This window comes from Musa acuminata, chromosome BXJ1-4 (genome assembly GCF_036884655.1).
Source record: "Musa acuminata AAA Group cultivar baxijiao chromosome BXJ1-4, Cavendish_Baxijiao_AAA, whole genome shotgun sequence".
NCBI lineage: Eukaryota > Viridiplantae > Streptophyta > Magnoliopsida > Zingiberales > Musaceae > Musa > Musa acuminata.
This window is the reverse complement of record NC_088330.1, coordinates 20,877,903-20,949,991: the sequence shown is the minus strand read 5'-3', so window position 1 is coordinate 20,949,991 and position 72,089 is coordinate 20,877,903. Positions and strand designations below refer to the sequence as shown.

At 38.5% G+C, this 72,089-nt stretch overlaps 3 protein-coding genes across 3 annotated transcripts; 2 read left to right on the top strand and 1 right to left on the bottom strand.

Moving 5' to 3' along the window:
• The first annotated feature begins 27,898 nt into the window (after window positions 1–27,898).
• On the top strand, window positions 27,899–30,621 carry LOC103973451 (receptor-like cytosolic serine/threonine-protein kinase RBK2). Its single transcript, XM_009388016.3, has 9 exons — window positions 27,899–28,327; window positions 28,400–28,497; window positions 28,567–28,959; window positions 29,158–29,409; window positions 29,480–29,634; window positions 29,708–29,787; window positions 29,883–30,018; window positions 30,099–30,248; window positions 30,322–30,621. The coding sequence occupies exons 1-9, from the start codon at window positions 28,287–28,289 to the stop codon at window positions 30,493–30,495; spliced, it is 1,479 nt and encodes a 492-aa protein (XP_009386291.2). The 5' UTR covers window positions 27,899–28,286; the 3' UTR covers window positions 30,496–30,621.
• Window positions 30,622–30,924: 303 nt separating this feature from the next.
• Window positions 30,925–37,921, top strand: LOC135650245 (phenylalanine--tRNA ligase, chloroplastic/mitochondrial-like). The gene is made up of 10 exons (XM_065169512.1): window positions 30,925–31,271; window positions 31,360–31,553; window positions 34,908–35,114; window positions 35,193–35,310; window positions 35,442–35,518; window positions 35,723–35,902; window positions 36,832–36,876; window positions 37,220–37,324; window positions 37,500–37,613; window positions 37,699–37,921. The coding sequence occupies exons 1-10, from the start codon at window positions 31,022–31,024 to the stop codon at window positions 37,747–37,749; spliced, it is 1,341 nt and encodes a 446-aa protein (XP_065025584.1). The 5' UTR covers window positions 30,925–31,021; the 3' UTR covers window positions 37,750–37,921.
• Window positions 37,922–39,489: 1,568 nt separating this feature from the next.
• On the bottom strand, window positions 39,490–49,085 carry LOC103973448 (bifunctional 3-dehydroquinate dehydratase/shikimate dehydrogenase, chloroplastic). The gene is made up of 11 exons (XM_009388013.3): window positions 48,772–49,085; window positions 47,788–47,893; window positions 47,136–47,354; window positions 45,741–46,087; window positions 42,098–42,161; window positions 41,862–41,970; window positions 41,598–41,744; window positions 40,786–40,934; window positions 40,134–40,296; window positions 39,984–40,031; window positions 39,490–39,813 (listed from the first exon to the last, which is right to left on the bottom strand). Exons 1-10 carry the CDS (start codon window positions 48,957–48,959, stop codon window positions 39,988–39,990), a joined length of 1,536 nt encoding a protein of 511 aa, XP_009386288.2. The 5' UTR covers window positions 48,960–49,085; the 3' UTR covers window positions 39,490–39,813; window positions 39,984–39,987.
• Between the last annotated feature and the right edge of the window lie 23,004 nt (window positions 49,086–72,089).

Here is a 72,089-nt window from a genome sequence, read left to right as displayed (position 1 = left end):
AACTTGAAGCCTATAAATACCGCTCTCATCCCTAGTTAAAGTACACAAGCACAGAGAGTTTAAAAGTGAAGAAACGCTGCTACAATTGTTAGGATCGGGGTCGGCACTAAGAGGGGGGGTGAATTAGTGCAGCGGTAAAATCACGTCTTCAAAAACTTTTGTACGATAAAATCTATTTACGTTGAAAACTGATTTCAGAAACTTAACTTGAAACACATGTTCATAAATATATAGAAGGCGGTAAGCTATTAAAGAGGTTTACAATAAAGATAAATTGCTTGAAGTAAAATGCAAACCAGATTTTAGAGTGGTTCAGTCGTCGTGACCTACATCCACTTCGTCGATTCCTCTTCCGTCGAGGCCACCGACATCCACTATCAATCTTCCTTTATAGGCGAAGATCAACCTCCTTCTTACACCCTTCTTCTCTTTTTATCGGGTTTAGGAGACAACCCTTACAAGCACTCAATCTCCTCTCTAAACATAAATCTAAGTTTAAGCTAGAGGAGGGATTTCTCAAGTGATTTCTATAGCATTTCTTCACTTTTAAACTCTCTGTGCTTGTATGCTTTAACGAGGGATGAGAGAGGTATTTATAGGCTTCAAGTTGATTCAAACTTGGAGCCTAAAACTTTCCCACCCCGGGTTCCCCAAGCACGGGCGGTACCACCGCCCAGGTCTGGCGGTACCACCACTTGAGGGGCAGTGCTGGGCAGTACCATTGCCCAAACTAGTGGTACCACCGCCTGGCACCCTGCCAGGGGTGGTACAACTGCCTAGACTAGTGGTACCACCGCCTGACATAGTCTCGAAGATTGTGCCATAATGGTGAGACTTCTTGGGGCGCTGTTTGGGCCTCTTATTGGGCCCAACATAATCCTTACATGGGCCTAGCTGGCCCCTAATTGGGTTGGCCTAAATCCAAACCCAATTACGTGCTAACTACGAAATCTAAGACATAATCTGAGCTAAACAAGTCCGTAAGTCTATTCTTCCAGCGAGCTTGCGGCGATCTTCCGATAAACTTCCGACAATCTCTCGGCAATGTTCCGACGGACTCTCAGCAAGCTCTTGGACTTCACAATGATCTTCTTGGCAAGTTTCGATGAGCTTCTCTAGCAAGCTCCAAGACTTCTCGACTGGTTTCGCCAGAACTTCCGACGAACATCTGAACTTCCGATGAACTCTCGAACTCCCAACGAAATCGCGTCCTTGACTCCGGGACTTCATTTTACTACATGCCTTGCTATCATAGTTAATCCTGCACATGTAAAACGTACTTCGATCTAGACAATTAATACTAAGTATTAATCAAGTTGTCCGGCATATCATTGGTCCCTCGACGCTTCGTCCGATTCTTCGACGCATCGTCCTCTCTTGCGGCCTATTGCCCAATTGGCCAGTTGACTCCGTAACTCCGATATCCTTAGTGCAATATCTGCTCTTCTTGGCCTGATGCCCAAATCCACGGCCCGAAGCCTTCTGTCGATATGTAGACCGATCCACCGATCCGACATCCAATCTTCTGACATATTTTCCTCCTACCCAACATGATTCTTCCTGCTTTAATTATCTCATCCTGGTCGAAACATCCTGCGTCACTCAAAATATAGATTAAAACATAAACACTTATCAATTGGTTTTATCATCAAAATCCGAGATTCAACAATCTTCCCCTTTTTGATGATGACAACCAATTGATGACGGAGTTAAAACAAACTCCCGGTGTTTAAACAAACTCCCCCTATCAATATGCCATATTGATAGAACATTGAATTCAAGCTGAATTCAAGTCCTTGCAAATATTCATCATGAATATTTGCAACACTTCATTATGCATAATATGATCATACTTCTATCAATAAAAAGGAGAAGTACCAACTATCAAATGTTTGGAAATACAAGTTCAAACATTGCATCATAAATCTCCAGTTTTATAATCATGCAAGCTAGCAAAAATTTTGAGCTTTGCAAGTTTATAAATTTTGCTAGATATGCAAGTTCAGCATGTTTATTTTGTAATGTTCAAGCTAGCAAGTGTTTGAAAAAGAAAGCAAGTTTTGTAACATACAAGCTAACAATAATTTAGAGTTGTGCAAGTTTGCAAATTTACTTTTCTTTACGATGTGCAAGATAATATATTTTTTCATCTTCTTGAGATTTCAAGCTAGCAATTCTTGGTGAGTTCAAGTTAGCAGTTTTTTCTCTTTTGAGAAGCGCAATTATTTTTGCTTCCTTTGCAAAAACACAAGCTAACAAAATGTTACATTATTTTATAACATGGAAGCTAACAATTTGAGATGTTCAAGAAGCAAGTTCTTTCTTCTCTTTTAAGAAGTACAATTTTTTGTTTTTTTCTTGAATTGTGCGAGCTAGCATCTTTTATCTCCCCCTTTGTCATTGTCAAAAAGAAGGGAAGACCCTTTATATAAATTTTTAGATTATGACAAAGATAAGTATCAATCTTATTTGTGCATCATTATATATTCAAATTAAAACTTGCACAATTTCAAAACCATACATTTCATTTTTTATGCATGATACCGAAAAATAAATCAATCATTATTATGAGCATATCATACATGATACTAAAATATTAAAATTTTGAAGCATTTATCAACATTTTGATCATGATACCAAACATTCATCATTTAAAGCATTCATGATACGTCATTTTGGTAACAAATTATAGCATTTCAAATCATGATAGTATTAATTTTGTCAAATTATATCCTACCATGCATGATCAAAACTTCTCCCCATTTTATCATTGTAAACAAGAAAGAAGAGGGGAAGAACATGATGGTGTAAAATATTTCAATCATTCAAGGCATACGAGCCATAAATACAAAAACTCATGTCACCAAGGATAAGACCAATTAAATACCAAAAGACATGATTCATATAGTAAATCTCTTCTTTAAATAAAGTATCAAGAAAAATTTGTAGGTGTATAAAGAAGAGATCTTGATAAAAAAAAATCTCAAGTAATAAATCCAAGAACTCACAAGAAAAAAATCAAGATTCATTTAGAAAATCTCCTCTTAAGAAGATAACAAGTATAATCATAGGAGAATGATTAATAAAAAATGTTGATTCGTAACAAATCTTTCAAGTTATAATCAATTCATGAATACCAAAAAAACATTCATGACTCATTTGGATTTTTTTTCTCTTTTGTAAATGACAAAAGAAAACATGGGAGTTCAAAAAATAAGATCTTGATTCATAAACAATTTCAAGTTATAAATCACGAGAAATCAAGATCATGATTTCGATAAAAAATTTTCAAATTTAAATCATCAAAATTATTTTCAAAGTCCAAGAGATTCGTAAAAATGATACAAATGTATTCATTAATCTCCTTTATGGATAAATCGATAAAGTAGAGAAATTTTCCAAGAGAAAGCTTTCCTCTTTTTAGTTTGTTTCATACAAGCATGCCTTTATCTTTTTTATGCCAATATATATATATATATATATATATATATATATATATATATATATATATATATATATATATATCATTAATCGTTTAGGATCGAAAAATAAATTTCATCATAAAAATCATAAAGATCAATAAACCATAAATTACTTAAAAATCATCATGCATAATTTTGAAATTTATTAAGCATGATCATTATGCATGACATCAAAACATGGTTTCAAAATATTTAATATTTTCGTTACATAATTACATCATTATGCATCATCGAGATTGATTTCATAAAGCATTTTCGTTTTTAGGTGAATCAACTTTTCATGCTTAGTTTTCCATACAAAAGCCATTCATCATCATTAAGCATGATATCAAACTTCTTAATATTTTCATTAAGACATCAAGCATGGTTTCACTCAAATTCGGAAATCATCAAGATACACATTATTTATTCTTGAAAAAACATACATATGATCATTAGATTTAAATCCAACATTTTGTTTATTTAACATAACACATGCAATTTTCATGATTATTTTTAAAATTACTAGCATGATAAACATGATTCCTAATATTTTTACATTTTCATATCATTATTAAACATGTAATTTTCAAGAAAAATAATTTTTTAACTAAATAAATTTTAAAAAAAAGTATCATGAAAAGCATCATGTAATTTTAAAATAAATTAAGGGGGTTTCGATTCCTCATCGTTGAAAGTCGTTAAGGCGTAGTTTGCCACCTCGCCTTTGTTGATTTTCTCCTCGTCTTCGGAGAAGCTCGATTCATCCTAATTTATGTTCTTCTTCTTGTGTTCAAAGCAAGTAGTTCCGTTCTTTTTGCTTTTTAATTTTTGTTTCATGAACTTTTTAAATTTCATTTGTGGTTCAAGTTCACCATCACTTAAGCTTATGCTCGAGTGGTCTTCAATTGTTCTATGTCTCAAATCCTTCCTATTCTTTGGAAGGTGGTTCTTAAGTTCTTCGCGTGTATTGCACGTCATTTCATATATGATCAATGAACCAATTAGTTCTTCAATCAAAAAATGGTTCAAGTACTTTGATTCTTGTATTGCCATTATTTTCGAATCCCAATTTTTTGAAAGCGATGGTAAAATCTTGTTAATGAGTTCAAAATCTAAAAAACTTCTACTAAGTGCTTTTAAACCATTGAAGACATCTATAAAACGAGTGTACATGTCTCTAATGGTTTCGCTTGGTTTCATTCGAAAAAGTTTAAAATTATATATTAAAAAATTGATTTTTGAATATTTTAATCTACTTGTGCCTTCGTGAATAGTTTCAAGAATATGCCAAATGTCGAAAGCCGTTTCACATATAGAAACCCGATTAAACTCGTTTTTGTCTAAGGCGCAAAATAAGGCATTCATTGTTAGGATCGAGAGCACTAAGAGGGGGGGGGGGTGAATTAGTGCAGCGGAAATCTTTCAGCGATTAAAAACGAAAGCTGCGTTCGTTCGATAAAAACTATTTTGATGCAAAAGCCAATTCTAAGATTACTTATGATTAAGTGCAGTTTATGTCTAAACACAGTTTGCGTCTAAGCGCAATTTATGCAGTTTGCAGTTTGCGTCTAAATGTAGATTGCGTCTAAGCGCAGATTGCATCTAAGCGCAGTTTGCGTCTAAGCTCAGATTGCGTTTAAGCGCAGTTTGCGTCTAAGCGCAGTTTACGTCTAAACTCAGATTGCGTCTAAGCGCAGTTTGCGTCTAAGCGCAGTTTGCGTCTAAGCGCAGATTGCGTTTAAGCGCAGTTTGCGTCTAAGCGCAGTTTACGTCTAAGATAAGATTGCGTCTGAGCGCAGTGCAGTTTGCGTCTTAACACAGTTTTACGTCTAAACACAGTTTTACGTCTAAACGTAGTTTTACGTCTAAACGCAGTTTGCGTCTAAACGCAGTTTTACGTCTAAACGTAGTTTTACGTCTAAACGCAGAATCAAGACGTAAATGTAAACTGCAAAGAAACTTGTTCGCAGAAATCAGTTTGCAGTTATAAACAGAATCAAGACGTAAATGTAAACTGCAAAGAAACTCGTTCGCAGAAATCAGTTTGCAGTTATAAACAGAATCAAGACGTAAACGTAAACCGCAATGTAGAGATCGTACGAAAACACCGATTTATGTCTGAATGCAGATTTGAAAAGAACAGAACTTAGAAACTTGTTCGTAAAAGCGCAGAGAGTAGTAGCTATGTAGGAGGTTTGCAGTAATGATAAAGTGCTCAAAATGAAAGCAAACCAGAGATTTAGAGTGGTTCGGTCAGTCTTGACCTACTCCACTTTTGGCTTCCTCCACCGACGAGGTCACCGACGTCAACTAGAAGCCTTCCTTCAATAGGCGAAGGCCAACTACCCTCTTACAGATTCACTCCTTTTGACGGGCTTAGGAGACAACCCTTACAGAAGTTTTCTCTCCTCTCTTTACAACTCAAACTTGAAGAATAGAAAGAGGAGAACTAGCAGTTTTGAGCTCTAAGAAACACAGAAAGATAGCAAGATTTCGAGTGTGTGTTCTGTGCTTTCAGTGCTGAATGGGTGGGGTATTTATAGGCCCCAACCCAATTCAAATTTGGAGTTCAAAACGATCAAATCCCAGAATTCCGGGATCAGGCGGTTGCACCTCCTGACTGGAGAGGTTGCACCGCCTAGCAGAGCTCGAAGACTGAGCCCAAGCGGTGCCACCTCTTGACTGAGGCGGTTGCACCTCTCTGCCAGAGCTCGAAGACCGAGCTCAGGCGGTGCCACCTCTCTGTCAGGGAGGTTGCACCTCCCGGTCTTGCTCGAAGACTAAGCTCAGGCGGTGCCACCTCCTGGCTGGGGAGGTTGCACTGCCCAGTCTCGCTGGGAGGTTTAGCCCAGGCGGTGCCACCTCCTGGCTGGGGCGGTGCCACCACTTTCACTATTTCAGCTCACTTGGTTTGGCTCCAAACTTGGCCCAAACCAGTCCGAACTTGGGCCTAATTGGCCCCTACTTGGGTTATAGGATTAACACCTAATCCTAATCCTAACCCTAATTAATGTGCTAACTATGATTTTAAAGACATTTTCTAAGCTATTACAAAGTTCGCAAGTCAAGACTTCTTCTGGCGAGCTTCCGGCAAACTTCCGGCGGTCTTCCGATGAACTCTCGGAAACCATTCTGCGGACTCCCGGCAAGCTCCTAGACTTCACGATTCGTTCTTAGCGAGTTCCAACGAGCTTCTTCGGCAAGCTCCGATCTTTCTCGGCGAGCTCCGCGAACTCCCAACGAACCTTCCGGCGAGCTTCCAAAAAACCCTTCGGCAAGCTCCCAACTCATTCTCGGCTAGTTCCGGTAGCATTCCCGACGAACCTTCGGACTTCCGTCGAACTCTCGAACTCGCAACAAATCCTTCGCGCTTGACTCCGACACTTTGTTTCGCTTTATGTCTTCATCGTTATCATAGTTAATCCTGCACAATTAAAACAAAACTTCGATCGAGACAATTAATCCTAAGCAATTAACCAAGTTGTCCGGCATGTCATTGGTCCCTCGACGCTTCGTCTGATTCTTCGGCGCATCGTCCTTTCCTGCAGCCTATTGCCCAATCGGCCAGTTGACTCCGCAACTCCGATATCCTTGGCACAATACCCGCTCTTCTTGGCCTGATGCCCGAGTTCACGACCCGAAGCCTTCTGTCGATACGTCGACTGATCCACCGGCCCGACATCCAATCTTCTGACATGTTCCTCCGGCACAACATGATTTTCCTGCTTTAATTGTCTCATCCTGATCAAAGCATCCTGCGTCACTCAAAACGCATATTAAATCATAAACATATATCAAGTAGTTTCATTATCAAAATACGAGATTCAACAATCTCCCCCTTTTTGATGATGACAACTACTTGATGACGGAGTTAAACTTAACTCCCGGAGTTTAAACAAACTCCCCCTATCAATATGCCATATTGATAGAACCTTGAATTCAAACTGAATTCAAGTCATTGCAATATTCATCATGAATACTTGCAATACGTCAACATGAACATATGCATAAACTTATGCATCACATGTCATGTCATCAACATACTTTCATCAACATACTTCTCCCCCTTTGTCATCAACAAAAAGGAGAAGTATCACAATCAAGTGTTTGTGATATTGGTTCAACTCATTGCATGAAAATCATATTATCAAGTTTTATCATCATGCAATTTTGAAGCCGGAAAATTTAGCAAATGTTACATCATGCTTAGAACATTCAAGCTATCAAGTTTTAGATATGCAAGTTTTACAGCATACAAGATAGCACTTTTATAACATGCAAGCTAGCAATGTTGCAACATTTTAGAGCTTGCAAGCTAGCAATTTAGAGATGTTCAAGAAGGCAACTCTTGCTTCTTGAAATATGCAAGTTGCAAGCTAGCAAATTTTTACGATATGCAAGTTTTGCTTCTTGAGATAGGCAAGATAGCACTTTTGCAATTTTTGTTTGGCAAGCTTGTGATGTTCAAGATAACAAGCTCTTTCTTCTCTTTTGAGAAGTGTCATTTTTGCTTTCGTTGCAAAGTGCAAGCTAGCAAAATGCCAAACTAGCAAGAGATAATGTTTTACATGAGGCAAGCAAACAATTTGGCAAGTGTTACATTTGCATCTTCTCTTTAGATGTGCAAGAAAATAAACAAGTTTTTGCATTTTCTTGACATTTCAAGCTAGCTGTTCAAGATAGTAACTTTTGCCTTTTTCTTGAATTGTGCTAGCAATCTATCTCCCCCTTAGTCATTGTCAAATAGAAGGGAAAACCCTTTCTGTCAATTTCTAAATCATGACAAAGGTGAGTAATCATTCTTATTTCAAAATTCCATAATTGAGATAAACCTTGAATTCAAATCAAGGCAATTTTAATCAAGGTTCATATCATATGCAATACATTACGTAGAAAGCATAAGTATTGCATGCATCCTTTTAGCAACAAATCGTAGCATTTCATCACAACATATAAGCACAAAAGCCTAGCAAGATTCTTAGGTTCAATCATGGCAATTCAACACTTGCTTCATATGCAAGATTGCACTTGCTTTTCTTTGCATGTTCTAACTAGCAAAAGCTTTCTCCCCTTTGTTTTTGTCGAAAAGAAGGGAGAAATCAATGGTCAAAAATTTTTAATTATTATACAGGCCATATTACAAAATCTTGTCATGATATCAAGAAAGTTCAAAAAGGACATGATCCATTCAACAAATCCTTTTAATAGGGCAAAGGAATTATATAACCAAGAATCATGATTAAAATATTTCAATATCATAGATCAAGTCATGATTCGTGATTCATCATAAAGCAAATTAATTTTCAGTCATCACATAAGGCATTTATAGAATTTTTGAACCATAGAAGAATGATTAATTTAAGCATGTAATGTTTCAATCAAAATCAAGTCATGAATACCAATACTTTCATATTGTGAGTATCAATTCATGAATACCAAAAGATATTATTTGTGATTTCAATTTTGCAAGATCATGATTATGATTTAGACATAACTTATTCAAATCAAATCGTCAACTTTGAAACTCATAATCAAGTCATTAAAATTAATTTCGAGATTCACAAAATATCATGAAATCAAAAGACAAGTTGCATTTCATTTGAAGAACTCCTTTTTGATAAATGTAGGGAGCATAATGAACGATCTTGATTTATAAAGAGCTTCATGTTATAATTATCAAGATCATGATTTTAATAATTATTCTCTTTAGCAAAGAATCACAAAAGCACTTTATTTTTGCATAAGAAATCTCATTGTATTATGATTTATAAATTCTTTTTCTGCACATGAATCATAGGAGATATGTATGTGAAACAAATCTTTGCAAGCAAAGACACTATCATTCATATTTCAAGATGGAATTTATAAGCAGGAATCATTTCATCAAATCCATTTTAGAAAAATATTTTTCATAAGTGTATGAGAAAATCCGATTGTTATGATACCAATTGTTAAGTGAATCCGAAAATGAAATTAGTACTTTCATGCATTCGGATAAGATTTTGCTATAGATTTTCAAGTTCAATTATGAAGATAAAACATGCTCATGATCATAAAAATTTATGTATCCAAAACATATAATTTCCAACATTTATAGTGTAAAATCATCATGGCAATTAAGTGTTTTGAACATTGAATCAAGAATGTCCAAAAAATAATCTTAACACGTTCATGCATTCAAGCACATTTTTGCCATAGTTTTTCAAATATACTCATGAGAATAACACATGCTTATCATCGGCTTAAAATCTCATGCATAAAATTGTTAATCGAAATATTTAATTTCATCATTATGCATTTCTTCAAATCAAACATGATCTTTAATCAAAATCGAGAAATAACAATGGAAATCAACGTAATGCACATTATTACTTCTTAACCATGATTTCATATTTTCAATCAAGATCATTTTATTTGTTTATCATAAAATATGCAATATTATCATTTTCGAAATTACTTACTATGATCATAATATTTTTTTTTTTTTTACATGTAATTTTTAAGAAAATTAATTCTAAACTAAAAGAGAAAAATACATCATGAAAGCATCAAGTAATTTCAAAATAAATTAGGGGGATTTCGATTACCTCATCATTGTAGGCTGTTAAGGCGTAGTTTGCCGCCTTGCTTTTGTTGACTTTCTCTTCTTCGGAGGAGCTCGATTCATCCCAATTTTTGTTCTTCTTCTTGCGTTTAAAGCAAGTAGTTCGATTCTTTTTGCTTTTTAATTTTCGTTTCATTTGTAGTTTAAGTTCACCATCACTTGAGCTTATGCTCGAGTGGTCTTCAAATGTTCTATGTCCCAAATCCTTCCTGTTCTTTGGAAGGTTGTTTTGTTCATCATTGTCCTCATTATGTGCATAGTGCACCATTTCATATGTGATCAATGAACCAATTAGTTCTTCAAGTGGAAATTGGTTCAAGTTTTTCGATTCTTGAATAGCAGTTACTTTTGAATCCCAAGTTTTAGAAAGTGAGCGCAAAACTTTGTTAACGAGTTCAAAATCCGAAAAGCTTTTACCAAGTGATTTTAAACCATTGACGACATCCGTAAAACGGGTGTACATGTCAACAATGGTTTCGCTTGGTTTCATATGAAAAAGCTCGAAATCATGCAGTAAAATATTAACTTTCGAGTCTTTGACTCTACTAGTTCCCTCGTGCGTGATTTCAAGAGCGCGCCAAATATCGAAAGTCGTTTCACACAAAGAAACCCGATTGAACTCATTTTTGTCCAAAGCGTAAAATAAGGCATTCATAGCCTTTGCGTTTAAAGAAAAATACTTCTTCTCTAAATCCGACCATTCGTTCATCGGTTTAGAGGGAAGTTGAAAACTATTTTCAACGATATTCCATAAATCCAGATTTAGAGAAATCAAGAAAACTCTCATTCGAGTTTTCCAATAAGTATAGTCCAATCCGTTAAAGAACGGTGGACGAAAGACCGAAAAGCCCTCTTGAAGAGCCATTTCTCTCGGGTGTAAATCCGAAATGAGAAATACCCCGCTCTGATACCAATTGTTAGGATCGAGAGCACTAAGAGGGGGGGGGGGTGAATTAGTGCAGCGGAAATCTTTCAGCGATTAAAAACGAAAGCTGCGTTCGTTCGATAAAAACTATTTTGATGCAAAAGCCAATTCTAAGATTACTTATGATTAAGTGCAGTTTATGTCTAAACACAGTTTGCGTCTAAGCGCAATTTATGCAGTTTGCAGTTTGCGTCTAAATGTAGATTGCGTCTAAGCGCAGTTTGCATCTAAGCGCAGTTTGCGTCTAAGCTCAGATTGCGTTTAAGCACAGTTTGCGTCTAAGCGCAGTTTACATCTAAACTCAGATTACGTCTAAGCGCAGTTTGCGTCTAAGCGCAGTTTGCGTCTAAGCGCAGATTGCGTTTAAGCGCAGTTTGCATCTAAGCGCAGTTTACGTCTAAGATCAGATTACGTCTGAGCGCAGTGCAGTTTGCGTCTTAACACAGTTTTACGTCTAAACACAGTTTTACGTCTAAACGTAGTTTTACGTCTAAACGCAGTTTGCGTCTAAACGCAGTTTTACGTCTAAACGTAGTTTTATGTCTAAACGCAGAATCAAGACGTAAACGTAAACTGCAAAGAAACTTGTTCGCAGAAATCAGTTTGCAGTTATAAACAGAATCAAGACGTAAACGTAAACTGCAAAGAAACTCGTTCGCAGAAATCAGTTTGCAGTTATAAACAGAATCAAGACGTAAACGTAAACCGCAATGTAGAGATCGTACGAAAACACCGATTTACGTCTGAATGCAGATTTGAAAAGAACAGAACTTAGAAACTTGTTCGTAAAAGCGCAGAGAGCAGTAGCTATGTAGGAGGTTTGCAGTAATGATAAAGTGCTCAAAATGAAAGCAAACCAGAGATTTAGAGTGGTTCGGTCAGTCTTGACCTACTCCACTTTTGGCTTCCTCCACCGACGAGGTCACCGACGTCAACTAGAAGCCTTCCTTCAATAGGCGAAGGCCAACTACCCTCTTACAGATTCACTCCTTTTGATGAGCTTAGGAGACAACCCTTACAGAAGTTTTCTCTCCTCTCTTTACAACTCAAACTTGAAGAATAGAAAGAGGAGAACTAGCAGTTTTGAGCTCTAAGAAACACAGAAAGATAGCAAGATTTCGAGTGTGTGTTCTGTGCTTTCAGTGTTGAATGGGTGGGGTATTTATAGGCCCCAACCCAATTCAAATTTGGAGCTCAAAACGATCAAATCCCGAAATTCCGGGATCAGGCGGTTGCACCTCCTGACTGGAGAGGTTGCACCGCCTGGCAGAGCTCGAAGACTGAGCCCAGGCGGTGCCACCTCTTGACTGAGGCGGTTGCACCTCTCTGCCAGAGCTCGAAGACCGAGCTCAGGCGGTGCCACCTCTCTGTCAGGGAGGTTGCACCGCCCAGTCTTGCTCGAAGACTGAGCTCAAGCGGTGCCACCTCCTGGCTGGGGAGGTTGCACCGCCCAGTCTTGCTGGGAGGCTTAGCCCAGGCGGTGCCACCTCCTGGCTGGGGCGGTGCCACCTCTTTCACTATTTCAGCTCACTTGGTTTGGCTTCAAACTTGGCCCAAACCAGTCCGAACTTGGGCCTAATTGGCCCCTACTTGGGTTATAGGATTAACACCTAATCCTAACCCTAATTAATGTGCTAACTATGATTTTAAAGACATTTTCTAAGCTATTACAAAGTTTGCAAGTCAAGACTTCTTCTGGCGAGCTTCCGGCAAACTTCCGGCGGTCTTCCGATGAACTCTCGGAAACCATTCTGCGGACTCCCGGCAAGCTCCTAGACTTCACGATTTGTTCTTAGCGAGTTCCAACGAGCTTCTTCGGCAAGCTCCGATCTTTCTCGGCGAGCTCCGCGAACTCCCAACGAACCTTCCGGCGAGCTTCCGAAAAACCCTTCGGCAAGCTCCCAACTCATTCTCGGCTAGTTCCGGTAGCATTCCCGACGAACCTTCGGACTTCCGTCGAACTCTCGAACTCGCAACAAATCCTTCGCGCTTGACTCCGACACTTTGTTTCGCTTTATGTCTTCATCGTTATCATAGTTAATCCTGCACAATTAAAACAAAACTTCGATCGAGACAATTAATCCTAAGCAATTAACCAAGTTGTCCGGCATGTCATTGGTCCCTCGACGCTTCGTCTGATTCTTCGGCGCATCGTCCTTTTTTGTAGCCTATTGCCCAATCGGTCAGTTGACTCCGCAACTCCGATATCCTTGGCACAATACCCGCTCTTCTTGGCCTGATGCCCGAGTTCACGACCCGAAGCCTTATGTCGATACGTCGACCGATCCACCAGCCCGACGTCCAATCTTCTGACATGTTCCTCCGGCACAACATGATTTTCCTGCTTTAATTGTCTCATCCTGATCAAAGCATCCTGCGTCACTCAAAACGCATATTAAATCATAAACATATATCAAGTAGTTTCATTATCAAAATACGAGATTCAACATTCATAGCCTTTGCATTTAGAGAAAACGTCTTCTTCTCCAAATCATTTCAATTGTTCATTAGAAGAGAAGACATTTCAAATCCATTTTTGACTATGTACCATAAATCAAAATTTAATGAAAGCAAGAAAACTCACATTTGAGTTTTCCAATAAGTGTAGTCCGTCCCAATGAAAAAGGAAGGACGAATAAGAGAGTGACCCTCTTGAAAGCCGAAAAGAGTCATTTCTCTTGGGTATTAATCCAAGTGAGAAATAATGAGACTCTGATACCAATTGTTAGGATCGGGGTCGGCACTAAGAGGGGGGGTGAATTAGTGCAGCAGTAAAATCACATCTTCAAAAACTTTCCTACGATAAAATATGTTTACGTTGAAAACCGATTTTGAAAACTTAACTTGAAACATGTGTTCGTAAATGTATAGAAGGCAGTAAGCTATTAAAGAGGTTTGCAATAAAGATAAATTGCTCAAAGTAAAATACAAACCAGATTTTAGAGTGGTTCAGTCGTCGTGACCTACTTCCACTTCATCGATTCCTCTTCCGTCGAGGCCACTAGTATCCACTATCGATCTTCCTTTATAGGCAAAGATCAACCTCCTTCTTACACCCCTCTTCTCCTTTTATCGGGTTTATGAGACAACTCTTACAAGCACTCACTCTCATCTCTAAACAGAAATCTAAGTTTAAGCTAGAGGAGGGATTTCTCAAGTGATTTCTATAGCGTTTCTTCACTTTTAAACTCTTTGTGCTTGTATACTTTAACAAGGGATGAGAGGGGTATTTATAGGCTTCAAATTGATTCAAACTTGGAGCATAAAACTTTTCCATCCTGGGTTCCCCGGGCATGGGCGGTACCACCGCCTGCGTTAGGCGGTACCACTACCTAGTGTCAGTCTGACAATAACACTGCCTTGGGCAGTACCACCACCCAGGTCTAGCGGTACCACCACCTAGGGGGCAGTGCTGGGTGGTACCACTTCCTAGACTGGTGGTACCATCGCCTAGCACCCTACCAAGGGCGGGACAACCGCCCAGACTAGCGGTACCACCGCTTGACATAGTCTCGAAGACTATGCCACGACGGTGAGACTTCATGGGGTATTGTTTGGTTCTCGTATTGGTCCTAACATAGTCCTTACATGGGCTTAGGTGGCCCCTAATTGGGTTAGCCCAAATCCAAACTCAATTACATGCTAACTACAAAATCTAAGACATAATTTGAGCTAAACAAGCCTGTAAGTCTATTCTTCCAGTGAGCTTCTAGCGATCATCCGGTGAACTTCCGATGATCTCTCGGCAATGTTCTGGCGGACTCCCGGCAAGCTCCTGGACTTCACGATGATCTTCTTGGCAAGTTCCGACAAGCTTCTCTAGCAAGCTTCAAGACTTCTCGGCTGGTTCCGCCAAAACTTTCGACGAACATCCGGACTTCCGATGAACTCTCGAACTCCCAACGAAATCACGTCCATGACTCCGGGACTTCATTTTGCTACATCCTTTGCTATTATAGTTAATCATGCACATGTAAAATATACTTCGATCTAGACAATTAATACTAAGCATTAATCAAGTCATCCGGCATGTCATTGGTCCCTCGACGCTTCGTCTGATTCTTTGGCGCATCGTCCTCTCTTGCGGCCTATTGCCCAATCGGCCAGTTGACTCTGCAACTCCAATATCCTTGGCACAATATCCACTATTCTTGGCCCGATACCCGAATCCCTAGCCCGAAGCCTTCTGTCGATACCTCGACCGATCCACCGGTTTGACGTCTAATCTTCTGACATGTTTTCCTCCGACCCAACATAATTCTTCCTGCTTTAATTGTCTCATCCTGATCGAAGCATCCTACGTCACTCAAAACGTAGATTAAAACATAAATACTTATCAATTGGTTTCATCATCAAAATCCAAGTTTTAACAGCAATCTCTTTAGAAAATCCCTCCTCCACTCTAAGTTTAGAATTCTATAAGAGAAGAGTGAGTGCTTGTAAGGATTGTCTCCTAAACCTATAAAAAGAAGAAGAGGGGTGTAAGAAGGTGGTTGATCTTCGCCTATAAAGGAAGATCGATAGTGCATGCCGGTGGCCTCGACGGATGAGGAATCGGTGGAGTGGATGTAGGTCACGACGACCGAACCACTATAAAATTAGCATGTTCTCTTATTTGCATTTACTTCCTACCATTTACATACTGCAAACTGAATCTTTACTTGCCTACTGCATTCACTTTATAAACGTACGCTTTCAAAGTTAAGTTTTCGAAATTAGTTTTTATCGGAATCGGTTTTAATCGAAATGAAAAATTTTGAAGACGTGATTTTACCGCTGTACTAATTCACCCCCCTCCTAGTGCCGACCCCGATCCTAACATAGGTGAAGACCAACCACCTTTTACAACTCAATTCTCCTTTTACCAGATTTAGGAGATAACCCTTACACCCCTACTCACTCCTCTCTCGAACTATTCTAACACTTAGAACTTTGAGTGGAGTTCACACAAGATTACAATAGCGTTTCTTTCTTTTTCACTCTCAAGTCTTGTGTGTATCTTAACTAGGGATGAGAGGGGTATTTATAAGCTTCAAGTTGATTCAAACTTGGAGCCTAAAAATTGTTGAATCTCGTATTTTGATGATGAAACTACTTGATATATGTTTATGATTTAATCTGTGTTTTAAGTGACGCAGGATGCTTCGATCAGGATGAGACAATTAAAGCAGGAAAATCATGTTGTGCCAGAAGAACATGTCAGAAGATTGGACGTCGGGCCGGTGGATCGGTCGACGTATCGACAGAAAGCTTCAGGCCGTGGACTCGGGCATCGGGCCAAGAAGAGCGGGTATTGTGCCAAGGATATCGGAGTTGCGGAGTCAACTGGTCGATTGGGCAATAGGCTGCAGGAGAGGACGATGCGCCGAATAATCGGACGAAGCGTCGAGGGACCAATGACATGCCGGACAACTTGGTTAATTGCTTAGGATTAATTGTCTCAATCGAAGTTTTGTTTTAAGTGTGCAGGATTAACTACGATGGAAGAAAGACATGCAGCAGGAGTTGCGCCGTCGTCAAGACAATGATCACATTGGGAGTTCGAGAGTTCGACGGAAGTTCGGACAGTTGTCGGACGTTCTGCGGGAACAAATCCGAGAAGTCAATGAGTTTGCCAAAGAAGCTTGTCGGAACTTGCCAAGTGGATCGTCGCAAGTCCAGGAGTTTGTCGGAAGTCCGCAGGAGCATCACCGAGGGTTCATCGGATGATCGACGGAAGTTCGCCGGAAGCTCGCCGGAAGAAGCGATTGACGCACCGGAGCAAGTTACAGTAAATGTCTTAGGGAATATCGTAGTTAGCACAATGATTAAGTTGGAAATGGGAGGTGATCCCATTAACTTAATCTTGGGGCAATTGGGCCCTTGAAAAACCCAAATTGTGCCGAATGGATCAACCCATTCGGACCCTGATTTCTGCTGGGAGGTGTAACCGCCCAAGCCAGGAGGTAGCACCGCCTGGGCTAAGTCTCCGAGCGAGACTAGGCAGTGCAACCGCCCGAGCCAGGAGGTGGCACCGCCTGGGCTCAGTCTCCGAGCGAGATTGGGCGGTGCAACCTCCCCTGACAGGAGGTGGCACCGCTTGGGCTCGGTCTCCGAGCACTGGCTGAGCGGTGTAACTGCCTTAGTCAGGAGGTTGCACCGCCTGAGCTCGGTCTTCGCGCTCTGGCAAGAGGTGCAACCGCCCCTGACAGGAGGTGGCACCGCCCAGAGGCTCAGTCTTCGAGCTCTGCCAGGCGGTGCAACCCCTCCAATTAGGAGGTGCAACCGCCTGATCCCGGAATTCCAGGAATTGACAGTTTTAAGCTCCAAATTTGAACTGGATTGGGGCCTATAAATACCCCACCCATTCAGCACTGAAAGGGTATGAACTTACACCGAAATCTTGATCTTTTTCTGTGATTCTTAGAGCTCAAAATTGTTGTAAAGGCTAAAAGTTCTTCTCCCTCTTTTCTTCCAAGTTCTGAGTTGTAAAGAGAGGAGAGAAAATTCTGTAAGGGTTGTCTCCTAAGCCCGTCAAAAGGAGTGAAACTGTAAAAGGGTGGTTGGCCTTCGCCTATTGAAGGAAGGCCTCTAGTTGACGTCGGTGACCTCGTCGGTGGAGGAAGCTAAAAGTGGAGTAGGTCAAGATTGACCGAACTACTCTAAATCTCGGTTTGCATTTACTTTGAGCATCTTATCTTTACTGCAAACCTCAATAGCTTACTGTCTTCTATGTTTTTACGAACGTGTTTCAAAGTTCAGTACTTTCCGAATCGGGGTTTAAGACACAAATCAGTTTTATCGTACGAACGTCGTATTTCAGTTTGCGCTTACATTCTGATTTCCACTATAACTGCAAACTGCCTTTATATCTTTGCCTTAATTGCATCTTGCCTTATCTCAAGTTAAAGTGGTTTACGAATCAGCTTTTATACCGAAATCGCTTTTATCGTACGAACGTCGTATTTCAGTTTGCGCTTATATTCTGATTTCCATCATAACTGCAAACTGCGTTCATATCTTTGTTGCATCTCTCCTAGTCAAAAGTTGAGGTGATTTACGAATTGGCTTTCTTACCGAAATCACTTTTAACGAACGAACGCAGTTTTTATCGTAGAAGGTTTTCCGCTGCACTAATTCACCCCCCCCCCTCTTAGTGCTCTTGATCCTACCAATTGGTATCAGAGCCCGGTATTTCTCATTTCAGATTTACACCCGAGAGAAATGGCTCTTCATGGCTTTCAAGAGGGCTTATCAGTTGTTCGTCCACCGTTGTTTAACGGATTGGACTACACTTATTGGAAAACTCGAATGAGAGTTTTCTTGATTTCTATGAATTTGGATTTATGGAATATCGTTGAAAACGGTTTTCAACTTCCCTCTAAACCGATGAACGAATGGTCGGATTTGGAGAAGTATTTTTCTTTAAATGCAAAGGCTATGAATGCCTTATTTTGCGCTTTGGACAAAAATGAGTTCAATCGGATTTCTATGTGCGACATGGTTTTTGACATTTGGCGAGCACTTGAAATCACGCACGAGGGAACTAGTAGAGTCAAAGACTCGAAAGTTAACATTTTATTGCATGATTTTGAGCTTTTTCGAATGCAACCAAGCAAGACTATAGGCGACATGTACACCCGTTTCACGGATGTCGTCAATAGTTTAAGAGCTCTTGAAAAATATTTTTCGGATTTTGAACTCGTAAACAAGATTTTGCGTTCTCTTTCTAAGAAGTAGGATTCAAAAATAACTGCAATACAAGAAGCTGAAAACCTAAACAACTTACCACTTGAAGAACTAATTGGTTCATTGATGACATATGAAATTATGCACAATGCACATGATGAACATGATGAACAAAATCACCTTCCAAAGAGGAAGGATTTGGAACTCCGGACAAATGAATACCACTTGAGCGTTGACTCAAGTGATGAGAACAATGATGAACTTGAACTTCGAACACTAAATCTTAATAAGTTTATAAAACAAAAATCTAAAATAAGCAATAAACTTGAACGAAGGAAGAGGCCAAAGAAGAAGAACACAAAGTGGGATGAATCGAGCTCCTCCGAAGACGAGGAGAAAATCAAGAAAGGCGAGGTGGCAAACTACGCCTTAACCACTTTCAATGATGAGGTAATCGAAATCCCCCTAATTTATTTTGAAATTACTTGATGCTTTCATGATGTATTTTCTTTTCTAGTTTAGAATTAATTTTTTTAAAAAAAATATTACGATCATGTTAGTAATTTCGAAAATGATAATATTGCATATTTTATGATAAACAAACAAAATGATTTTGATTGAAAATATGAAATCATGCTTGATGATATAATGATGTTTTGATACCATGATTTTATTCTATGCATGAGATTTTGAAAATCATGTTTATTGGTTTTATAATTATGGATGATGAATCTTGCGATTTTCGATTTTCACGTTAATGAAAGTGCCTTATTGATCTTTGTCATAATAAAACTTGCACTTTCGATTTTAAAACATGCTACATGTTTGGCATAGATGAAATAAAATCATATGAATTAAAACAACTAAAAAGAGAAAAGTATTTTTCTTGAAAATTTATTTTTCTCTACCTTATTGACTTTTTCACTAAGAGATTAATAAAATTATCTATGCCATTTTGAATCTCTTGAAAGTAATGTTGAGATTTTGATGATTTGAATTTAATGGGTTTTATCGAAATCATGATCTTAATTTCCCATGATTTATAACTTGAAATCATTTATGAATCAAGATCACCTACCTTGTGTTCTTATTGAAATTTATTGAAATGAATCGTGATTTATTGGAATTATAACTTGAGAATTCTTTTTATAAATCAAAATAACTTACTATGATTCTTTCTTTTTGCTATTTGAGTTATCTAAAAAGAATCATAATATGTCTCTTAATATTCATAATTTGTCTACATGATTCGTAAATCTCATTACCAATTCTTCTTGATATTCCTTATGTGATGATATGAATACATGAAATATTCATTAATTTATTTTGATGTATACAAATGAAAAGTTATGATCATGCATGGTAGGATATAATTTGACAAAATTGATACCATCATGATATGAAGCATTTATGAATTGCAATGATGCATGCAATACTTGAGCTTTTTAATTATGATGTGATGTATTGCATATTATGTAAATCATGATTTAAAATGCTATGAGTTGTTACTAAAATGATGTATTATAAATGTTGATTTAATGTCATGAATACTCTAAATGATGAATGTTTGGTATCATGATCAAAATATTGATAAATAGTTAAAAATTTAAGTATCATGTATAATATGCTCATAATATTGATTGATTTATTCAGTATCATGCATAAATGAAATATAAGGTTTTTGAAATTGTGCATGTTTGAATTTGAAAATATAATGATGCACAAATAAGATTGAAACCTATCTTTGTCATGATTTAGAAATTAATGTAAAGGGTCTTCCCTTCTTTTTGCCAATGACATAGGGGGAGAAAGAGTTGCTAATGTGCATATCTCAAAGAGAAAATTGCTAGCTTGCGTGTCTTAAAATGTTGAAAATTTTTTGCTAGCTTGTATATTGTAAACTTGCTATCGTACTACCATGATGATGAGTATGTCTTATCTTCATGATTGTATTTGAAAAACTATGGCAAAAATATGTCCGAATGATTGAACTTGTTAAAATTAATTTTCGGACTTTTTTGATTGAATGATCAAATCACTCGATTGCCATGATGATTTTACACAATTACATGCCCTAATAACAGGTTGGAAATTATGTGCTTTGGATACAAAAATTTCCATGATAATAAGCATGTTTTGTCCTCATGATTGTATTTGAAAATCAATAGCACAGCCTTGTTCGAATGCATGAAAGTGTTAATTTCATTTTTGGATTCTCTTAACTATTGGTATCCTAACAATTGGATTTTCGAATTATCCTCTTCTAGACTTAATAAGCATATGTCATATCAAGTTTAATTCATATCATTGATTTTTGACATATGGAATCAACTAGCAAATACATCTCTCATACACTTATTATGTGAACAATATTTTGTTTTGAGAAATGGATTTGATGAAATGATTCCTGCTTATAAATTCCTTCTTGAAAAAGGAAGTCATTTTTACGTACAAGGATTTGATTCACATACATATCTTGATACTTGTAAAAATGAAGCGTGTTTTAATATCTTATCAATTTTAACTTCATTCGAGTAAGCTCAGAAATAACTTTCCTCCTTCATGTAAAAAGAAAATAACAAATAAAATGGAAGAAGTTTTCAAAGCTATCTCCATGTCATGTTTTCCTTGAGATGTTTGAATATTTGGTATCTTATCACTCTTTGTTGAAAAATGACATGAACCTGCTTATGGCATCGCACTTATATTTAAAATTTGCTTATATCGTTCTCCTTTTTGTTGACAACAAAGGGGGAGAAATATATGAATTGATGCTATGATTGCCATATTTGCTCTATGCCATGGTTGCATTATAATAATATATCAAGAACTAGCATCGCAACTTTACTTATTGATGTCTTGCCATGTGATGAAATGCTACAATTGATAAACACTTGAAATGTTTGCGTTACGATATCAAAAGCTTACATTGCTATCTTACATGTTGATATCATACCATTTGATAATAGCAAACTTGCATGATGGTAAAAATGGATATTATGTTTTTCATGCAATAAGTTAAACTAATATTTCAAACACAAGAATAGTTGGACTTCTCCTTTTTATTGATGACAAAGGGGGAGAAATATGTTGATGACATGACATGTTATGCATAAGTTTATGCATAAGTTCATGATGACGTGTTGCAAGTATTCATGATGAATATTGCAATGACTTGAATTCAGTTTGAATTCAAGGTTCTATCAATATGGCATATTGATAGGGGGAGTTTGTTTAAATTCCGAGAGTTAAGTTTAACTTCGTCATCAAGTGGTTGTCATCATCAAAAAGGGGGAGATTGTTGAATCTCGTATTTTGATGATGAAACTACTTGATATATGTTTATGATTTAATCTGTGTTTTAAGTGACGTAGGATGCTTCGATCAGGATGAGACAATTAAAGCAGGAAAATCATGTTGTGCCGGAGGAACATGTCAGAAGATTGGACGCCGGGCCGGTGGATCGGTCGACGTATCGACAGAAAGCTTCGGGCCGTAGACTCGGGCATCGGGCCAAAAAGAGCGGGTATTGTGCCAAGGATATCGGAGTTGCGGAGTCAACTGGCCGATTGGGCAATAGGCTACAGGAGACAACGATGCGCCGAAGAATCGGACGAAGCGTCGATGGACCAATGACATGTCGGACAACTTGGTTAATTGCTTAGGATTAATTATCTCAATCGAAGTTTTGTTTTAAGTGTGCAGGATTAACTATGATGGAAGAAAAACATGCAGCAGGAGTTGCGCCGTAGTCAAGACAATGATCACGTTGGGAGTCGAGAGTTCGACGGAAGTTCAGACAATCGTCGGAGGTTCTACGGGAACAAATCCGAGAAGTCCATGAGCTTGCCAAAGAAGCTTGTCGAAACTCGCCAAGTGGATCGTCGCAAGTCCAGGAGTTTACCGGAAGTCCGCAGGAGCATCACCGAGGGTTCATCGGATGATCGACGGAAGTTCGTCGGAAGCTCGCCGGAAGAAGCGATTGAGGCACCGGAGCAAGTTGCAGTAAATGTCTTAGGGAATATCGTAGTTAGCACAATGATTAAGTTGGAAATGGGAGGTGATCCCATTAACTTAATCTTGGGGCAATTGGGCCCCTGAAAAACCCAAATTGGGCTGAATGGATCAACCCATTCAGACCCTGATTTCTGTTGGGAGGTGCAACCGCCCAAGCAAGGAGGTAGCACCGCTTGGGCTAAGTCTCCGAGTGAGACTGGGTGGTGCAACCACCCCAGCCAAGAGGTGGCACCGCCTGGGCTCAGTCTCCGAGCGAGACTAGGCGGTGCAACCTCCCCTGACAGGAGGTGGCACCGCCTAGGCTCGGTCTCTGAGCACTGGCTGAGCGGTGCAACCGCCTCAGTCAGGAGGTTGCACTGCCTGAGCTCGGTCTTCAAGCTCTGGCAGGAGGTGCAACCGCCCCTGACAGGAGGTGGCACCGCCCAGAGGCTCAGTCTTCGAGCTCTGCCAAGCGGTGCAAACGCTCCAGTCAGGAGGTGCAACCGCCTGATCCCGGAATTTCGGGAATTGATAGTTTTGAGCTCCAAATTTGAACTGGGTTGGGGCCTATAAATACCCCACCCATTCAGCACTAAAAGGGTATGAACTTACACCGAAATCTTGATCTTTTTCTGTGATTCTTAGAGCTCAAAATTGTTGTAAAGGCCAAAAGTTCTTCTCCCTCTTTTCTTCCAAGTTATAAGTTGTAAAGAGAGGAGAGAAAATTCTGTAAGGGTTGTCTCCTAAGCCCGTCAAAAGGAGTGAAACTGTAAAAGGGTGGTTGGCCTTCACTTATTGAAGGAAGGCCTCTAGTTGACGTCGGTGACCTCGTCGGTGGAGGAAGCCAAAAGTGGAGTAGGTCAAGATTGACCGAACCACTCTAAATCTCGGTTTGTATTTACTTTGAGCATCTTATCTTTACTGCAAACCTCCTCAATAGCTTACTGCCTTCTGTGTTTTTACGAACGTGTTTCAAATTTCAGTACTTTCCGAATCGGGGTTTAAGACGCAAATCAGTTTTATCGTACGAACGTCGTATTTTAGTTTGCGCTTACGTTCTGATTTCCACTATAACTGCAAACTGCCTTTATATCTTTGCCTTAACTGCATCTCGCCTTATCTCAAGTTAAAGTGGTATACGAATCAGCTTTTATACCGAAATCGCTTTTATCGTACGAACGTCGTATTTCAGTTTGTGCTTATATTCTGATTTCCATCATAACTGCAAACTGCGTTCATATCTTTGCTGCATCTCTCCTAGTCAAAAGTTGAAGTGATTTACGAATCGGCTTTCTTACCGAAATCACTTTTAACGAACGAACGCAGTTTTTATCGTAGAAGGTTTTCCGATGCACTAATTCACCCCCCCCCTCTTAGTGCTCTTGATCCTAACAAAAATATCTCATCTCGGGTTTCCTAGGTACGGGCGATACCACCGCCTGTACTGGACGGTACCACTGCTAGTGTCAGTTTGACACTGGGTGGTACCACCACCTGACAGGGGCGGTGCTACCTCCTGGCACCCTACCATTGGGCGGTACCACCGCCCAGACCGACGGTACCACTACCTGACATAGTCTCGGAGATTGTGCCACAATGGTGCCACCTCTTGGGTCACTGTTTGGGTATTTTCATTGGACCCAACACAATTCATACATGAGCCCAACTGACCCCTAATTTGGTTGGCCCAATTCCAATTTCAATTATGTGCTAACTACGAATTCTAAGACAACTAAGCTAAACAAGTTCGTAAGTCTAGTTTCTTCCGGCGAGCTTCCGACGATCTTCTAACTCTCGACAATATTCCAACGGACTCCTGGCAAGCTCCTGGACTTCACGACGATCTTCTTGGCGAGTTCCGACGAGCTTCTTTGGCAAGCTCTTGGACTTCTCGGTCAATTCCGGCAGAACTTCCGACGAACGTCTAGATTTCCGACGAACTCTCAAACTCCCAACGAAATCACGTTCTTGACTCCGGGACTTCATTTTGCTTTATTCCTTGCTATCATAGTTACTCCTACATACGTAAAACACACTTCGATCTAGACAATTATTACTAAGCATAAATCATGTTGTCCGGCATGTCATTGGTCCATCGACGCTTCGTCCAATTCTTCGGCGCATCCTCCTCTCTTGTGGTCTATTGCCCAATCGGCCAGTTGACCTTCACAACTCCGATATCCTTGGTGCAATATCCACTCTTCTTGGCCCGAAGCCTTCTATCGATACGTCGACCGATCCTTCAGCGCGATGTCCAATCTTCTAACATATTTCTCCGGCCCAACATGATTCTTTCTGCTTTAAATGTCTCTCCCTGATCGAAGCATCTGCGTCACTTAAAATGAATATCAAATCATAAACACTTATCAATTAGTTTCATCATCAAAATACGAGATTCAACAAAACAATCCCAACTCAAGCCCAATGGGCCCCTAATTGAATTAACATTGTTTCACCCCAAAATGACTCAATTGGACGTAAACTAACTCGATCTAGACACACGATTACAAGCATGAATCTTATATTGTCTGGCATATTATTAGTTCATCTGGCACTTCGTCCGATCCTTTGACGTATCATCCTCTCTTTCGACGTATTGGCCAATCGGCATGTTGACTCCCGTAACTTTCGATCTCCTTGGCATAATGTCCAATCCTTCGGCTCGATGCCCAAACTCATGGCACAAAGTCTTTCTAGCACGTTGATCATTCCTTCGATCCGACATCCAATCTTTTGACATCTTCTACGCCCAATATATGATTCTTCCTGCTTTATTTAAATTATCTTTCCTTGATCGAGGTTAGTCCTGCATCGCTCAAACGCACATTAGATCTTAACTTCATCAATTAATTTCATCATGAAATCTGAAATTCACACGTTAGAGGAAGGATCATATCGACTATAGTGAGGATTGTAGGTAGAATAAGGGTTGGATCAGATTTACCTGCAATGTGTGAAAGTGGCCTGCTATATTAGACTTGTCACCATCGTGATGTTGTGTAATGAGGGAACCTGCTAGAGAAGGAAGCAGTTGGGAGGCTACTAGTGATGGGAGTGGGAAGGTAGGCTAGAAGTAGTCACCAGTAGTGGGGTAATGGGTCGCTCAAAGGGAATAGGTTGGCCAATAGAGAATCGCTCATTAAGGAAGAAGTGAAAACGCTAGTATGGGATTATGACATAACCAACTTTTCAGTGCACACACCATGTGTAAATGGGTGGAATCTATAGACACCAGAGAAGAAGATGAACCTATCGATGCCTTGATCGATAATGAGGAGTAGGGTGTCAGTTGTGAAGTGATATCAGGATCGCTTCTTAATGCAATTGGAATGAACAACTAACTGAGAGAAGTATGTGGGGATGGCTGGTATTTGCCCGTAGCATGTGAGGAAGATCGCCAAGAAGATCACTGAGAAGAATGTATCTAAAAGAGCTAGTGGAATACTGCTAGTTGAGTAATTACTGTGGTAGATCAGAGGGATTGCTATCATCGAACAACAAAAAAATGGGAGAATCTTGCTTTGGTACCATGAATAATTTTTCATGAAAGAGAAGTATTTTATTTATTAAGGTAATACATACTTATAATATTTGAGGTAGAGATTTTTCTCAATCAAATACTCAAATTATACATATATATTATTATGATTAATTCTTAAATTATAAATTATATATATATATTACAAATTAATTATAAATTAATTAAAAATATAAAATTATCATTTCATATTTATTTCTATGATGATCTTCTACCGGTACTTATGTTTTACCACTTACACTAAAAGTCCTTTCTTGTTTAATATTCTAAAACTAAAAAGACTCTTACTTACATTCATCAATAATAAAATAAATAAATAAATAAGATAAAATTTGCGTGATTCAATACTCCATCTTACGTCCATGAATTCTCTAAACTAGAATAATAAAAATCATTGAATAAAACATTCTTTGAAATTAACCAAAAGAATTTTTTGTTGCCGGTGTTTATAGATCTAGATCTACTAAGAAAAATATGAAGTAGAATTTTTCTTCAATGCCTTTCCTAGCTAAGACCGTGAGATATATAATGTATTTATATGAAAAACACATCTTAAATCCCAAGAATTTTTTAAATATTCTAAATAGTTGTTTTTCAAAATAAATAAAACATTATTATAACTCTAAGAACACAATGTGGTGTTAAGGAAACGAGTCTAAGTCATCAAATTGGGTGATGACTAATTTAAAGGTGGTGGTGGTTCACCTAATGACACAAGAGAAGCTGCCATACAAGAAACCAAGTGTTTAGATCACACATGATTGCTTTATAGTTCAAAAAGAAAATCAATTGAGTCCTCTCTAAGTTTGATGCAAGCATCATTTGATGCAAACATCATATCCACATGAAGACCAACATGCAAAAACACAGTTTAGACCTCAATCAATGGACTTACTCATAACAACAGGTGTTAAAATACTGTTTATGAGATTGCATCTCATGGTGTATAGCTCACTTCAATACCAGTAAAATAATGCCTGATGGATAGTATTCTCTTTCACTGCCGTGGCTCATTCTTGATCATCGTTTGCTTCAATTTGATGTCTCACCACGATGGAATGTGACCACCAAATCCAAAAAAAAGAAAAAGGGGTATTATGTATCCTAATCATAATTATTTAGAACTCAACCGACATAAATATAATCAAATCTCGAATCACTAAAATATTGATTGCAGCAATGGGTTAATTGATCGGATCATAATTTTAATATTTTTATTAAAAATATAAAATATATGAATAATATTATAAAAATAATTCTTATAATTTGGTGAAAGATAGTCATAGGCTTTCTTACCTTACCTTAGATTCTTGTAATAATTTTAAGTAATAAATAAAATGTTAAGAAAAGTGAATAAGATCAAGCGATGGGCTGGATTCGGTTCCTGATTTTTTTCGATCCGAACCAAATGGATCGATTTGATCCAGATTTTATAACTAAATTATAATTATAGTTATGTAACAAATTTAGATCTCAATGTTCTTTGCCTTCCTAAAGAAAAAGATTGAAGGCTTTAATGGTTGTTGTTGGCATTGCACTCCATGAAATTATATGGCTTCGGTGGGAGGGAAGTGGTATGTCCAACTTTATTCAATCCCATCTCATTAAATACATTATATATATATATATATATATAAACAAGAAAATCAAGCAAATTAAAAAAGGTAGATTAATTATTTATCTTTTTTTTTTCCTTTTCGACAATCAAAATAATAGGAAGGAGAGGTAGAAAAATATATATCATGCAGACCACATCTGCTGCCATATCAGTTCGGCGTGATGGACGGTCCAGCTTGCAAGATTTCGGCCTCTCCTCGCGTCCCTCCGTATGCTGAGCGGCGCAGAGGGAAACCCGCGCCAAAGCTGTGTTCCCCTTGCTCGCGTCTCTGCCATTGATAGCATTCCCCCCGAACGAGACCACCTATTCTTGACGCAGAGGATAGGATTTAGCAGATGTTCTGGGTGGTGGATAAGTAATAAGAAGGCGAGGGACTCGGTTCTTCGCAGCAGAAGAGAAGGAAGAGCAGAGGATTCCAAGCAGCGATCCCGACTGGTCACTCTGCCTTCTAATCTTCCTGCAGCAGAGATCAAATGGAGGAGCTCGGTGGCGGCGGCAATGGCTCACCTCCGAGGTTTGTCCGTCTTTGCTTCTCGAGACTTTCTTCTTGTCCTACTGAAAAATCCCTTCTTGCTTTCGTTCGCAGGGTGTCCGCAGGGAAACCCCCGAGGCATGGAGGAACGGTGCATTCCGCCCGCGACAGGCACTCGGCCATGTCGGTTCCCGCCTTCGCCTCTGCTCAAGGTGGTGTGGAACCTCAGGTTTGCCGTCTTTTGATCGTGTCCATGCTAATGTTCTGCATCTGATCCGTAGATCTGCGGTGCCTCGACCTGGAGAAGGAGGCCGTCGAGGTCCTCGCGGAATGCTCGCCCCGGGGTGTCCTCGACGACGGTCTGAGGTGTTTGGACTCGGAAACGACCTCCAAGGCCAGCACTTCCTACACGGAGACCCAAATGATTCGAAGCAGCTTCGCGCTGTGGCACGGCTTCTTTCGGCTGTGGAAGCACAAGTCCATGAGGCGCCTCTCGAGCTTCCCCCCCATCGGGTTCCGGAAGCGGTCGAGGAGGAGGAGGAGCAACAGGGACTCTCGTGTCCCCATGCCGGACTCCACCTCGGCTGCCGATAACGAGTCCTCCTCCTTTAAGCCCACTTGGAGGAACTTCACCATTTCGGAGCTTGAAAAGGCCACCAACAATTTCAACTCTGGTGAGTTTTGGCATCCGTCGAGCGCTTCTTCTCTACCATCAACAACTCTTGTGCTGTTCGATGCTCTGTTCCAGCTCCTTGATCCAGCCAAGTTACTTGTTGTGAACCAAATCCATCAAATCTAGCAATCATTTGCAGGGTTTTTGTTGTTGAAGAAGCTATAGACATCAAATTTAGCTGCCACTCTTCTTGTTGCAGAGAACATGATAGGGAAGGGTGGCTCTGCCGAGATCTACAGAGGATGTCTGGAAAATGGCCAGCTTGTAGCAGTCAAAAAGATCACCAGAGGAACAACAGAAGAAAAAACTCACAATTTCCTCTCCGAGATGGGAGTTCTTGTCCATGTAGACCACCCAAACACTGCCAGATTGATCGGAGTCGGAGTCGAAGGAGGCATGCACCTTGTTCTTGTCCTCTCACCTCATGGAAGCTTAGCAAACCTTCTTCACGGTAGCATCGGTAGACACTGCACTGACTTATTCTCACCCTCATCGAGATTCTTATGGCTCAGCTGTGACAGATTCGAAAGACAAACTTGCGTGGGGAATACGATACAAGGTCGCCGTAGGGACAGCCAACGGACTCGAGTACCTCCACGAGAGGTGCCACAAGCGCATCATTCATCGAGATATCAAGGCTGCGAATATACTGCTCACCGAGGACTTCGAGCCACAGGTATCATCAGAATCAGCATCACTTATAGTCGTCCTACCGCATCAAATTGACGATGGATGCTCTTGCAATCCAGATATGTGATTTCGGCCTCGCGAAGTGGCTGCCTGACGAAGTGACGCATCACACATTGCCAAGCTTCGAAGGCACATTTGGGTGTGTATAGCTTCAACTCTCAGTTCATGCATGATTCATGATTCACGCTTCTCATGCTTTGCTCTAATGTGTCGTCCATCTTCTCGATCGGGCAGATACCTTGCTCCCGAATACTGCATGCACGGCGTGGTCGATGAGAAGACCGATGTGTTTGCTTTCGGAATCCTGCTGCTTGAGCTCATCAGCGGACGCAGGGCAGTGAACTCTTCGCAGCAAAGCTTGCTGATGTGGGTACGTACATACGTCCATGACACTGACCTCAATCGCTCTCTTCTTCTTGAGCTTCTTCCCTTTCTCTTATGATGCCTCAGGCGAAGCCATTGCTCGAGCAGAACCGCATCAGGGACCTCGTCGATCCGTCTCTCGGTGACTCTTACGACTCCAAGCAGATGGATCGAGCAGCAAAGACGGCGTACATATGCATTCAGCACTCATCAGTTCTGCGACCTCGCATGAGTGAGGCATGCCTACTAACGCCTTCACTCCCCTAAAACAGGCAGAGGATGATTGAGTCAAGTTCTTTGCTGGGTTCAGGTTCTAAAGCTATTGAGTGGAGGAGACGAAGGCCGAGCTGAGAACGGAAGAGCGCTTCACAGGTCGTTCTTGAGGAGGACATACTCCGAGGAGATCTTCGATGCAGAAGAGTATAATGCGACGAGATACCTGAGCGACATTACTCGGCACAAGCAGATTGCTTTCGATTTCTAGGGGGAGGAGGACACCTGCCCCTGTGCAGGGCCTGAGGCCATGTTCATCCATGTCGATTGCATGCTGGGCTTGAGCAACTGTGTATATATAAGAGCACTTATCGAAGGTTAAAAGTAGGATGGCAAAGAGATCAGCGTTTTATGATTGTTGTTGTACTTTTACGAATCACCTCAAACACTTCGTCTCCGATGAGAATGAGCATTCAAAGACATGTCAACTGGTTTAGTCGGTAAAGATATCAATTCGTAAATAATAAGATCGTGAGATCGAATTTTCGATCTTTGCGACATACTTTTATAAGAAAAAAAAGTCTAAATAAATATAATTATCTAAACAAGCGTTTGTAAAAACTAATTTTTTTTTATAGATAATTAAAGGATGTTTGAGGTAATTTAGTAAAAGGGAAAATAATAGCTCCTACGGCAAAAGTCCTGCCGCGACCGAAGACGATCAAATCCTTTTGCGGCTGAGGGAGGGAGCGAGTCGTAGGTCTCCTCTTCCCCGATCCACTGAGTTGGACGACAGCATGCTTATCCGAAGGATCACCTGCGCCCGCGCGCTTCCTCTCTCCATCCCTATGGCCACTTCCCCTCTCTTCTCCCACCTCAAACCCCCCTCCCCTTCCTCCCCGCTTCCTCCCCGCGTCCTCTCCTCTTCCCGTTCTTTCCCTTTCTCGTCTCTCGCCTCCGCCTCTCCCAGCAAGCCCTCCTCTAAGAGGGCCAACCCGCCGATCGCAGCTCTCGTCGAGGTTGGCGGCGTCAAGATCGCCAAAGATGGTACGTTTTCTTTTCTCTTTCCATTCTTGAGTAGCGTCCCCTTTCGCATGACGTATTTAGGTTTCGTTTTCTTCGGTGGATGGGCCAGATGTGGTGCGGGAGAGCGATCCCACGAACAACGTGCCCGACAATATATTTTCCAAGATTGGCTTGCAGCTGCACCGGAGGGATAACCATCCAATTGGGATTTTGAAGAATGCCATTTATGATTACTTCGATACCAGTTACTCCTCCAAGTTCGTCAAGTTTGACGACCTTTGTCCCATTGTTTCAGTCCAGCAGGTAATTCTTCGACATATTATTTCTTTTTTGTTTCTTTTCGGGAACTTTAGTGTTGTGGCGTCTGCAAATGTTAAGCTCAATGCTGTATTTAAGTACATGGTGATGAAAAGTTCGTGTTTTGTGCCATATATTGGGTTTTGGTTTTGATAACAAGCATCTCTTAGATATAAGGGTTCAGTTTCTTACATCTTTTTCTGTCTCCTAATATTTGGCAAGTAGATTCCTTACTTGTCATCTATCTGTTCCGCGTCATGTTTGATTCTAATATTTGTCCTGATCTCCACAGTCCTGTAGTCACTCTTATCTTCCACTAATATGAATGGGTAATTAGGATAGCATCTGCTGATGGAGCTTCATAATCAAACCACACCATGGACCATCAAACCTTAGTCTTGGCTCACATCTATACTTACTAGTAAGCATAAATTTTTTTGATTCTTCCTACTGTAAACACAATTTTACAACATTAAGAGTTGCCACCAGACAGACCATTCCTTTAAGCTTGGATAATCAAGTTGGCAGACACCAATATAGTGGATTTCAATTATGTTTTCAGAATGCTGGAAAGGATTCACATGCTTTACTGTGTGCTTTGAAGTTTACAAGGCACCACAGTTTTTCTTGAAGCTTGATGAAACCATATTGCCAAGAATCCAAGTTTGGAGCTTATTTATCAGAACATAGTTGGAACTCTTTATGCACTTGAAAGACCAAATGGTAGTTTCTTGTTGGTTAATACAGCCATCAAAATAGCATCAAACTGTCACAGGATATTGTATCAATCAAAGAACATTATTTTAAACAGCTTCACAGCGCATGGTTAACATGTTATCACTTGTGCATGGTCATGTTAACACTTGTGCATGGTCAAAACCCAATTCACTGACTATGCTTTTATTATAAACTTTCAATTGATAATTCCATATTTGTACGAAAACTTTGCACAAGGAAGTTGGCTCTTGTTGTGATAATTTAGGTTTCATCCTCTTGTGGCTTCTTTTAGGCATCTTGTTAGAACCTATTATATATTTTTTTCATACGATATTTTACTTTTACCTTCTACTGAGCCTATAGTCTTTAGCTCTTGTAAAACTATTTCTGCATGCCGAAAATTTAGTTCATATTCATCCAATGTTATCATGAACATCACCAAAACTATTTCTGCATGCTGAAAATTTATTCATATTCATCCAATGTTATCATGGATGTCACCAAGGTAGTGCCTATGTCATTTAGCTCGGCAGTTTTTTATTTTCAGATCACTCAACAGCCCAAATGTCTTCATGAGGCTTAGGAAGCTATATGCGTGACATATCACTTTTTATTGAGAACTTTTAGATTGTTAGAAGTGGTTGCACTTAATCTTTATATGCATATTCCAACTCATATTATCCCTTCCGATAGTTTTTCCAGGCACTCTCCTGTGTGCCTGACACCTAAGCCTTTCAAGAGGTCATCTTTTGGCTTTTTGACAACTTTTTATGTGACACATGTACTTGGAAGTTTGTCAAATTGAATTGTGTGCAGTTGAATGAGTAAGAAAAGAAGGCTGTTCTAAATGTTATAGAAGGAATTCATTTTAATTTTGTTGTGACATTTTGTGATGAACAGCAGCTCGATATTCTTTAAGAGGCGAAAAGAGAAGAAGCAAAAACAAGTACATTAATTGAATCACAAAGAAGAGGGAGCAATGGGAGAAGGAAAAATGAGAGAACTTATCCCTTGTGGACTATTCTTCCCCTCCACAGGTTCAATTTGATTGGATCAAGTAGAGGCAGGGTTCCTATCATCTTCACCTTGTCGTGAAATAGAGAAAAAGAGGATTGTGCAGTCATGGTATGATGTGAGAGATAATAGCATCACACTTCTTTTTATTCTTCTTTCCTTCATCCATAGTGATCATTGTTCTCGTACACTAAAAAACACTAGGTTGGTCAATTCCCCTTCGAAAGGCTGAAAGCCCATACATTTTATTACTAAAATTCATCATACATAGTACAATGTTGTCTTTGACAGCATTGAAGGTGTTGTAGAAGTTGTCAGGGTTGGCAATTGATACTCGGACATGTAGGAAAGTCCAACTAATTATTCTCATGGCTCATTATGCTTCCTTTAATGGAGAAGCCCCATAATATGAAGGATGTGGCTGATGTTCAGACTGTTGCTGTGGTGGATAAAACCATGGCTTTATTTTATAGATCTTATAGACATTAAGGATGATGCCAATTGTTGGCTGTCATGGTACATCAATCCCACTTTGGGAACAATTATTTCAAGACTGATGTCTTTGACAAGCTTTTCTTTAATATGAGGACAAAATGCTACTTAAGCATATTAATTAAACTAATTTCATTATGCATAAAATAAAAAGATATTCAAGCATGAGCCTCCAGGTTTACAATCCTCTCATATGTATAGGGTTGTTGGAGAAAAGTTAGTCTCATTGCCCTGTTAATACTTACTAAAAGAGGCATTCAGACTCTCAAAATACAGGTCCTTATTGTAAAATAGATTCTTTAACCTGTATTATAGTCATATTAAGATTTTAGGACATGAATTTGACTCAAAACATGACATTTTTACCCATGAAATTAGTTACTTTGTATAGTGACGAAAATCAGTCAGAAAATAACAGTAAAATTCGGAAAAACACCCCTTTTATTGCTAGAATCTGATGAGGAGATTCAGTTAACCCATTTGTTTTCTAACTTGATTAGGAGAGTTTTGAGGAAGAAAAAGGGTTTCTCCACTCTAGTCCAACCAGAATTGTACGGTCCACTCTCTTGCAAAGCTGGATATTTGTCCTTTCAGTATCTAAAACAAAGTAGGAGGTTCTTAGGCTGAGGGATTGCTGTACCAGGTTCTGAATATACTTCACATCAGGCTTGATTGCACTCCTTTATGCTAAAACATGGTGGATCAACTTATTAAAAAACTGTATTGATTTGTCCTGAGCTGAACCAACCTTTATTTGAGCTCTCTTAATCATCAAGAAGGCTATTCTATAGCTATGTCTGGCCTGGCTATGCCTTGGGCTGATGGGAGGGGGTCAATGAGTCTGCCACATTGTAAAATTCATTTATATGCTTAATATTCTGTCAACTGCAAACAAGAAGCTTGATTTTTATATTGTTTACATCATATTGGAACAGTTCCAATCTTTGTAATAGATGTGCTATCTACCATGAGACCTTAGAGCTTACTGTTTTTTTGATTAAATTGCTATTCTCTTTCCCTTTTGTTGTTTGTTTCTTTAAAACTTTCTGTTCAAATTCTTGGAATATATTCCTTTTGTAATTCACAGAGTTTCGTGCATCATATGCTCATGGTTGACTGTAAATCTGCTTGTTGCAGAATTTTGATGAGGTGTTGGTTCCTGCTGATCATGTAAGCAGGAGTTATAATGATACATACTATGTTAATGCAGACACTGTTTTAAGGTGTCATACAAGTGCTCATCAGGCAGAGCTATTGAGGGATGGACACAGCTATTTTCTTGTAACAGGGGATGTCTATCGTCGAGATTCCATTGATTCAACTCACTATCCTGTGTTTCATCAGGTTTTTGCCTGTCAGTTTAAAAGCATAGAGTTTAAGTGGATATTTGCAAATTCTTATCTTTAAATACCCAGCATGCAGATGGAAGGGGTTCGTGTCTTCTCTCCAGATGAATGGGAAGGTAGTGGTGCTGATGCACCATCTTATGCAGCCATGGACCTAAAGAAGTGTCTTGAGGGGTTGGCAAGGCATCTTTTTGGTATTTTGGAAGCGATAGCATTTCTCTTTTTTATTTCTAAATGGAAGATGCTAGTTACCGCCATACAATGCTAATACCAATTTTGGAGCCTATAATCTGGTGTCCAATGTCTAATGTACATAAATGTGCAGGTGCTGTGGAAATGCGGTGGGTTGATACTTATTTTCCCTTCACCAACCCATCATTTGAGTTAGAGATTTATTTTCAGGTCTGCTGCTTGTTCCAAAACCTTCTTGATGGATCCTGCCCTTATCTTCTTTTTTTTTGTATTTTCTTATTAAAGCTATAACATACTGTTAATTGGATCATTAAATATGCTTTAGATATTTAAAAATCTGATCTCATTAATTTTTGGACAGGATTCCTTAAATTATTTACATATTTGTATTTGTGTTTCTGATCATGTGCACAGGAAAGATGGATGGAAGTGTTGGGATGTGGAGTGACTGAACAGGAGATTCTTAGTAGAAACGGTAGAAAGGATTGTGTTGCATGGGCCTTCGGGCTTGGATTAGAAAGACTTGCAATGGTTCTCTTCGATATACCAGATATTCGGCTTTTCTGGTCCACTAATCAGCGATTTACTTCACAAGTATGTCTTATTCTGGCTTTGCTGCTGATAGAACTGATGCTAATTTTTTTGTAGAACTATCTGCCTTGATTTGGACTATATTGTTATCTTAGCTCCATATTCGTTAAAGATGACAACAAAAGATATATTTCTCCAATTATTAAATGAGATACATCAATGGATCTTTCAATTAAGATTTAGAGGTTATCTGATACTGAAAATCCTTCTTTCGCTATAATCAATACAAACTGAAGTCCTAATAATGTTGAATCCATTATCATTGATTTCTTCTGTTGATGATGTATGAAATATGAATGTTTATCATTGCAAATATATTCTCAGCATCTTATATGTTTACGTTTAATATTATTCATTGATATAAGATTCTGGTACAAGTGCTCGTATCTAGAACTTATTGCTCTAGCTACTCTTCACTATCAACCATCATACCAAAATGAGAGATGAAGAGAGTTAAGGCTTTGAATTAAACACTTTCGGTCCCTTTCATTGTTGTGCAAGTGATAAATAGCTGAACTGGATGAACTCTATGTATTCCTGCGACCACATACAGTATATGCAAGTTGCATATGTGGCCGACCACATATTTATGCTGCATATAGCCAGTGCGGTGTGAATTAGTGTGGATTTATTGCCAAACCATATGAGTGGCCTTCTAAACCACATATTAAAACCTTGATCATCATGTTCTTTTGTTTTTCTAAGTAACTGAATGACTTTTTTTTAATTACATGATGCTCGCTTTTGGTCACCATTTTGGAATAAACTTCCATATTATCGAAAACAATCTACCTCACAAATTAAAATACTACTTACTTGAGTGCACCTGTCTCGATGATCAATGTATAAATATCTGCTAAATTGGCTTCTATCTTTAGTTAAATTTTAAGCTTTATGATCTTTATTTATAAATTCTAACCTCCTTTGAACAGTTCTCAGAGGGCAAGCTTGGTGTCAAGTTCAAACCTTTTTCAAAGGTACTGCTTGAACTTAATAGCTCAATTAACTCTTTCTAATCAGCTGATGGAACAAACATATAGACAAATTTTTGGTAATGTTATTCATCCCAGGTCATTGAACATACATCTAAAGGCATTTCTACCGTTTTTGAAAAATATCATTGGAGAATTGTGATTCTGGACTAAACCACCTTCACATGTGAAAGATGAAAAACAAAAGAAATTGAGAATAAAAAATTGCTTTATTAAATAAATACTTGGGGTCATAAAGGAGACATTTCATCGTTTAGAAATGTGCTGTTATCGAAGCTCATTAAATCTTGGTGTTCTTTTTCCAACTCCATGGTGATATTTTTTGCAGTTTCCTCCCTGCTATAAGGATATCAGTTTTTGGATCACTGACTCCTTTACGGAGAACAATTTATGTGAAGTCGTTAGAGGAATTGCTGGGGATCTTGCAGAGGAGGTGTGGCTCTTGGTGACATTCATTGGAAAAGATTATTGTCGTTGACTTTATATTTTCTTTTCTTTTTCTCCTAATTTTTATATTTCATAAGCTGCATTTCTATATGCATATTTGTTTCTTTGGAGATTCTTATGCCTACAAAGCTTTGCCATTGAGCTAAATAATGTGGCTGCAGGTGAAGTTGATCGACAATTTCACTAATAAAAAGGGCATGACCAGCCATTGTTATAGAATAGCATTCAGATCGATGGAACGCTCACTTACAGATGACGAGATAAACCAGTTGCAGGTTTCAAGAGAGTTTTGAAGTAGTCTTTCTTTTGGAATTCAAACTTATTGATGTCAACTGATATATCCACTCTATTTTCTTGCAGTGGAATGTTAGAGAAGCAGTGCAGAACAAGTTACATGTCACACTAAGATAAGAGCCAAGTCTAATAGCCCAATGTTCTTATTTTATATGAAGTTGCATGATCGAGTTGAATTTTGATATTATTAAGCTCATTACAAAGTATTTTTCATTCAATAATGCTTGTAAGGACTGTGTTTAAATGTAATACCCCCTATTATTTTTTAGTGACAATGATGTTAAGACAATTTGCATGATTGTGATAATGATTTCTATTTGAAGTAGAGACATGGTATAAAGATTAAGACTGATTTATAATGATTTGATGAACATTATTATTAACTTCATCTTAGTTCTAGAGTCATTAGTTTATGCTCAACGATGTTATCTCATCAATTGATATCAGAATCGATTGGACATGATAAAAGACTTAGAGAAAGGATTATTGGTGGTGTAAAAAAGTTCATAACATTCTAATTTAGTCTCACGTCTAAAATAGACAAAGGCTGAGATTGATAAGTTTATTATTATTAATTTTAATTTTAATATTTTGAACAAACTCAACAAAATTAATAAACATAATATAATTTATATAATTAGTAAATTAATAAACTCAACGAAATTAATAAATCAATAGTTCAAGCTTAACGGGATAAGATGGAGATTGGTATCAGAACTGAGCATGATGAAATGTTGAAATGTTTGAGTAAGAAAAAACTACTTATGGGCAAAATTAAAAAGTACATTACTGGCATCAGAGAAATTATTAATTAATTCGAAAATGAACAATCACCAAAATCAAATTTTGGTTTAATAAATATACTATTGTTAATTTTAACTTAAGTATTTTTATCTAATAATTCAAATTCAACAAAATTAGTTTGGTTGGTTATCCCATCGGATCACCACGACTAAAATAAGTCTGCATTTTGGGTGTAATTTGGATGTAGACTCATTAACTTGGCAGAAATAGTGTCAGCAATAAGAATGGATTTAGTAGAGCCAATGGGCATATATATCTTGAGATTAATAAAAAGTTAGGAAATTATAACAGTTACATCCATACATATGTATCAGATTAATGTCCAAATTCAGTTTAACTTGCATGATGCAGAAACAAATACAAGGATACTACAAATTTTCCTCAACATTCTACTCATCTAAAACACAATTCAAAACAAGGTATGTAATACCATACCGTACCGATGTTTCAATATTGACTCGATACAATACGATATCGTGTATTGCTCGATACACCAAGGTATACCGGACGATACACCAGGACGTACCGAATGATTTTAAATATTTCTTCCTCTGTAACAATGCTACAGTATAAAACTATAACACCGTAATACATTCCGTCCGATAACGAACGATCTATGTACCGGTATACTGTCGGATCGATACATATCACCCATACCGGACGATATTATTCGAAATTACATACCATGGTTCAAAATTCAAATAAAGGGATAATTGCCCACCAGCTAGCTCCTAAAACACAGTTCAAATTACACGCACACATTATTTACATGGCACTGACTGGATACAGCATGCATTAAGAATGCAGTGATTTATTCATAAACCATATTTCTCCATGATCCACGGTTCCTTGGAGTTGGTAGTAAACTAAAGCGGTAGGGAATGTGACCATCCTCTTGCTATGTTGCTTAGTCTTTCTGTACGACACAAGAACATCTCAAGATATGCCTGATCTGAAGCAGAATGACGCTTCTCCGGAGCAATCTCGACTTGTTACCAGGCACTTGAATCCAAAATTGCATAGGCAACAAAGAAAAGATGGGAAGAGTGATCATCCTGGGGGCTAATTGGAGAAATGTAATTAATGCTCAGAAAAAGTATCATCAATCTGGCTTATTTTTACCTCGAGATTGGGTTTTCAATGAAAAAGGCAATATGATCAACATACAGTATTCAACTCGAGGCCAATAGGTTTATTTAGAGCAAACTGGACTCCAGGCCTTGTACAACAACAGTGGGAATATATTTTTGCCTCCATTGCAGAAAATGAGGAACCATCATACATGATATTATGAAACATAGTAAAGAATTTGATTGAAACAGGCAGACACACCATAAAACTTAGCTGTCTCGTGTTGCTGCATTGGACTGCAATTATCTGAGGAATAGAGAATACAGAATATTTTTGTTTGGTTAAAATATATCACCTACAATTTGAAGGCATTTCAAATAATCTTTAAATATGCTCATTTTCAATAGTAACCATGCTCTAGTTTTAAAACTAGCATGAATCCTAATGAAGGGCTATATATAATTAGGAAAACTAACCATTTCATGTGTATTTCTTCACAATTTCACGGATCAAGTTCTCAGGGGCTGCAAAACGAAAAAAAAAAAGAAAACAAGCAAGGCAAACCAAATTATTTAAGGACTCCTACAAACATATAAAGTTTGTCAAGTTATGATAATAAAGTTTACCTGCCAGATTTGTGAACAGTTCAAATTGTCCCATTGCTTGCCTTATGAACATCTCAAGTCCGCTAACAACAGTGGCTCCAGATTCTTCTGCTTCCCTCAAAAGTCTAGTCACTTTGGGGGTGTAGACGGCATCAAAAACCACAGCATAAGCCCCAAGAGCTTGCTGTAAATTTAGGAACACATTTAATCATGGACCATGAATTGGATCCATCAGAATTTCGTATTTATAGTCACATTCTAGCAGCTAAAAATTGTAGAGTAACTTTCAAGTTTAATATGTTCAGTGTTCTATTTCGTCATATTACAAAAGATAGACAAGAGATATTGTTTCCAGCCTTCCAGATGCATCAAACTTGAAGGTGCTACATATCCCTTTAGAATATCTATATGAAGGTTTTATGTGATGGGAAGACAGAAAGAGATCAGATCCAGCTATATTAAAATGAACAAGGTCATTTCAAATAACAGAATATTTAAGATGATGATTTAATTGACACATGCTGATTATATATCTAAGGTCACAGACTTCATTGGAGGCCATCTCCCTGAATGATATACTGAAGGGCACACATAATTTATTGCAAAAATTTGGAAGAAATGGTTGAACTGTTGAAAATCCTAGTAGCCAACTTGAGAAGAAAATATTACAAACCTTCTTGAGGGGGGTCTCATCAACATTTGGCTGCATTCCGATCGATGTTGTGTTTGCAAGAATCATTCCATCTTCTGGATGGAACTTTTCCAATTCAGAAAGTGTCAATGCATGACCCCCGATCAAGTTTGCAAGCTCTCTAGCTCGTTCTGACAATCATACAAGTTTAAATAATTCATGTGCACGCAACCACAGAAATTCATTTTATAAAAGAGATTTACTGCTGATTCAAGTCAGAATTAAACAAATTATAACCAACATCGTAAAAATAACCAGAAGGATGTACAAATATATGGTAACTGTGAACTATAGAATTAAAATTCTTTATGATCAGAAGGATTACAGCAGAACCATATTAGTGGATTTTATACATATGCTTTTGACAGATTCACTTCATAGAAAAAAATAATGATTAAAGATTTCAATGTCAGAATGCAAATTTGCACTTGAAAATGATGGGAACTATAAAAAATATATTCCCAATTTCACAAGGAAAATCTCTTATTAAGGTATCCAAACTTAATCAACCAGATCTAATCAGCTATTTCGAAAGGCAAAAATATATATACAGAAAATAATTTTTTAGTAGAGATGATGCCATTGAATCAAACAGGCATGGACCTACATAAGTCATATATTGTAAGCATAATAAAGAGGATAATAGTGAGAGCATAAGGATATTATATATGTGGATGTTATGCTGCTTCTTTTCTCAGTCAATATGCACTGCTCTGTTCTTTTAATACTATCCAATACAGAACCTAAAAAGTGGTAAGAGGACAATAATTAATTGTGCTTTAGAAAACAATTACCATATGTCCTATTTGCAATCACAACCTTTGCTCCTTTCTCCTTTGCTCCATAAGCAAGAGCCTTACCAGCACCACCAGCACCTATGACAACAAAAACCTTACCAGCAAGGGGAGAAACAGTCTCGTCCTTTCCCACCCCCTTTGAACCTGCCAAATAACATACTTGGGAACTTGATATGCTGTTACCACTGAATGTAATCTACCTTTGCCATTTTTTACATTCATAAAACAGAGATATATGAGACTGGTGAGTATGCCATACACCTCTTATTCCATCCTCGATTGCAGATATTGCACCAACATAGTCAGTGTTGTAACCAATTAATTTCCCATCAGTTGGCCATTTAACAATTGTATTTACAGCACCTATAGACTGGTAAAGAAATGCAGAAACAAAAATAAAATAAAATGACATAAATCATAACCAACTCATGATATGTAGCTATTTAAATTCTTGAAAAAGATGCAAAGACGTTCAAACTGGGAATGCCATCACTCACCTTTGCAATTGGATCAACCTCATCACAACATCTAACTGCAGCTTCTTTGTGGGGAATTGTACAACTGCACCACAAGAAGTAGAGTTGATATTGAAGACATGATTGGATATGTTCATCAAGCATAACAGTTCATTGTCCAAAAAAGAACATTCTTCATTAAGTGGAAAATTTGTCAACTACAGGCAATTCAAAAGTATATCCAAAACTGATTCTGGCCATACTAAACTTAGAGCCTTGCATCTTTTGATGATATTGGATATCCTTTTATTCTTGACAAAGACTATTGGCTAGTTGTGTTTGCTTGGAATCAATATTCTCTTTGCCAGACAACACTCAGATATTGATGTTGAATCTCAGATTTTGATGATGAAATCGATTGATGAAGTTAAGATCTAATATGCGTTTGAGTGATGCAGGACTAACCTCGATCAAGGAAAGACAATTCGATTAAAGCAGGAAGAATCAGACGTTGGGCCGAAGTGGAACATGTTAGAAGATTAGACATCGGGCCGGAGGAAAGGTCAACGTGCCGGAAGGACTTTGTGCCATGAGTTCGGGCATCGGACCGAAGGATCGAATATTGCGCCAAGGAGATCGGAAGTTGCAGGAGTCAACATGCCGAATGGGCAATACGTCGAAGGAGAGGACGATGCGCCGAAAGATCAAACGAAGCGCCAGATAAACCAATGACATACCGGACAACATAGGATTCATGCTTGTAATCGTGTGTCTAGATCGAGTTAATTTAGGTCTAATTGAGTCGGTTTTGGGGTGAAACAATGTCAACTCAATTAGGGGCCCATTAGGCCTAAGTTGGGACTGCTTTGGGCCAAGTGGAAGGCTCATTCAGTGACCCAAGGTTAGGTAGAACCACCTATGAGCTAAAAAAGTCAAGAGCATACTTTTCCAAGTTGTCAGGCGATGGTACCGTCTAGTGTCAGTGTGTCAGGCGGTCGTACCACCAGACTGGGCGGTGGTACCGCCAGACACAATCTCCCAAACTATGTCAGGCAATGGTACTGCTCAGTGGCAGTGCTACGGGCGATGGTACCGCCCAGCACAGGCGATGGTATAGTTAGGACCCGGGAAACCCAGGATAAGACCTTTTTTTGCTCTATTTTTGAAGTCATTTAGGGTCTATAAATATCCCATTTATTTCTGCTTGGTAGAGCACGAAATTGAGTAGAAAAGGGGAAAAGAATACTTGAGAAAAATTAAAAACTCTCTTAGGATTTAGAGTCTCTTCCTCCTAGAGTTTGAAGTTTTCTAAGGGATGAGTGAGATCTAAAAGAGAGGTGTAAAGGTTCTCTCCTAAGCCTGTGAAAAGGAGAAAGAACTGTAAGGGTAGTTGATCTTCGCCCATTGAAAGAAGATCAGTAGTGGAAGTCGGTGGCCTCAAGTGAAGAGGAATCGGGAGTGGACGTAAGTCACAACGACCGAACCATTATAAATCTGGTTTGCATTTACTTTATGCTTTTCATTTACATTGCAAACTGATTTCTTACTCTCACTATGCTTTCGTACGTTTTTAAGTTAAACATCTTTCTGATATGATTTCATCGAACGAAATTTTTAAATCTACGTGATTTTACGACCCCCTCCTCTCTTAGTGTCGATTTCGGTCCTAACAATTGATAGTAAGACTTGAAGCACATAATTAAATAATCAGGTAAGAGAATTTATATCCAATCAACAGTTCCGCATCCTTAATAACTCAAGAGAAATCAGTATACAGGCAATTGATCAAAGAGATGGTGGATAATCCATCAAGTATTATTATCTGTTCCTTTTACGTGACCTGACCACACAGCAACTGAAAAAAGGACAAAGATAGCCCAGTATATGAAGTTCACATGTTGTGGCATCTGGAAAGGGTTAAATATTTATGCAGCCTTTAGTCTTTTTCTGTATTTGAATCCATAACATAAAGTTCACTATAGAGCCAACCTTAAGCACTGGGCATAGTCCACCCTCTACTTCAACTTTTCACCTAGGAGGTTGGAAGTAGAACACCAATTGCAACAGACCATATATTTGATTCACTTATCATACTGATGAAGATAAGATAAAAGATGTTAGTTGGATTAATATTAAGTTTATTCATTTACCAAATTTATAGGTGTTTCCCATTCTCTTCTAGTATCTTGATGATATATGTCTATCTCAACAGGTTTTCTTTTACTTGTTAGGGTGGTTGGTATTTTTTGAGGTAATCATACTTGTATTTTACCAATGCCCTCCTAAATGGACTGATCATCATATTCTTTGAATATTGTAATGCACGTAACTGATACAAAATTAAAATCAAAATATATTAGGAAGTGTGAAAGGTGGCATGAGAAATTAAATATCATGTATTCTTTCTTATCTATTTAAACATATTGCATACATAACCAAGTGTTTCTCTGTGATGCAACAATATTTTGTCAAGAATTCCTCAACAGTCTAAATTGAAACCAAGTTCTTGTGAAGGAAATTCTTGAGCAGGAGAAGACCTGCAATAGTGCCTAGAAATCTATAGATATGGAGCCACATGAAATGGATATAATTGTTACTTCTAACATAAAAATACATGCATAAAGAAAAACAAAACTTTCCATGTTGGAAGGTTGCATGAACAGATGTCATTTCAACTTCCAAGAGTTGTTGACATCCCTATCAATGTCAGCCGTATATTAGCACAGGGTAGTAATTCCCAAGCCAACACGAGGGCAGCTGCATTATCCAAAAGTAAAAGACAAGGAAATTGAGAAGAAAACTAAAATTCTTCCCTACTTCTCTGGCCTCAACTCCAATAAGAAGTGGTGGCACTGATGCAACATGGTAACTTTTTGTATCATCGAAGCCCTAACCCAAAGCCAAAAAAAATATTGTGATCAGTTTTATGATTCCATGGACCAATCTAGTCAAGTTTGTGATGAGAAGGCTGGTTTGACAATTGGTCACATATCACGGCGCACAAAATCCTGGTTTTGGGTCTCAGCATGAGATTTGAACAGAATACTGAAAATTTAAGTCCTTGTGAATGGCATTTTGCAGGAAAACCAAATGGAAAAAGAACTTAAGAGTCACATATCCATGACTATTTGGATATAAACCTTTAATAGCAATGACATGCAATGTTTTCTGGGCCTTAAATTGTAATTCAATTGCAATTAGGCATTCCAATGCCTGTCAAGCAAAGTTTCAGATGTTTGTGTTGGCAATCAGAATGTTCATGCTACACCATGCCGTGCTAGTCAGGTGCAACCTGCCAGTGTATCACTTATAGAGGAGTGGAGCACATGCTAATAATATTAGAGAATAGTTGTAACACTGACATATATAAAGCTTGAAACAGAAGAATGAAGCACAGTTTTGGTTTAGCATTTTAAGGCTACAACCTGTTAGTGAAGGTAAATTAGATTACAAAGATGGAGACAATCATTACCAATAATATAAAGGCAAACAACTAGGAAGTCAACAAACCTTACCACAAAATTCTTGTAAGTGAAACAATTTCTCTTTTTCTATTTTTTTGATGTTCTGATTTATTAATACATATCAAAATAAAGTAAGAATAATCTATCGAAAGAAATTTACTTGCAAACATTTGAAAAAAAGAGACAGTATCAAAAGTTATATTCTCAGAACCCAGCTGTACCTGAACCCAGCAAAATCTGCTGATGAGTAGGCATTTAGAAAATCAGCAAGGACATCTACCAAAAATGGCACATAAACTGCATTGAGACCAACTGACTTGAATGCAGCATTATGCAAAATAGGGCTCTTACTGTGGCCTACAGGCTTCCCTATAATCCCAAAAACTTTTGTATCTGTTCCAATCTGCCTAATATTGTACACATTCAACAAGTCTGATATCGTTGGTTGTCCTGGAGCTGATTCCTTTCCCGCGCCAAGGGTGGCAAATGTTAGATATCCACCATATTTAGGGCAAAGCAACCTCGAGATTAGGCCTTTCTCCTCCATAACCAATCCTATCATCGGGACCTGCTATTCCTATCCATTAGTCAAAATACAAGACATTCTATTATAAGTAATATACTAGAGCTGTCTTCAAATAATTAACTGGATCATCGACAGGAACTTGCAACATTTATATATAAACAAAATTGTCACAGTAGTGATAGGAGATAAATTTATGCTAAAATATGAGCAACACCCAACAAGCAAAGAAAAAATAATAAAAAAGAATGAATAATGTGGAACACTATATTTTTAAAAAGAGATTCAGAGTTCATTCAGAAATGGAGCAGGGCAATTACAAGCGAGGAGATGCTGTTCTATAAAGGAAAGCAGGAAATCGAGCACATAGAAAGCAACTAATAAGTTACCATAACCACAGCCAGTCAAACAAATCCTCTTTACTTCAGGTTTTCAATCTGAGCCCTTAATAAAAAAATGTACGGTTGATGACATACATTTTTCACCACAAAACCATTCCAACTAGATACTGAAGAATCGTAGAAAGCCAGTTGCCTACATCCATGGTTGATATATTATAACTATATCACAATTAACATGGCCATACAACAAGGCAGAGATATTAAGGTCATAGAGACCTTTGCTACTAACAAAATAAGAACCAAAAGATAAGAAAGAAGGTCATGATAAAAAGTCATAATGAAAAATTAACTAAGATAAATGGGATAAAGCTGGCTGTAACTGAGCCCTAATCTAAGAATCCATTTCTCCAGAATCTTTCCTTATCCTTCATTTCATTAAAATGCTCTTCTTCTTTCAGATTTTCAGCAACACGTGCTTAAATTGAGTCAGCATCGCAGACCTTCTGCTCCAACTTTGCATTTCGGCTGAGCCTGCAGGCAACATCCAACAAAATAGGGCCCCAGCAACTAACTGCCCTCAACTAGCAACATGCCACCAACAGTTGAAAGCATGAATGAAACTGAATGCCCATTTCAGTGCAACCATATTAATCGACCACAAGGTGCAGTGGAACAGCACCTCACAACATAAAAATAGGACACATGCCTCAGTTAACTCCAGTTACAGATTGAAATAATATTCCGGTACTCACTTGGCAATGCACAATTACTTGGAACATGCGTGCAACATCAACAATGTCCACAGCAGTGGTTGCAATCTTTACAATGTCAGCTCCAGCAGCTTGAATTCTTGCTACAAGGCTACTTAACTCCTCATTTGATGGGGTGCTTTGATAGTTATGAGAAGAAATAATAAGCTTAAAGTTCTCTGGCTTCTTTTCAGATATTAGTCTAACAAAATCCTCAGCAACCTGCGAGAAAGAAGTATCATATAATATGTCAAGCCAAGAACAATACCAGTTGAGGATATAGATAATGATAAAAAGAAAACCATGAGCCATATTAAGTTATAACTAAATACAAAATCAATTGAATGTTTTATGACAAAGGAATTCCAAATTAACTCAGGTATTTATACTTCCTAAATAGAAAATTCCTTAGAAGCATGTGATAATTGATGATAACTGCCATATGATTCCAGTTATAGTAGACCTGGGTTTTTTCAGTAGCAGTACAGAATCTTCAGATTAGCAGAAAGAACATCAAAATGGATAAATATCAGTTTTTTTCTTTCACTAAAACCAGTATAGTAGAATGTTTCTTAGTCGTACTACATAGCATTGACCCCAATCAGGGACTAGGTGTGTCTGCTTATTGAGTGTCATAAAATTTTAAAAAACCAACCTTAAGCTCAACATCGACATATTCAGCACCTAATTCCATGGCTAAGCACAGTGCCTGGAATCTCTGTTTATCATTACCTTCATATTCACCTCCTTCCCATTTTGGCCTAAGGAAGATGAAAATGTTAGAATCAAATTCAATAATATGAGCATAATACATAGGAATAAGATCTAGCAAGTTCCCGGAGACATATTTTAAGAAGCTTCAAGCAAAAGCTTGTTAGAGAAGCAATATACAATCTGAAAGGAATTATTCAGACCGGAATGCATACTACCAAATGGAAATCCAAGAGATGCAAGGGTACTGTATTTCTCAGAAAAGATATGCATGAGCATTCTTGATTGACAAAGGCTAACTCTTCTTTTAATGGATATCACATTTCATGCTAAGAGAATAAATGTTTGATAGCATTTGGTTAGTAAAATATGCACTCATGTAAAACTTCACCCAGAGAGAAAAGCTGAGGATCTCATATCAAGCTCCCAAATTTTTGTGTTTCAATACACCTTCATCCATTTTAGACAGAAATTCATAGATGAAGTAGCTACAAGTCATCAATTCAGCATCATCATCTGATGAAGTGGACTAAGAAAATGGGCCAGTGCAGATCATTAATGGTTGCTTAATAAAGACAATTCCCTTCCTGCATTCAAATTCGAACTGAAAAAAACAATATTAGAGTAATTACAATATTATAGAAGATTAATTGAAAAGTTTGTTTCTTTAATGTAGATTTATTGGGCATAGTTATCAAAAAGCAAATCAGCGCAACTCTCTGCTGCTTCTTCCCTAGCAAGCGTCCAAAACCCCTCATTTCCATAATCATTAGCCTTCCAATTCCGTCAAAAGTACAAGAATACAAACAGAATGACAACAAAAGCGAAAGTAAACATCAAAGTAATTAGCGGCCGAAAACGGGCCAGCCAAAATCTCGTCTCCTGGATAATTCAATGAGAATAATGGGGGGAAAAAGAGAGACGAGACCTGTAGGTGACGAGGGCCGGGAGCGGCCGGTCGTCAAGGAGGAGCTGGAGATCGCGGCGGGGATCGAAGTTGGAGAGGTGGTCGAGCCGAATCTCGACGAGGTCGGCGCCGCAGGCCTTGGCGGCGGCCATGTCGGCCACCATCTGCTCCACCGTCTTCGACACCAGCGGTACGCACAGCAGCGTCATTCTCTCTTTCTCTCTCTTTCTCACTTTCCCTCTCTCGATATGGGAAGGACGAATTCGATCTCGCAATGGAGAGCTGGGATGAGGAAAAGGTTGGGCGATCAATCGAGAATTCCTCGACCACGGGATCGAATCGCTGGAGGCAATCAACTAGATCGAACGGTCCACGGCATTGCTGGCGATCAACAGCTGTCGTGTCGGCCGATTAGAAGGCTACAGAAAGCAGTGGCCGATGTCGGTGCACGGCCCCGCAACGCGCACGATCCTGTGCCTCAGCCTAGGTAACCGAAAATAAAAGATCTTCCACTATTGGTCACCACAGCAGTCCCATGTGTGGGGCCCACAATCGATGACCATTGAAATGTTTCTTTTACGTGTTTGGTAAAAGACGCAGAACTCAATCCCATAAGGGACCGTTCACGCGAATCCTGTGCGCATAGGAAAATAATATAAATCCATCCAAAATTATGCACGTGATGTGATACCAAAAAAAGGTGCAAATTTCCTTAAAATAATACAACTAAGCATCATGTAAGAAATTACTGAGACCGGTGGATCATTCATGCATGGTGTAAAGAGCATTCGTTGATGACCTAAATTATTCCAAAACGAAGAATATAAAGCTAGAAACAAATGAACTTAACTATTACTGCTTGATTGGGGAATCTCCGTATCAGCTAATGCATAAACTTCAAAGATCACATCATTATTGCTGGCATATTGCCAACATACAAAGATTAACTTCGTTCTCAGTTAATTTATTCTACTAGATCTACAAGTATGACAGTAATCAACAACACAGCTCCCTATATAACTTGCAGTTCTTGAAGGGAAAACCGAGTTCTTGCATGCATGGGGATGCAAAGGAAGCATAGAGTCAAAAAGAGAGGTAAAACGCTACCTGATCACAGGAAAAAGAAACTCCAAATCTGGTTCTAAGCATCAGAAGCTTCCATTGTATCCATCATCAACATTACTAATCTGCAGATATGATTAGTGATGCACTTCTACCAACTAGGGTTTTCCTCTTCCTGGTCATCAATCTCAATCTCCTAATGGATAAGGTTTTCTTGTTCCAACAATACTGTTAAGAGAGGATAGAAGACAAGAATTACGGAAGAAGCTATTTTACATTAACATATTCTCTCTCTATTTATACATAGGGAGGATTTTCCTTAACAGAGTAGAGACATTTCTTCATACATTTAGGAAAATCTTATCTGCTATCATGCTCCCACAAGATAGTGCTCCTATCAAGGATACCAATCTTAGATCGATGCAATGCAAAAAGTTTACGAGTGAGAGGCTTCGTGAGTGAGTTGGCTAATTGATCAGCCATATGCACATGAGAAACACGAAGTTGACGGCGGACAACTTAATCTCTAGCAATATGTTTCATGCGGGAATGGAATACCGGATTAGCACATAGATAGGTAGCTCCGACATTATCACAATATATTATATAAGTGGAATTGATGTTGAGTTTCTTGAGTGGATTTGTGACCCAATTGAGTTTTGCAGTGGTAGTGGCGATGTCATGGTATATAGCTTCAGTTGTAGATCATGCGACTGTCTTTTGCTTCTTAGAACTTCAACTGATTGAATTAGCGCTAAGGAAGACAATACACCCCGATGTGGATGTTCTATCATCAAAGTTGCTTGCCCAATTAACATCGACAAAGGCATGAAGATGAAGTGGAGAGTGTTTACGAAAAAAGAGACCATGATTGAGGGTCCATTTAAGATATCATAAGATTCGTTTGACCACAGACCAGTGCATAGTAGATGGCCTCTACATAAACTATGATAATTTATTGACTGCAAAGGAGATGCTTGAACGGGTGAGAGCTAAGTACTATAAAGAGCCAACGACTTGTCGGTATTGAGTGGGTTCTATAACAGGACTTCCATCAGATATTTTGAGAGAGCCACTAGTAGAGAGAGGAGTTGTAACCGCATTTGCGTCTGTTAGGACTCTAGCTAGGAGAGTCCTAATTGAGAGGGACATTCATGTAAAATTATTAGGACTTTAGCTAGGAGAGTCCTAATTGAGAGGGACATTCTGTTATGACTCTAGCTAGGAGAGTCCTAATTGAGAGGGACATTCTGTTAGGACTCTAGTTAAGAGAGTCCTAATTGAGAGGGACATTCATGTAGGAGGTTTTTTCTTAGAGAAGAATTAGGAGTTGTAAGAGAATAGGAGTCTTGAGTAGGAGTCCTATTAGGAGTTGGTTAGAAGTAAGAGTCTTAAGTAGGAGTCCTATTAGGAGTTAGGGTTTAGAAGCCCTATAAATAGCCATGTATTCCTCCTCTTTTCTCAAGCAATAGATGAATCTTTTCTGCAGCCTTTGAGCAGCAATTCCAAGGGAGGAACCCCTATAGAGTTCCAAGGAGGCCGATCCCCTAAAGAGATCAACCCCAAGTTTAGAATCTGTAAGGGTTCTAATAGCGTCCTACATGTTTGTCTTTGATAATAAATTTTGAATGTACTTTCTTTGTGATAGAAAGAGACCTGAAGATGTGAATGTAGCTTCTACGCCCAAAAAGTAGTTCAAGGGTCCTAGATCTTTAAGCGAGAATCGATTTGCCAACTGTTTGATGAACACTTAGATTTCTATGGGATTGTTGCCTATGACAATAATGTCATCCACATATACCAGAATATATATTATGTCTCTATGGTGTTGTCGTAGAAATAACGAGGTATCAGATTTAGAGTTGAGAAAGCTAACTAAGGTAAAAAAAGAGCTAAGTTTAGTGTACCAAGCTCTTGGAGCCTGACGAAGTCCATAAATTACTTTTCAAAGTTTGTAAACATGCCTTGGATACTGAGGATGAGTGAAACTAGGAGGTTGTTGTATAAAAACATCTTCAGTTCTTGTAAAAAGATATTATTAACATCCAATTATCGTAATTTCTAGCCCTTAGTGGTGGCTAGACTCATGATAAGTCAGATTATAGTGGGCTTAACAACGGGACTAAACGTCTCAGTGAAATCAACTCCAGATCGTTGATGAAATCCTTTGGTAACGAGGCGTGCCTTATATCAGGCAATAGAGCCATCTGAGTTCCACTTAATTTGAAATGCCCACTTACACTCGATGATATTTTGTATATGATGAAAAGGTACTAGATCCCATGTTGAGTTGTGAAGGAGGACATTATAATCCTCACACATGGTGGTATGCCAATGCAGAGATTTTTGGACTTGAGTGAAGGTGGTGGGTTCAACGATAGTAGATGAGGAATCCATGATAGCATGTAGGTCAAGGACTCGACGTGGTTTGAAAATACCACTTTTAGAGCGTGTGATCATAGGATGGTCGGAGACTATTGTTAGGATCAAGAGCGGCACTAAGAGGGGGGGTGAATTAGTACAGTGGAAAACTTTCGTGATTTCAAAAGACTTGTTTCGATTAAAACTGATTCTGACGAAAATGGTTTCGATTCAATCAGTTTCGAAGAGAATTTGAACTTGAAAGCTTTCGTAAAAGTGCAAGAGAAGATTAAGGAGATTTGCAGTAATATAAATTGCACAAATGAAAAGCATCGATTTTGTAAAGTCTTCGTATGATTAAAGCCGATCTCGGAAGGTATTTACTTGAAAGCGTATATAGGCATAGTAAAAGCACAGTAAGGCAGTTTGCTATAAAAGTAAATTAATCAAAGTAAATACAAACCGAGTTTTAGAGTAGTTCGGTTAATACAATCTACATCCACTTTCGGAATCCTCCTCCGACGAGGTCACCGGCATCCACTAAAGGCCTTCCTTCAATAGGTGAAAACCGAACACCTCTTTACAACACTTTCTCCTTTTCCCAAGTTTAGGAGACAACCCTTACAAGTCTCACTCCTCTTTCTTGGATGGTTACAAGACTAAGAGATGAAGGAGGTGAACTCATCACTTTTACAATATTAAGATTATGCCAATAGGTCTCATGCCCTTTCATGCAGAAAAGGGTGGGGTTTTTATAGGCCCTAATGGCTTCAAAATTAGAGCAAAAAAATGTCATATCCCCGGAATCTAGGGTACTGGCAGTACCACCACCATTACTCGGCGATACTACCACTGTTGATATGACACTAGACGGTACCACCGTCGAACAAGGGCTGTACCACCGTTGGCAGCACTACTGTCGATGGTACCACTGCCTAGTCTGGGTGGTACCACCATCCATATATCCTGGGGCACTGCCTTCCAGGCGGTGACATCGTCGGCCAAGAATTCAAGGGCTGAATTGGGTGCTCAATTCGGCCCAATTCAGCCCTGTTAAGGGCTCAATTGGCCCATAATTAAGTTAGTGGGATTACCTACCAATCCTAACTTAATTTATGCTCTAACTGTGATAATTAAGACACAATTTATAGTGCTTCTTATTTTGATGCGTCAATTGCTCTTCCGGCGAGCTTCTGGCGTACTTCCGGTAAACATCCGATGAACTCTCGACAATGTTCCAGCAGACTCCGAGCAAGCTCTTGAACTTTACGATGATCTTCTTGGCGAGTTCCGATGAGCTTCTATGGTAAGCTCTTGGACTTCTCGGTTGGTTCCGGCAGAACTTCCGACGAACATCCAGACTTCCGTTGAACTCTCGAACTCCCAATGAGATCTCGATCTTGACTCCTGCATAATACTTGCTTTATGTCTTACTGCTATCATAGTTAATCCTGCACACTTTTCTCAACATATAGATTAGATCAAACAAATTATAATTGACTTCATCATCAAAATCCGAGATTCAACAATCTCCCCTTTTTGATGATGACAATCAATTAATGGCAGAGTTAACCTTAACTCCCCCTATCTATATGCCATACTTGAGAAAAGACATTCTTGAAGGCCTTTGAATTCAAGAAACAAACCGATAAGATAAGTTAATTAAACTTGTCAATATGCACATCATGATTCCTATCATGATCTATCTTTCTCAAAATATGATGCCAAGTATTTCTCAAAATGATGTCAAGGCATGACATCCATTTTCAAGTATGATATTTCAAATATGAAAGATGACAAAGATAGCAATTTATCATTCTATGGCAAGATATCAATTACTAAATAGCAAGTTAAGTTCTAGATATTTTATCATAATGAAAGAAATTTATCAAGCAAACATTTCAAGTATATATGATGAAATACATTGCATACATTTATCATCAATTTACCATATTTTGGTATTATTTCTCCCCCTTTGTCATCAACAAAAAGGAGAACAATTCAACAATATAAGTTTAACACTCAAAAGTTCTCATCATTAAATGTTATCAACATTAAAATGATAGATTCCAACAACTTCTCCCCCTTTGTTATCACATTTTGAATGAAGAAGAGGAAAGAAGGTAAGGAGGGAATCCATTAAGAACTAAATTTGTGAAATGATTTGAATCAAGTCAAAAACGTTAAAACATGCTTTCATTTTGACAAAGAGAAGAGATTCATGAAAATGATTGAGATATCCATATGAAATCAAATCCCTACGAAAATTATCACACAAATGCTTTCATTATCACACACGAGAATTCATCTTTCAAGGATTAATATATCCATTAGAATTCCTTCACTTTTCATGAGAAGAATTCATGGGAGAGGAGTATCACATGAAGGAGAAATTCATGAATAAAACTTCATAATGGGAACAACATTGCATCAAATCCATTTCTCATTAAAAATTCATAAGAGTGAAATCCATAAGAGATGCATTTGTCAATTACTTCCATGTATCAAACATCAAGATATGTATAAATACTTCATGCATTTATAAAATATTTCATCATAGCCTATCATCACTACTTGTATGAGATAATATCATTAGTGCTTGTAGCACTCAAAAGTTAAGAATATGATATTGCATCATGTATGATTAAAACTTCTCAATATTCAATAGAGAACATAATCATCAAAGTAAATATGATATTGCATCATTATATGATAACATGCTTATCATTTAAAGAGATCACAACATCATAGAAACTTTCAGCATCAAAGCACAAAATTCCAATATCAAAGTAAACATATTATTGAAGCACACAACCTTATCATCATGTAAAATTCGCATCATAAAATTATCAGCACAAAATTTAAGTGAGTGATCCAAAGAATCAAGAAAGTCCAAAAATAAAATTTAATAAATTCATGCTTTCAGGCAAATTAACATTCCTAATTCTCTTCAAATAAAATCAAACTATTCTTCACTTAAGGGCTTTGTAAAAATATCAGTTAATTGATGTTTCGTATCAATAAATTCTAAGATTACATCATGATTATTGACATGATCTCGTATAAAGTGATGCCTGATATCAATATGTTTAGTTCTAGAGTGTTGAATGAGATTTTTTGTTAAATATATTGCACTTATGTTATCACATTTTATGGCAATGTTTTTAAAATGAATCTTATAATATTCTAAAGTGTTTTTCATCCACACAACTTGTGCACAACATGCACTAGCTGCAATATACTTAGCTTCGGTTGTAGATAGTGCAACCGAATTTTATTTCTTGGAAGACCAAGAAACAAGTGCGTATCCTAAAAATTGACATGTTCCATATGTTCTTTTTCTATCTAATCTACATCCAGCAAAATCAGCATAAGCAATTAGCTCAAAGTTATCAGATTTTAGATACCATAATCCTAGATTTATGGTTCTTTTAAGATATCTAAGTATTCTCTTAACTACTTTAAGATGAGATATCTTAGGATTATATTGAAACCTAGCACAAAGTCCTACACTAGACATGATATTCGGTCTAGTTGCGGTGAGGTATAGTAAATTTCCTATCGTATCCCTATAAGCTTTTTTATCAAAGCTTTCTCCACTTTCATCAATTTTTAACTTAGTGGAGGTGCTCATAGGAGTGTTGATAGCCTTTGAGCTATCCATATTAAACCTTTTTAGCAAATCTAAAGCATATTTTGTTTGACTAATAAATATAATATTACTTAGTTATTTGATTTGTAAGCAAAAAAAAAAGTTAATTCTCCCATCAAACTCATTTTAAATTCAAGACTCATACTTTTAGCAAATGACTCACATAGAGTTTCATTCATAGAATCAAAAATAATATCATCAACATAAATTTGAACAATAAAAAAATTATTTTTAAAATTTTTGATAAACAATATAGTATCAACCTGCCTTTAGAAAAATTATTTTCGATAAGAAATGAGCTAAGTCTCTCATACCAAGCCCTTAGGGCTTGTTTCAATCCATAGAGAGCTTTAGTCAATTTAAACATATGATTAGGGAGATTATCATTCTCAAATCTGGGAGGTTATTAAACATAAACTTCTTCAGAAATAAAGCTATTAAGAAAAGTACTTTTAACATCCATTTGAAACAACTTAAAATTATTACTGCTAGCATAGGCAAGGAGCATCCTTAAGGCTTCTAATCGTGCCATAGGAGCAAAGGTTTCTTTATAATCGATCTCTTCTTCTTAGTTGAAACCTTTGGCCACTAATCTAGTCATGTTTCTAACCACGATACCAAATTCATCTTGCTTGTTTCTAAAGATCCATTTAGTACCAATAATTAAATGGTCATTTGGCCTAGGAACAAGCTTCCACATCTCATTTCTCTCAAATTGATTTAACTCATCTTGCATTGCGATGACCCATGAATCATTTTTCAATACCTCGTCAATGTATTTAGGTTCAATTTGGGAGAGAAAAGCGATGTTTGCATAAAAATTCTTAAGAGAGGAACGAGTTTGAACCCCTTTAGATGTCTCATATGATTAGCTCCTTAGGATGAGTATCTACATACTTCTAATCCTTAGGTAAGGATGTTTCGGAAGTAAATGTATCTAAGTTACTAGATGGAGAAAGAATTTTATTTAAATTCAAAGCATCAAAATTAATATCATCATCAAAATTATTTTTCTTAACTTCTGAAACTTCATTAAAAACAACATAAATAGATTCTTCTATAATCAAAGTTCTTTTATTAAAGATACGAAATGATTTAGAAATAAAAGAATAGCCAAGAAAAATTCCTTCATCGGATTTATCATCAAATTTTCCTAAGGTATCTTTTTCATTCAAGATAAAACACTTATACCCAAAAACTTTAAAATATGAAACATTGGGTTTTTTGTTGTTCAACAACTCATAAGGAGTTTTGGTGAGTACAGGTCTTACTAGAACTTTATTCATGACATAGCATGTTATATTTATGGCTTCGGCCAAAAAATATTTGGGTAGGCTATATTCATTCAACATGTTTCTTACCATTTCTTGTAAGTTTCTATTCTTTCTTTCTACTACTCCATTTTGTTGAGAATTTCTTAGAGTAGAGAAGTCATGGTTGTATCCATTAAATTCATAAAATTCTTAAAAATCATGGTTTTAAAATTCACCACCGTGATCACTTCGAATTGATGAAATCATAAAACCCTTTTCATTTTGAACAAGTTTACAAAACTTAGAAAAATACCTAAAGCATTCACTTTTGTATGCCAAAAAATAAGTTTATGTGTATATACTTGTTAGGACCCTTTTTCTAAGCTTTTGAATAATGTTTATTGAGTCTGTTTAGTCTAGTTGTTTATTGAGTCGGCTTGGTTCAGTTAGAGTCAAGTAGAAGTTTATTTAATATTTATTTATTATTAGAGTTCAAGTCTTGATGGACTTTGGGTGGAACTCTATAAATAGGGATGTAACTACTTCTTTTTAGTTATCTATGAAAAATACTATTCTGTCTTTTGATAAACCTTAAGAGGCCGATCCCCTCGAAGCGATCAAGGAGGGCCGATCCCCTCGAAGTGATCATCCCTTTCTCTTCTTCTTTTTTATGATAAGACTTTAGGGTCTTATCATTTGGTATCAGAGCAACGATCCTCGCCATTCTCGCTGTAGTTCGTCATCTAAAAAAAAAAAATTATGAGGGTCTTATCATTTGGTATCAGAGCGACGATAAGACTTTAGGGTCTTATCATTTGCTTCCCGGTGCCGACCACCCCTGCTTTCCTTCTCCTCCACCGTCGGCGCTGCTTCTTGGTCGGCGACCACCGCCGCCGCTGCTCCCCGGCCAGCGCCCACCGCTGCTGTTGTGCCCCGGCCAGCAACCTTCTCACCTCGCCTCCTCGCTGCCCGCATCTCGCTCGAGCGAGAAGGGCCACGGCCACGGTTTCCCAGCTAGCGGACCACCCATCGCCGCTTCTACCGTCGGTGACGCTGCCCTAGCTGCACTGCCATTGCTGCCTTCCCTTGGTTGCAGCTTCGACCGTGCAATCTATCAGCATTGCTATTTTTGTGGTGCGATAGAAACAGAGCAGTCGTCGATCCCTCTACTGCCGCAGGTGCCGGTTGCCTCTACCGTCGTCGCTATTTCTCGGCCACTTCAATGCCACCCCTCTTCTTCGTTGCCAAGCCACCACTGCTACCAGCCACCGTGCGACGACCGCCGCACGCCTCCCAGCAGCCGATCCTCCTTGCTCTGCATCCGTAGTGCTAGAAATAGGGCAACTCACCGGTTTCCCTTGTTCCCAACCGTGACACCACCGACTCCTCCTTCTCCACCACTGCCACTGCTTCTCAGCCACACGATCACCGCCGCACTGCCGTTGCCAGCATCGCCAGTGGATTCGCTGTGGTGCGATAGAAACAGAGCTTCCTCTGTTGCTGCAGCCCCCGTCGATCCCGGCTGCGACCCTCGCTGCCTCCTTCTCCACCGCCAACGCTGCGCTCCGACCAGTGACCACCGCTGCTGCCAGCCACTGTAGCCTTCTCCTCAACCGCTCATGATCCTTCCGGCCAACTCCTTCGGTGGTGCGACAAAAATAGAGTACGCAGCAATAAAAACAATGGCACCCTTTGCTGTTGCAGCCGCCGATTGTAACCACCGTCATCGCTCCCGGCCAAAGACCAACCCCTCGTTCTGCAACAGCCACCCTCCAATAGCGAACGCAGCAACCGCAGCAAGTATACTGCCTTGCCTCAACCCCAGCAGTGCACGTAACACCGAATCCTCTTCTGAACCTCGGCCGCATCAACGCCGCCTCCCCCTTGCTTAGCATATTCGGCCACAACCACAGGTTGCCATCATAGCAGCCTCAACCCCATTGCTCGGCGATCACCCCTTGGGTCGCAGCAACTGTAGCAACATCAACGCAGTCGCCTTCCAACCCCGGTGCTCTCACCCCACGCAGCGATATAAACAGGGCAACTACTCTTCCTCCAACGCAGCTACTGCAGCACTGCCTTTGGTGTCCACCTCCTTGGCAACTTCGCATCGAGAGTGTTGATGCCCTTGACTGACACCAAAAACAGGAGTTGAGATTACAGATTTGCAGTCTTATGTAATGGCCACTAATAACTCGGTGAAAGCACAAATGGAAACATTAGAAATCAAAATTGAGAACCGACTACAAGAAACACTTAATGATTTCAAAAAGAGCCTACTGGAGAGCCTCAGTAAATTTCAACAAAATGGGGGCTCAAGTTCTACGTTGCACAGATCTGAAAATACAGGAAAAAGGCCCTAAGACTATGACACAAACTACTTACACATGAAGGTGGAATTTTCCAGATGGAAAGATGGGGATCCGACCAGTTGGATCTCTAGGGCAGAAATTTTTTTTCATTTTCACAGAACTCCAGAAGAATCCAAGGTGGAAATAGCCTCTATCCAGCTCGATGGAGATACACTCCAATGGTACGATTGGTATGAAACTGTTTACGGAGTTCCTTCGTGGGAGAAGTTCAAAAGAGGGCTTCTTGTTCGATTTGGCCCATCCGAATATGAGAATGTTGATGGTCGGCTCGCCAAAATTTTTTAAACTTCTACAGTATTGGAATATCATAGTAGGTTTGAAAGATTATCAAATCAAGCTAGAGATTGGTCGGAACGACAGCTTCTAAATACATTTATTGAAGGGCTTAATCCGGAGATCCGGTGTGAAGTTAAGGCTCGTCAACCCCGCACTATGATAGCTGCGATCTCATTTGCACATCTACATGAGAAAAAAATTAGCAAGGAAAGATCAGCAAGGGGTTTCCACTATGATGAAAAGTGGAGTATGGAGCACCAATGTAAACAAGGGCAACATCTAATGATTCAACCAATTAGAGAGGAACCGAAAGCAGAAGAGTTAGACTCTGATTATGAAGGTGTCGAAACTAATGAAGATATTGAAGCCATCACACATATAGTGCATGCATTGGCTGGCTATGCTAACTCACAAACTATGAAAATAAGAGGAACTTTGAAGCATCAGCTTGTCACTATTTTGATTGATACGTGCAGTATTAACAATTTTATGGATAGTGAGGCCGTTGATTGATTGACCCACCACATTAAAGACTATAATAGATTCGAAGTAAAGATCGTTGATAGACGGATTTTCACTTGTGATAGTAAAGGTTCAATGATAAAATTGATTATACAGGGCCAGAAGTTTCATGCAATAATTACTACACTGAAAGACTGACATGTTGCTTACACTATCAAAAAGTGGAGACCATACTTACTTGATCAATAGGTTGTGATGCATTGCAGATAGTCTATGGCTAAAGTGCTGAAAGAGAAGCTCCCCGAGATTGATGCTGCTCAGCCTTGAGGACAAGGCTGATTTGAAGAGGGAGGAACTGTTAGGACCATTTTTTTGAGCTTTTGAATAATGTTTATTGAGTCTATTTAGTCCAGTTGTTTATTGAGTCAGCTTGGTTCAATTAGAGTTAAGTAGAGGTTTATTTAATATTTATTTATTATTAGAGTTCAAGTCCTGATGGACTCTAGGTGGAACTCTATAAATAGGGATGTAACTGCTTCTTTTCAGTTATCTATGAAAAATACTATTCTATCTTTTGACAAACCCTAGGAGGTCGATCCCCTCGAAGTAATCAAGGAGGGCCGATCCCCTCGAAGTGATCAAGGAGGGCCGATCCCCTCGAAGTGATTATCCTTTTCTCTTCTTCTTTTTTATGATAAGACTTTAGGGTCTTATTAATAATATAATCATCCACAATAACAAATGTGTATTTGCTACCTCCTAGGCTTGATGTAGCAATTGGTCTGAACAAGTCCATATGGATCAATTAGAAAGGTCTAGAGGTGCTTATTTAGTTCTTAGGTTTGAAGCTACCTTTTATTTGTTTTCCTAGTTGACATCCATCACACACATTATCTTTGATAAACTTAATATGAGGAGTTCCTCTTACAAGTTCTTTAGATGAAATTTGAAAAAATAGTTTCATGCTAGCATGACCTACTCTCCTATGCCAAAGCCAAGCATCGTCATTCAAAACCGAAAAATACATTTCATTGCAAAGATCATTAATGTCAATAGTGTATATGTTATTTTGTTTTAGTGCAATCATAGATGTGTTTTTATATGGTTTTTCAATAATGCAAGCATTAGATTTAAATTTAATAATGTATCCTTTATCACACAATTGACTAATGCTCAAAAGGTTATGCTTTAAGCCATCAACTAACAACACATCTTCAATAAAAAAGGTGGATTTGTTACCTATGGTTCCTTTGCCAATGATTTTACCATTGTTGTTGTCTCCGAAGGTGACATATACTTTGTCTATACTAGTGAGCTTAGGGAATTGAGATTGATATCCGATCATATGCCTTGAGCATCCATTATCAAGGTATCATCTCTTGCTTCTAGCTTGTGATGGTAAATGTTTCTACAAAAAATGATGATTTTTAGATACCCATTTGACCTTGGGTGCCTCAAAAATCAATCTACATAGCTTATCATGTTGCATTGAGTCATTTGAGGTTCTTTTAGGAACCCAAATCAATTTATGTAGACTACATTCCTTGAATGGACAATGATAAGCTACATGACCAAATATGCAACAAAAGTTACATTTCTTTCGGGGTGAAACATACAAAGTAGGGCCTTTAACAAAGGTGGTTGGATTATAGTGAGAGCTACTCACAAATCTGATTCCGCCTTTTCTATAAACTTAACCCTTGTTGGCAAGGATCATGTTCAAGGACTTGCTACCAACCTCAAATCTCTTCAATGTTTCTTTGAGTAATAAGTTTTCCTTTTGAAGTATTTCTAATTCATGGCATTTTGTGCAGGATGCTAAGTTATTTTCATGCTCAATCTTTACTCTATCAAAGTCGCTAATAAGAGAAGCATGTTCCTTTTTCAAAGAGTTATACTTTTTACTTAAGATTCTACATTCATCAAATAATTTATGAAAAGCACTTGAAACCTCATCGAAAATTAAATTTGTATCTAATGAACTTGTTACCTCATCTCCAATAGCCATTAGCGCATAGTGAGCAACTTGCTCGGTGATGGTAGGCTCCTCTTCTTCGGATGCACTTGAGTCGTCCCATGTTGCTTTGAGAGCCTTCTTCTTTGGTTGTCTCTTCTTGGTTAGGGGACATTCGCTCTTGTAATGTCCCGACTTCTTGCATTCGTAGCATATTACTTGATCTTTTTTTAGTTCAAATTTATTTTTAGTGTCATTTTTAAATTTATTCATTTTTATGAATTTTTTAAATTTTCTTGTTAAGAGTGCCAAATCATCATCAAAGTCCTCATCACTTGAGTTTTCTTTTAAATGATCTTCTTGTGTTCTCAGTGTCATATCCTTCATGTTCTTTAGAAGGGTGTCTTTAAGCTCTTCATGAGCTTTACATGTCATTTCATAGGTCATTAGTGACTTAATTAGTTCTTCAAGAGGAAAATTATTTAGATATTTGGCCTCTTGAATGACCGTGACTTTAGGGTCCCAACTCTTTGGAAGGGATCTTAAAATTTTATTAACAAGATCAAAATCCGAGAAACTTTCACCGAGTCCTTTTAGGCCATTGACGACATCCGTAAATCAGGTGTACATGTCTCTAATGGTCTTACTCGGTTTCATTCGAAACAACTCATAAGAATACACTAAAAGATTAATTTTTGACTCCTTCACTCTACTAGTGCCTTCATGAGTGACTTCGAGTGTGTGCCAAATATCAAAAGCTATTTCACAAATCGATACTCGATTAAACTTGTTTTTATCTAATGCACAAAACAAGGCATTCATAGCTTTTGTATTTAAAGCAAAAGTCTTCTTCTCCAAATCATTCCAATCGTTCATTGGAAGAGAAGACTTTTGAAAGCCATTTTCTATAATATTCCATAATTCGAAATCCATCAAAATTAGGAAGATCCTCATTCTAGTCTTCCAATATGTGTAATCAAGAACCATTGAACATAAGCGGATGTGTAATTGAATGGACCTCTAGGTTGCTGGCAAATGCCATCTCTCTTGGGTTTAAAACCAAATGAGAGTGAACCTTGCTTTGATACCAATTGTTAGGATCTAGAGCGGCACTAAGAGGGGGGGTGAATTAGTGCAGCGGAAAACTTTCACGATTTCAAAAGACTTGTTTCGATTAAAATTGATTTCGACAAAAATGGTTTCGATTCAATCCGTTTCGGAGATAATTTGTTAGGACTCTAGCTTGGAGAGTCCTAATTGAGAGGCACATTCATGTAAAACTGTTAGGACTCTAGCTAGGAGAGTCCTAATTGAGAGGGACATTCTGTTAGGACTCTAGCTAGGAGAGTCCTAATTGAGAGGGGCATTCAAGTAGGAGGTGTTTTCTTAGAGAAGAATTAGGAGTTGTAAGGGAATAGGAGTCTTGACTATGAGTCCTACTAGGAGTTGGTTAGAAGTAAGAGTCTTAAGTAGGAGTCCTATTAGGAGTTAGGGTTTAGAAGCCCTATAAATAGTCATGTATTCCTTCTCTTTTGATAAGCAATAGATGAATCTTTTCTGCAGCCTTTGAGCAGCAACTTGGAGGGAGGAACCCCTATAGAGTTCCAAGGAGGCCGATCCCCTAAAGAGATCAACCCCAAGTTTAGAATCTGCAAGGGTTCTAACACCTGGTATCAGAGCAGCGTTCTTGGCATCTCGCTGCCCTTCCACTGCCATCCATCAACCCTCCACTACCGCCCAAAGCAATTCCCACGATTGCTTAAAAGATCGTCGCCAAATTCCACCGTCATCTCCACCACCGCAGATCATCCTTTGATCTCCTCGTGAATTGCAACAGGTTCTGGTTTCCTACCTTACTGCTGCTGCAATTTAGTTATCCTTATTCGAAAATCCAAAAAAAAAAAATTGTTCCTATATTGCTGCATAAACCTTTCGTCACAAAGTTTTCATCTCTACGACGAAAGATACATTGCAAAATTCTAGCTGCATAGCACCATCTATTTGATTTTGCTACTGTGCTTTTTCTATCCAAATTTCTATGAAATTTTTATGACATCTTTGACACTTCCTAACAGCAGATTTCCTTTTGAATTTCAGCCGTATATTGTTGCCTTAACCCATCTATTTGCAATCTTTTTTGAATGAAATTTCTTATACACTTCATAGATCATCTTGGCTTCCATCTAAGATTGATATATTAAGAAATTAATCTCTAAAAATGATTTTATGTTGTTGCAAATTTTCGTCGTAACCTGCTGAAATTTTTGGACGAGAATTCTGCAATCGCAACTTGCACCAATTTCCTTGCTGTTATACTGCCGAAAGTTTCTTGATTAAATTAGATATCCTTGCTGTCATATAAACTGTGATTTTGTTATCAATTCCCTCCTCAATTCTCTCAAGTTTTTGGTGGAAATTACGTCGAGAAACCGTTGTTTCTTCGACGACAATTCTACTCTTACAAGACAGCACATACTTGCTGCAACTTCCACTGATTTCTATCAAACCTTTGCTACCATCTACCACAGATCCAAAACTTTCATCCACAACCCTAAAACTCTGCCAAACCACACTCTCAAACTGCACCCAAAACAGCCACAAAACAAGCCTAAACCGCAGCCTACATCCACCAATCCACCAACCCTTTCAACCATCACTTCTCTCAACCTATACATGCCTTTAACCCAACAATAAAAGAGAGATCTTAATATCATAGATTTGGGAGCATATACTATGGCATCTAAGGAGGTAATCAATGCTAAATTCGAAGCCTTGGAGGCACGAATAGAGGATAAGATTCGGATGCTCTTTACTGAACTCAGATTGGGCCGACCACTAAGCCCGAAGAAATCATATCAAGGAGAGAGCTTTGCCCAATCACACCAAGCCCAAATATATGACTTCCAAGAGAAGGGAAGCTCTATGACCAACCCCAACTATCCATGCATGAGAGTGGATTTCCCTAGATGGGAAGAAGGAGACCCGATTGGTTGGATCTCGCGCGCGGAGCGATATTTTCGGTACCATAAAACCGCGGATAGATCTATGGTGAAAATTGCAGCTATACATCTTGAAGGGGATGCTATACAATGGTTTGATTGGTTTGAACATACTTATGGAGTCCTTTCATGGCCACAATTCAAAGAAGGACTGCTGATTCGCTTCAGACCAACCGATTACGAGAATATTGACGAACAACTAGCAAAGATCCGACAAACCTCCACCATTCAGGAGTACCAAACCAGGTTTGAAAGGTTATCTAATCAAACTTGTGATTGGTCTCAAAAACAGCTATTGAGGACCTTCATTGAGGGCTTGAAGCCGGAGATCCGAGGAGAAGTTAAAGCGCGGCAACCGTACACGCTTATGGCAGCCATCTTTTTCGCACGACATCAAGAGGAGAAATTGAACCATGAAGCTCGAAGGACTAGGGTCACTCCTCAACCAGCAATATTGAAGCCCTTAGCCCCCCCTACTGTTGTCCGAGTCCCTGCACCAAAAAGGTTGACAAGAGAAGAGCTTCGAGAGCGATCTGCGAAGGGGTTATGTTGGCATTGCGACGAGCCGTGGAGCCATGAGCATCGCTGTAGTAAAGGGAGACTTTTTATCATTGAACCAGTAGAAGAAAAGGTCATTGAATATCCAGAAGAGAGCATTGAACATAAAGAAGAAGATGCAGAAGAAGAGCCACAACCGACCGAAGTTACGGTACATGCACTAGCCAGCTACTCGAACCCGCAAACGATGAAAGTTGGAGGCCTTCTCAAACAACAACCGATCACTGTTTTCATCAACACGGGCAGCACTAATAATATCCTAAACAATAAGGTTGCTATCCGAATGGCATTACCTATCGAGAATCACTGCAGGTTTGATGTTAAGGTCACTGACAGACAGATTTTGAAGTGTGATCGTGGGCGCCCGCAGGAGAAACTATTGCTACAGGACCAAGAGATAATTGTAGATTTCTTCCTTCTTCCTCTTGATGATCATGAGGCCATGCTCAGAATTAAATGGTTGACAACATTAGATGATTTTTCTTGGAATTTTATGAAACTAATTATGAAATTTTACAGTAAGGAGAAACAGGTGATACTGCACGGGAAACGTGGGGGCGACGTAACGATGATTTGCACACAACAAATGAAGAAGGTTTTGCATAAAGTATGCAGTGGCTTTTTGGTACAACTTGAGCAGCAAACTAAGGGAGAGTCAACAGAATTTGAAGATCCAAATCTACTTCCTTTGCTTGCTGAATTTTTAGATATATTTGACGAACCGCGCAATCTACCTCTTACCCGCCGGCATGATTATTATATAACGATTCTTCCAGGCAAACCTCCAGTAAATGCTCAACCATATCAGTATCCACATCTCCAGAAGGATGAAATAGAATGGATTGTAAAAGAGATGCTCGAAACAGGAGTTATTCGGCCATGTTGCAGCCCCTACTCTTCACCGGTGCTCCCCATACGAAAGAAGGACGGAACATGGCGATTATGTGTTGACTACCGAGCTCTCAATGACATAACCATTAAAGATAAATACCCTATTCTAGTAGTAGATGAATTGCTTGATGAAAGGGAGCACAAATCTTCACAAAGCTGGACCTTCGATCCGGGTATCATCAAATACAAGTATGCGAAGAAGACATACCGAAAACCACCTTTTGAACACACAACAACCACTATGAATTTTTGCTTTCTTCAAAAGAAGGTGGAATATCTTGGGCATATCATATCAGAGGAAGGTGTGGCAGAAGACCCCTTCAAAATTGAAGCAATGCAAAACTGGCCTACCCCGAGGAACGTAAAATTGCTACATGGCATTCTGGGTTTAACAGGCTACTACTGCAAGTTCGTGAAAAACTATGGCGACATCAGTGCACCACTTACTTCCTTACTGAAAAAAGATATCTTCTAATGGTCGGATAGAGCCTCCGTTGCCTTCGACAAACTTAAGGCAGCCATGACGACGACGCCAGTGCTAACACTACCATATTTTAACCAACCCTTCATTATTGAGGCCGACGCATCTGGAGTCAGAATTGGAGCCATTCTCATGCAAGATGGCCGACCACTCGCATACACTAGCAAGGCATTATCTCCCTCCCATCAAAATAAGTCAACATATGATAAGGAGATCCTCGCCATTGTGCGTCCAGCAACGAGGTGGAGACCCTACTTGATTGGTCGACGATTTCAAAATAAAACCAACCATAAAAGCCTCAAGTACTTTTTGGAGCGAAAGATACCATCCCCTGAGCAACAAAAATGGGTAACAAAACTTCTTGGATTTGATTTTGAAATAACTTACAAAAAGGGAAAAAGAATGTTCTTGTAGATACGCTTTCGCAGCTACCCGAGCAAGTTGAAGTTTCGGCCGTTTCACTTCCGACCAGCGACTTCCTTGAGGATATTAAGATGGAATGGCAAGTAGATTTAGATACTAGTAAGATTATAAAAAAATTGGAGGAAGCACCAAGCCCCATGGCTCATTACAATCGGGACTCAAAAGAATTATGCTATAAGGGACGCATTGTGCTTGTGACAAATTCTACTTGCATCTTCAAGAGCAGATTTTGGACAAAGTTATTCCATATGCAGGGTACTAAATTGAAAAGGAGTACGACATATCACCCACAAACCAATAGCCAGACGGAAGTTTTAAATAGGTGCTTGGAGACAGCCCAAAGCCACCCACCAAATATGACTACCCAAAGAGAACTCCAGACCCAGCCAAGTGCCATTATTGATCGACGGATCGTGACTCGATGACGACGACCCACTAATGAAGTGCTAATAAAGTGGGCGAATCTACCAATAGAAGATGCCACTTGGGAGAACTATGACGACTTGAAGATCAAATTCCCAGAATTCACGAATCATCAGCCTCGAGGACAAGGCTGATTTGAAGAGGGCGGGTCTATTAGGACTCTAGCTTGGAGAGTCCTAATTGAGAGGGACATTCATGTAAAACTGTTAGGACTCTAGCTAGGAGAGTCCTAATTGAGAGGGATATTCTGTTAGGACTCTAGCTAGGAGAATCCTAATTGAGAGGAGCATTCAAGTAGGAGGTGTTTTCTTAGAGAAGAATTAGGAGTTGTAAGGGAATAGGAGTCTTGACTATGAGTCCTACTAGGAGTTGGTTAGAAGTAAGAGTCTTAAGTAGGAGTCCTATTAGGAGTTAGGGTTTAGAAGCCCTATAAATAGCCATGTATTCCTTCTCTTTTGATAAGCAATAGATGAATCTTTTCTGCAGCCTTTGAGCAGCAACTTGGAGGGAGGAACCCCTATAGAGTTCCAAGGAGGCCGATCCCCTAAAGAGATCAACCCCAAGTTTAGAATCTGCAAGGGTTCTAACATAATTTGAACTTGAAAGCTTTCATAGAAGTGCAAGAGAAGATTAAGGAAATTTACAGTAATGTAAATTACACAAATGAAAAGCATCGGTTTTGTAAAGTCTTCGTATGATTAAAGCCGATCTCGAAAGGTATTTACATGAAAGCGTATGTCGGCGCAATAAAAGCACAGTAAGGAGGAGAGGTAGTTTGCTATAAAAGTAAATTGCTCAAAGTAAATGCAAACCGAATTTTAGAGTGGTTCGGTCAATGTGACCTACATCCACTTTCGGATTCTTCCTCCGACGAGGTTACCGACGTCCACTAAAGGCCTCCTTCAATAGGTAATGACCGAACACCTCTTTACAATACTTTCTCTATTTCCTAGGTTTAGGAGACAACCCTTACAAGTCTCACTCCTCTTTCTTGGATGGTTATAAGGCTAAGAGATGAAGGAGGAGAACTCTTCACTTTTATAACACTTTAAGACTCAAGAACTCAAGATTATGCCAATAGGTTTCGTGCCCTTTCATGTAGAAAAGAGTGGGGTATTTATAGGCCCTAATGGCTTCAAAATTGGAGCCAAAAAGTGTCACATCCTTGGAATCTGAGGTACCACCACTGGCAGCACTGTTGCTTGTAGTACCACCGCCCAGATATCTTGGGGCACTGCTGTAACATCCCCCATTTTAAAAAAAAAAAGTAAATGCTTGTTTGTAAATATGAGGATTATTTAATAATTTTTTTTAAATAATATTATATTAAAGTTTATGGCTAAGGACCTAAGAGTAAATATTAAAATTTTGATATGATTTATAAAATATTCAGAATTGAGTAAATAAAAATAAAATAAAATAAAATGGAGGACATGTGTCATTAACAAGGATGAGCCACTTGCATTTATTCTAAAGATTGACACCTAAACCCGCATGCTTGCCACCTCACTATTTTAGCATGAGCCAAACCTAAGTAATTTAAGGCACCATTAAAAAGAAACTTTGCAGCCAACGTTAGTTTGAGGAGAAGAAGAAGAAGAGAAGAAGAGAAGAAGAAGAAGAAGAAGAAGAGGAAACTTTGTTTGAGGTTTTGCATCAACTCCCTATATTTGGGAATCAAACTCATCTAAGGCAAGTGTTCTAACCTCTTCCTACAGAATTCCTAATCTTTGTTTTCCTTTTAATTCTTCATAATTCAAAAGATTTCAGCTTAGTACCAAACCTTTCTTTCATTTTGATACAAAGCCATGGATCTGAAATTTTTTGGTAATCTGACTTCTATACATTGTTTTGGATCTAACTTTTAGCACTAAACTCTGATTTAGGCAAAGCCTAATTCATTTGAAAGTAGACTAAAATATCTTTATTTTGAAACTGAGATTGAATGATTTGGAGTTTAAATGCCTACTAAGACTTCTGTTTCAATTAACCCTACAGATTCTGCAAAATAGGGACTGAAATTTCTGACTTTCTATTACTAAATTGCTCATAACTCTCTAGAGAAAATTCTGAATTATGCAAAACTTAGTTCTTTGGAAACTAGATTTACATATCTTTCTTTTGACACCTAGTTGGAAATTTTGAAGTATGTTTGCATTCTGAAACATCTGTTTAAATTGATTCTATCAAGTCTGCAAAACAGGGATAATCAATTCTGACCTTCCTTTACTCTATTTGTTGTAACTTCTTGTTAAGAACTCAAAAAATTAGAAATCTGAGTTCATCTGAAAATAGATTGATACAGATTTCCAATGACACCTATTTTTAGTGATTTGGAGCATGCTTGGTCACTCAAACAATTCAGAAAATGTACCATTCAAATTATATCATAATTGAAAACTTTGTTGGGTTTTGCCTATTCAATTTTCATCCTATTGGAAATTTGATTTCTGCTAAATTCTTCTTCAATTAAACTTTATATTAGTCCTTTGAAGCTCTTGTATTATTCATCCTAAAATTATTGTATATCTGAAATTTATTATGTAATGCTTTGTTTGCATTTCGCATATCTTCGTTGTTCCGCATGTGCTTCTGATATATGTCAATGTTATTATTTAAACTACCCTTTTGTACTCTGGTGTCTTGTGGGATATTGTGAACCTTTGCCAGAAATGATAAAGGGAGTTATGCTTAGAGCCCGCGATTGCTCTGTCGGCCCCATTGACTTCACTCAGACGTGGGTGGATGGAGCTCCCAGACGTGGGAGACTTATGCTTGGTGGTCATCCAGAAATGGATGAATCACATTATGTATGTGGTCCCACAGTGCCCTCTATGTTTATTGATATGATATCCAAAGCTTTGTTTATGAGTTCATATTATGCTTTGGATAAAAATGGAATGCATGCTACATCAAAAATGACATACAAGCTTGTGTTTATTATTCGGTTCACTTGTTATACTTTAAAATATTTCGTTTGTCATTATTATGCCCCCAAACACTCTTATGTCTTTGATATGCACCTAAATGCTTCATGTGCCATTTGATACATGCCTAAATGCTTCTTTTGCCAATGAAATGCTCCAATTTCCTTTCTCCTATTGTTATGTCTAATGCCTATTTTTGAATGAGGTAAACCTTTGTGATTTTATATCAAATGAGATGACTTCAAATGAACACTTGTATTTCTACTTTTGTATCTTGATACTAAGCCTACTTGAACTTCTCCTATCGCCATGGATATGTTAGACGCTTGCTGAGCTCTTTATGCTCACCCTATTGCTATATAAATTTTTCAGGGTAGCTTGTCACGCACTGAAAAGCTAGAATTGGGTTAAAGCAGTGAAAGGCTAGAAGATTTTTGAGCTAATCTTTGTTGGATGATAGGTTTTTGTTGTATAGTATACTTTACTTCTGATGTAATGTTAAGGATCTGTTGATACTTATGTGTTGTAAAAGTTTAAAGGATCGCTCATGTGTATGGAATGATAAGTTTAAGTTGTATAAGGATAAGAACTTATGGTAAATAATTATCTTTTTGTGATTGTATATACTTCTACGATTATGGATTTGTGTTGTGGTTGATGTTTAGTTGAGTTGCCTTTGGATTTTGTGAATCTCTGAGTGAAGTGGATTATGATTTATGCAACGTACATGTTTATGAATTGTGAATACTGATTTTTGAATGATTCTTAGTATCCTCAAATTGTTAGATTGGATCCTGGATTGAATTGATGATGAATTATAATATTATTGATTTTAGACAGGGTCACACTTCCTGAATGTGATAATTCGGGGGGCGTGACAACTGCCTTCCAGGCGGTGCCACCATCGACCAAGAATTAAAGGGTTGAATTGGGTGCTCAATTCGGCCTAATTCAGCCCTGTTAAGGGCCCAATTAGCCCATAATTAAGTTAGTGGGATTACCTCCCAATCCTAACTTAATTTACGCTCTAACTATGATAATTAAGACATAATTTATAGTGCGTCTTGTTCTGGTGCGTTAATTGCTCTTCCTTTGAGCTTCCGGTGTACTTTTGACGAATATCCGACGAACTCTCAATTATGTTCCGACAGACTCTCGGCAAGTTCCTAGACTTTACGACGATCTTCTTGGTGCGTTCCGACGAGCTTCTATGGCAAGCTCCTGGACTTCTCGGTTGGTTCTAGC

What these genes read in the sequence shown, in the direction of transcription:
- LOC135650245 (XM_065169512.1), top strand. Translation starts at nt 31,022, where the DNA reads ATGCTTATCCGAAGGATCACCTGCGCCCGCGCGCTTCCTCTCTCCATC. An exon ending in CGTCAAGATCGCCAAAGATG is followed by an intron (nt 31,272 to 31,359) that starts GTACGTTTTCTT and finishes TGGATGGGCCAG; the next exon opens with ATGTGGTGCGGGAGAGCGAT. An exon ending in CCATTGTTTCAGTCCAGCAG is followed by an intron (nt 31,554 to 34,907) that starts GTAATTCTTCGA and finishes TGCTTGTTGCAG; the next exon opens with AATTTTGATGAGGTGTTGGT.
- LOC103973448 (XM_009388013.3), bottom strand. Translation starts at nt 48,959, where the DNA reads ATGACGCTGCTGTGCGTACCGCTGGTGTCGAAGACGGTGGAGCAGATG. An exon ending in ATGTCGATGTTGAGCTTAAG is followed by an intron (nt 47,355 to 47,787) that starts GTTGGTTTTTTA and finishes TCTTTCTCGCAG; the next exon opens with GTTGCTGAGGATTTTGTTAG. An exon ending in GATTGCAAATAGGACATATG is followed by an intron (nt 40,935 to 41,597) that starts GTAATTGTTTTC and finishes TATGATTGTCAG; the next exon opens with AACGAGCTAGAGAGCTTGCA.
- LOC103973451 (XM_009388016.3), top strand. Translation starts at nt 28,287, where the DNA reads ATGGAGGAGCTCGGTGGCGGCGGCAATGGCTCACCTCCGAG. An exon ending in AGCAAAGCTTGCTGATGTGG is followed by an intron (nt 30,019 to 30,098) that starts GTACGTACATAC and finishes ATGATGCCTCAG; the next exon opens with GCGAAGCCATTGCTCGAGCA. An exon ending in TGCGACCTCGCATGAGTGAG is followed by an intron (nt 30,249 to 30,321) that starts GCATGCCTACTA and finishes TGCTGGGTTCAG; the next exon opens with GTTCTAAAGCTATTGAGTGG.